At 31.0% G+C, this 60,879-nt stretch overlaps 4 protein-coding genes across 8 annotated transcripts; 2 read left to right on the top strand and 2 right to left on the bottom strand.

The window, feature by feature from the left end:
• Positions 1-5,212: 5,212 nt before the first annotated feature.
• On the bottom strand, positions 5,213-36,083 carry LOC143068517 (post-GPI attachment to proteins factor 6-like). 4 transcript variants are annotated; one of them, XM_076242651.1, is made up of 13 exons: positions 35,990-36,083; positions 34,147-34,315; positions 23,435-23,633; positions 22,812-22,936; positions 21,775-22,040; positions 16,756-17,003; positions 16,002-16,222; positions 14,916-15,067; positions 13,320-13,498; positions 12,553-12,822; positions 11,827-12,037; positions 11,115-11,158; positions 5,213-5,511 (listed from the first exon to the last, which is right to left on the bottom strand). In XM_076242651.1, the coding sequence occupies exons 1-13, from the start codon at positions 36,048-36,050 to the stop codon at positions 5,470-5,472; spliced, it is 2,187 nt and encodes a 728-aa protein (XP_076098766.1). In that variant the 5' UTR covers positions 36,051-36,083; the 3' UTR covers positions 5,213-5,469. The 4 variants fall into 4 exon arrangements, with proteins under 4 accessions (XP_076098766.1, XP_076098758.1, XP_076098781.1 ...); XM_076242666.1 differs by lacking the exon at positions 11,115-11,158 and adding an exon at positions 7,569-7,625 and having other exon boundaries at positions 5,398-5,511; XM_076242659.1 differs by lacking the exon at positions 5,213-5,511 and adding an exon at positions 7,608-7,625.
• On the top strand, positions 24,316-34,076 carry LOC143068540 (VWFA and cache domain-containing protein 1-like). The gene is made up of 2 exons (XM_076242678.1): positions 24,316-24,766; positions 33,831-34,076. The coding sequence occupies exons 1-2, from the start codon at positions 24,597-24,599 to the stop codon at positions 33,943-33,945; spliced, it is 285 nt and encodes a 94-aa protein (XP_076098793.1). The 5' UTR covers positions 24,316-24,596; the 3' UTR covers positions 33,946-34,076.
• A 3,563-nt stretch (positions 36,084-39,646) lies between the features above and the next one.
• On the bottom strand, positions 39,647-51,562 carry LOC143068494 (uncharacterized). 2 transcript variants are annotated; one of them, XM_076242599.1, is made up of 9 exons: positions 51,436-51,562; positions 49,027-49,699; positions 47,760-48,449; positions 46,525-46,649; positions 45,906-46,011; positions 45,168-45,372; positions 44,186-44,366; positions 43,558-43,730; positions 39,647-41,355 (listed from the first exon to the last, which is right to left on the bottom strand). In XM_076242599.1, exons 1-9 carry the CDS (start codon positions 51,465-51,467, stop codon positions 41,069-41,071), a joined length of 2,472 nt encoding a protein of 823 aa, XP_076098714.1. In that variant the 5' UTR covers positions 51,468-51,562; the 3' UTR covers positions 39,647-41,068. The 2 variants fall into 2 exon arrangements, with proteins under 2 accessions (XP_076098714.1, XP_076098723.1); XM_076242608.1 differs by lacking the exon at positions 51,436-51,562 and adding an exon at positions 51,273-51,404.
• LOC143068505 (ATP-dependent Clp protease proteolytic subunit-like) lies at positions 51,491-56,752 on the top strand. The gene is made up of 6 exons (XM_076242619.1): positions 51,491-51,638; positions 53,282-53,452; positions 53,961-54,057; positions 55,339-55,526; positions 55,815-55,920; positions 56,411-56,752. The coding sequence occupies exons 1-6, from the start codon at positions 51,615-51,617 to the stop codon at positions 56,518-56,520; spliced, it is 696 nt and encodes a 231-aa protein (XP_076098734.1). The 5' UTR covers positions 51,491-51,614; the 3' UTR covers positions 56,521-56,752.
• Positions 56,753-60,879: the final 4,127 nt, after the last annotated feature.

The raw sequence follows: 60,879 nt of genomic DNA, 5'->3' as shown, positions 1-60,879 counted from the left end.
AGTGAGATGTTGGAAAAATATGAAAAATGACACCCTCCTTGCATGCACATTAAAAAATACCTTATATCTCTTTTATAAATTAACTAATACAAATGGGAAGACAAAGCAACTAATAACATCAGCATACAAGTTACAACAAACTTCTCATGAATGAGCTAATAGGATGCGCTAAAAAGTATTATTTATTTAGCTTTAATGGGTTTTTTTCTGCTAACACAAATAATTTAGTAGTTCTATCTCATTGCTCTACTATGGCTACAGCCTACATCAATGCCTGGATGCCTTGAATATAAAAAAAGATTGTCAATACATTGTTTGGAACTATCTTAGGATTTACCAATCTCAATTAAATGGAGCTGACTGCTGATTGGTCACCTCTTCCACAGGACACCAATCAAAAGCTAGGATTCGTAAAGAGTTTTAAGTGTGTAAGGATTCAGGTCCTTGCAAGTGGGAGAGATGAATTGTAGTGAAGGACTCAATTGTTTGGGTTAAGCTTTTGCAAAAGTTTTTGAAACTGAAATGGGAAGTGAATACGAAAAGCTGTGGACTAAAAAATCCCACTAAAATAGGGAATAACAAAAAGACATCATAATACTAAACAGATGTGATCACATTAGTTTTTAAGAATTGAGGCATACAAAGTAAACAGTGGAATATGGTCTTGTTAAATGGTTTTTAATTGAATAAGTATGATACTATTGTAATTTTATTTAGTGATGGAAAACCATTCTGCCAAAAAATGAAAAGGACTACTGAGATTTGTTCTATGTTATAATGTCTTTATTCCAAAAAGTGTGATAGTCATGAATATGTAAAAAAATACATTTTAGTAGAATATTGGGATAAAATAACAATTACATATGACTAAACATTCTAATATGGGAGTATTGGGCGTATCAGGACTAATCACAAAGTGTAAGACCAATGCCAACTATTATGATGTCCCAATCAGACGGGGACAGCTATTTCATTACTTTATTTTGAAACTACCTTTTTCCATTAAAAAGCATGTATTTGGATTTGAAATTAACCCATGACCTCATCTCCATTCAGGAAATTTGTCATTTTCCACAAAAATCTAGGCATTTAAACTTAAAATATAAAATACATGATAAAAATTCACAAAAACTAGTGAACTTACTCAAGTTTATGAATTGCATATAATTTGTGTAAAAATTTAAATAACTAATACAAAATGTATATTAAAAGTTGAGTTCAATAAATTAATGCCTCTTGAAATTTTCATGGCCCTGGAAATGTATAATACATGGAATGCAACATTTAACCATATTTGTTTTATTTTATATAATTGATACAATAATTTTTAATAACAATACAATATTTGATGAAGAAATTAGTACAAATTTCATGAAAAAGGCTAAGGATTCTGATAAATTTTATGAAAGAATCTAATCCTTTGAAATTAATGTGTTCTAGGGATTTTTCCCTTCTGACAAGAGAAATGAAAGTGCTAGGCTCGCTACTTCACAAAAAACAATGTACATAAGTGTCTTGTAGAAAATTCATATTCTGGCTTTTGAAATTTCTGCTGTTGATTTGATTTCAGAAATACATGGATGCCGGGTATTTTTCACAATTAACTAGTACAACTTTACTAACTTAAAAAATCTAGAGTGCTTTCTCATAAATCCATAAAAGCTGAAATCACTCCATATACAATAAATATAATTGGATAAACAGGAGATAAAAAATATGTCAATGAGATAGCAACCCAATGACCTAAGATGTGCAGTATTTTTGACATTCAGGTTATGATGAAAAATGCCCCGACAAATATTCACAGACAATACAACACACAAATACATTCATATTACACTATACTGGTCAAACTTGAACTAGAAAGCAAGACTCCAAGTAATGTATTTGTGTAGTAAACATAGAATATAAAATAAAATCTAATCACTTTTTGGTATCTAAAAAAAATAAGTTATAAAACTACAATTGGATTAAGATTCATCATTTCGTCAGATCTAAAATTGCACAATGTATAAACATGAATATTGATGAAAAAACTATAAAAGTTTATCATTTATAAACGTTAAAATTGGTTTATTTATACAATTATTTATACAATTATCTATAAACGACTAAAATATTCAGATCAACTTCATAAAAACAGATCTAGGATATATTTAAACTTGAGAAAGCATTGACCTTGAAGAACGGTTGATTTTATTTCAAAGGAACACCTTTTTATGCCAACAAATCGATGAAATTTCTTTCCCTTCCAGCACTTGTAAGTGATGTGACCACCAAAGATTCCAAATTTTGACAAAATAAAATTATTACTTCTTTAAAAAGTGATTCAAGTTATTAAAATTTGTTTAATTAATACATAATTTAGAATGAAAAAAATAATATCATAAAGAGAATAGTTTTCCTCATTGAAATTTAATTGACCAATACAAAAAAAGAATTAAATAGTTAGGATACAAAAGGATACATATGGATATATCATTTTTAAAAACCAAACCTTATAAAAATGAAAACAACACAATAAAAATTACAGGTGTCTCAAGCGCTATTGTGGCAAGATAGAATGAGCATTTATCTTGATAAGTGTCAACACTTCACACAAAAAGAGAAGTGACTTCCTAATAATTCTGAAGTAGTTTAAACCCTGTGACATATATTGACAATATTCAGACTGTTTGATTTGCTGAATTACAATTTGCTAGACAATCCGTTAAATGGTCTACAGACCATCCTGATTTTAAGTACATATATATACCACTAAGTGCATTATTGTTTTAAAAAGATAAAAGCATCATATAAACCACACAAGTCTTTCTTGTAAAATTTCTGACAAGTCGTAGATGGTATTTTAATTATTTTCATCAAGACCTTTTATTCAAAATATTTTATATTCAGAAATTTGCAATGTTTTTGTCATTACAGAAACAGGGTAGGTTTTGCAATAATATATATATAAAAAAACTCACATTCTAAAATTTAAAGCATTATTTGCATGTAGAATTTCCTAAAATCACAATAATTCATCTGGCATTTTTGTGAATTTTCCAACAAATGTGTTCAAAATACAGTCACCCCCATCACTCACCCAATGTCAAAACCAACCAGGTGCTCCGCAGGGTGCAGCTTTATACGACCGCAGAGGTCGAACCCTGAACAGTTGGGGCAAGTATGGACAAAACATTCAAGCATGATACAGCTCTGAATTTGGATTGTGATCAAATTTTTGACATTACATGGTTTTTTTTTACACAAAACAAATGCCAAGATTTTACAAATCAATTAAAGATTTCTTCTTCAAACTTTTTAAATCTAAAATTAAATAGTTGACACAGCATAGGTTTCTGACACAGAATGAATGTGGTCTAATGAACTTAAAAGGTTTTTTTTGCCTTTGAGCAAATCACTATGCTGTTGAATATTAATCCTCTCAAAAAAAATGTTTGAAGAAATTTTCTTTTTATTTATGAAATCTGAAATGAGAAAAATTTAACCCCCCCCCCTTTTTTTTCACATCCCCGTTTCCCTTTTTCAAAACTGATATCAATTCAAATTTCTAATGGAGTTTGCAACAATAACTACTCATTTAAATACATCATAAAATATTAAGATGTAAAAAAACTGCTTGTTATCACTGAATGGTAAAGATTATTTAAATTTATCAGTTGGTAGTAAAAAGTGTATATACATTGTATATTGTATATAACAAAGATTTAAGTTGATTCTGGACAAAGAAAGATAACTCCAATTAAAAAAAATTCTTGCTATTGCACAAATAGGATATTTCTTGCTTACTATTCTGGACAAAGAAAGATAACTCTAATTAAAAAAAAATTTGCTATTTCACAATATTGTGCAATTAGATATTTCTTGCCATTGCACAATACTGTGCAATTGAAAAGACTTGCTATTGCACAATACTTAATATAATAATTTTAGATCCTGATTTGGACCAACTTGAAAACTGGGCCCATAATCAAAAATCTAAGTACATGTTTAGATTCAGCATATCAAAGAGGCCCAAAAATTCAATTTTTGTTAAAATCAAACTTAGTTTAATTTTGGACCCTTTGGACTTTAATGTAGAATTTGAAATTTGAAAACAGGACCAAAAATGAAGAATCTACATACACAGTTAGATTTGGCATATCAAAGAACCCCAAGGATTCAATTTTTGATGAAATCAAACAAAGTTTAATTTTGGACCCTTTGGACCTTAATGTAGACCAATTTGAAAACTGGACCAAAAAAACTTCAATAATCAAGAATCTAAGTACATTTTTAGATTCAACATATCAAAGAACCCAACCGATTCATTTTTTGTCAAAATCAAACTAAGTTTAATTTTGGACCCTTTGGACCTTAATGTAGACCAATTTGAAAACGGGACCAAAAGTTGAGAATCTACATATACAGTTAGATTCGGCATATCAAAGAACCCCAATTATTCAATTTTGATGAAATCAAACAAAGTTTAATTTTGGACCCTTTGGGCCCCTTTTTCCTAAACTGTTGGGACCAAAACTCCCAAAATCAATACCAACCTTCCTTTTATGGTCATAAGCCTTGTGTTTAAATTTCATAGATTTGTATTTACTTATACTAACATTATAGTGCGAAAACCAAGAAAAATGCTTATTTGGGTCCCTTTTTGGCCCCTAATTCCTAATCTGTTGGGTCCTAAACTCCCAAAATCAATACCAACCTTCCTTTTGTGGTCATAAACATTGTGTTTAAATTTCATAGATTTCCATTTACTTAACCTAAGGTTATTGTGCAAAAACCAAGAAAAATGCTTATTTGGGCCCTTTATTGGCCCCTTATTCCTAAACTATTGAAACCAAAACTCCCAAAATCAATCCCAATCTTTCTTTTGTGGTCATAAACCTTGTGTCAAAATTTCATAGATTTCTATTAACTTAAACTAAAGTTATGGTGCGAAAACCAAGAAAATGCTTATTTGGGCCCTTTCTGGCCCCTTATTCCTAAAATGTTGGGACCAAAACTCCCAAAATCAATACCAACCTTCCTTTTATGGTCATAAACCTTGTGTTAAAATTTCATAGATTTCTATTCACTTTTACTAAAGTTAGAGTGCGAAAACTAAAAGTATTCGGACGCCGGACGACGACGACGACGACGACGCCGACGCCGACGCCAACGTGATAGCAATATACGACGAAAATTTTTTCAAAATTTGCGGTCGTATAAAAATGCTAAGTTTGAAATAAAGTAAATCTAAAATCAGGTCAATTAAAGGTAAACTAATGCAAGATATTTTATCTGAGCAGTTTTGATTTGCAAAAAATATTGCTTAAACAGATCTAATTAAAATTCATCTAAACTGAGATTTGGTTACATATATGATTTTGTTGTAAAAGACAAATAATCATATAATAAGATTTTCTAGGGATTCTGTGTCTCTAAAACTGGTGAGTGGTGTAGAATTAGGATCATCTGCTAAACAGCTGCTCAAACATTGTCTCCCTCCTTCGTTTGATCCAAATAGTGGTTCTAAAAATAAATAAAAATAAAATTATCTCCCTTTAATTATTACTTCTGACGTAAAATTTTATAAGAATGTGTAATGAATATTCAGTATATCTGTGCATTTATTCACATGTCAAATGCAAATTCTATCAGTGGTCCATTTTGAACTTGTGATCACTCTTGTAAGAAGATACAAGAGTTCAATGAGATGACAGTGCGAAGGCTGTATAGCCAGTCAAGGTCGTTAAAAACAAGTTCAAACGGACAACTTCTTCAACAAATAAGCTCAAATGAAAAATATTATAAGGTAATAAAGCATTCCTAAAAGATATAATTAGCACAAAAATCTTCGAAATCATGATGTAACTGAAAGAATTTTTTCAATTTCAAAAACCCAAAATGTCTTAATTATAAATAAAAATTGTTGTGTATCAATATGTAACCAATAAATTATGCATTTTACTTTATATGACTGCAAAAGATTTCCCACACAAATCTATATCATAGTGCCATGGTTCTAAATGAGGAATGAAAAACATGTCCTATTTCTAAATTTTCACCTGCATAAATACATGTATGTTACAATTCAAAGTGGTATTACACCCCAAAACAAACCAAAAAGATATATTTTTAATCCCTTCTCTTTAATATTTTTTCCTCTTTTTAAGTTTTATTCCAACCAAACCAAAGAAATCAAGGCACCATCTGAAAAACTTAAAAAAAACCACCCTATTTTAGTAACAGAAATAAAATTGAGAAAGTAATGGGGAATGTGTCAAAGCGACAACAACCCGACCATACGGCCGACAACAGCCCAAGGCCACCAATGGGTCTTCAATGTAGCGAGAAACTCCCGCACCCGGAGGCTTCCTTCAGCTGGCCCCTTAAAAAATATGTATATTAGTACAGTGATAATGGACGTCATACTATACTCCGAATTATACACAAGAAACTAAAATTAAAAATCATACAAGACTAACAAAGACCAGAGGCTCCTGACTTGGGAGAGGCGCAAAACCTTTTTCTGTGACCTATGGACCCTTAACCATTAGGGTCCTTCCCTCTACCCTATTTATTCCATCTGTAAAAAGTCTCATTCCAATCAAGCAAGAGTTGCTATTATTTTTATCCAAAAACAATTTTTATAAAAAAAATAAAGTCTCATATCAGAAAGTATGCCACATTATTCTCACAGGAATTTTGTATTTTATACAAAATATTTTATTTTCTTTCCCATATGGGTTCTCTAATCCACATCTCAAAAGGAACTAGCATACACACTTTTTTTTTCTCTAATCCACATTTGAAAGGAAACTAGCATAGAAACATCACACAGAAAAAAAATCAAAAATAGTTTATCATCCTTCAGTTAGAGTAATGGTTTACAGTTTCGCTGTTGAAGTAAATCATGCATATAAATCAAGTCTTAGGATATACTGTTTCTACTATGAGCAATGTACTTTTTTATGTATTGCCATAGCCTATTATTTATTCTTTTGCAAATAAAATATTAATTAATTCAATTAATTAATTTAATTAATGTGTGCCCTCTATGGAGTCTGAATACAAGCAATATAGATTTCTATGACAATAAATACAATAAATAGATATTCAAATGTAGTCAAACATAGATATTAAATTGCAGGATAAAACAATATATAAATCATATGGAAAAATACAATATTCATTTGCCAGTCAGGGAAAATTCTTGTACATATGTTTTATTTACTGGTACATTTCAAACTAAGTTTGGAGGAAGCGTTATCTCCCTTAGATATTCAGAATTTTAAAAAAAAACTTTATAAGTAAGAAAGCTTTGTATTCTTCTTGAATTTTCTTTACTATATTGCTTTAATAGTGTTTTATTGTCGGACTATAATATTGGTCTTAAATCTTCATTTTATTTATTAATTTAAAAAAATATTGCCTTCAGAAATCAGAAAAGAATTTGCATTCTTTCTTTAGCTGTAAAGTTCTGTGAAAAGTACTTGGTGAAGCATAAGAGGAGTTGATTTCCACTTTGAAAAGAAAATATAAACATGACAAATTTACTGACACATGTACAAGAAAATATTACTTACTTATTTAAGTATATAAAATTTATGTGTATAAGTTGTATCCCTGACTGTATGTACTCACTATAAAACAGAAGAAAAGAAGAAAAGTTTTGTACCATTAATATATTCTCAAACAAATGATGCATTGAAGCAATATAAGTCATAGGTTGATAGTCATTTGATGGTATCAGGTAAAGGAAATCATCATATCAAGTTTTGCAGAATCTATAAGGTTTCATCGAAAAAATTTGTTCCAAAAAGTCTATTTCAAGTTACTAGCATTGTTTTCAATTTTATATCAATTTGAAAAAGGGAAACAACTCTTTGGAAGGGTAAACTGCTTACCTGTTAATTGAAAACTTCAAAACTAATTGAATTAACTTGTTTTGCTGTTGAAAAATAAAATTTGGTAAGGCCACACCAATTTAATTCCTTGTTCGACGGACCCGCCTGCACCTATTTTTTTCAAAACAGATTTTTAAATTTTTTTTTTATATTCCCGCATCCAGAAATTTAATCATGTCTATTTCCTGCACCGTTTTTTAGAATATTAGAAAAAGATATCAACATTTGTTTTTCAAAATCACAGTCTAACCTGTATATAACGGTTTTAAACCTATAAGCACCCCATCACACTGTGCAAATATCTGTGAGAATATTTGTTTTAGTATGAAAGCAATTTATTCCACGTGGGAGTGCTCTGATATTATAAGTTATCTACATTCATATCCGTAGATATGGATATTTTAACACCCTGAAGTACCCCAGTACACCATGAGGCGTAGCCGAAGGGTGTACAGGGTACTGAAGGGTGTTAAAATATCCATATCTACGGATATGAACGTAGATAACAAATTTATCCCCGGTCTTAGTCCGAATCGGGCGAGTTTTATGAAAATTCGGGTACAAAGTGTAACGTGAAAACAACGTTTTTTTCATTATCTAAAAACGTTTTATTGAAATTTGGAAATTTTACATATTTTTTACTGGGTGTAGGGTACTACCTTTGGTAGAACCCTACAAGTAGTCAAATATAAGACGTTTTTAATACGAAGACAGAGAAACTGGATTGAGTCAAATTTGGCGCTCAATGTTGTGAGAGTTACGCCATAGATGGTGTGACGTCAACGGGGGTCATTTGCATAGCTAGGTCAGTAGTCCCATTCCTTGAAAATGTGGCATTTAAATGATGCATTTAATGGAATGAGTGTAAATGATCGGTATAATAGGACAAAATCGTTAATGAATTAAATATTTAATTACAAACATCATGGATAATCTACAAAATTCAATATTTCACAAGAAGCAATCATGGAACTAAGGAAAACTTGCGTAAAGTTCCCCAGAATAATGGTTAGCAACGTCCGGGGATATGGGTTAGCAACACCCAGGGGCTATGGGTTTTGTAACGACGTGCGTTAACCAATCAAAATCCTAGATATATACTAAGCCGGGGATAAAAATATATAACAGCGGAAATATCTGTACAGAACAAAACATTGGTTTCTTTCCCCTTACTTATATTCCCTATCAAAAAATGTTCGTTGTTAGAATAAAGTACAAAGAACTTCTGAAGGATGTGCCTTTAACTGCAATTATATTGTATGTTGGCGAAACAAAACTATCCATAGCCGCTGCATGTTTATGCACCTGTCCTGATTGATTCAGGGGCCTATCATTCAGCAGTTATCGTTTGTTGATGTGGGTCATTGGTATTCTCCCGTTTGGATATATAAATTAGATAGTTGGTTTTCCTGTTGGAATTGTGAACACTAATTATAGCTTGCTGTTTAGTCTGGATCAAAGTCGCGTGTAAAGGCCCTACTTTCACCTGTCTTTGTTATTATCAGGTTGAGAACAAACTTCCTCAGAAAAGGGGTAATTTTACTGTTGTAGAAAAGGAAATAAAATACCAAGGATTTGTATAGTGCTACTATACAAAAACTTTGAAAACTTTTTTACTCAAAAAGAGGAGAAATACTGTACATCATATTTTAAATAACTTTTCTAAAAGAGGGGTCCACTTATTTTGAATAATATTAAACTGTTGAAGTAAATGTGTTAACATGGTTTAAGTGCAGGAATATTACAAAATTCTTGATCAAGTTTTGACCATTTTTAAAATACAAGATAGATATAGTTCTTTGGGAAAATATGAGCCCTTTTGTACTAAAAGGTGTTTTTTTAGAAAGAAATATATTATAACTTATATTGACCCCTCATAAAAGGGATATTTATAACTTTAAGGGGTTGTTCCCAACCTGAGTATGCCACTTTGATGGAGAATTGTCTCATTGTCAGTCACACATACATAGACCAGATTTAATTATACAATTATTTCTTGGTGAACAGGAATAAAATACTTCATAAATTAAAGAAATGTCAAAGTACAAGTGATAAATCAGTTTTAATATTGTTAAAACCTACTATTTTATGTTTTCAAAAAAAAATTATAATCGCTCGCCTATAAAATTTGCAAATTAAATATTTTTTTATTAAAATTTTCAAATCGCTCGCTTGCCCCAATTTTTGGAGTCCAAAAATCTGTAGAACAAGAAATTAAATTGGTGTGGCCTAACATACTTTGTAAATCTGATTAAAATAGACATCGTCTATCTGTGCTATTGTGGTTTCTGTTCTGGTAACTTTAATATCAGCCAATCAGATTGCTGCCCTCTTTTTTGAAGGTGTTTACCATTACAATAATAAAAAGATATAAATCCCATTTTTATTTCACTGTCCCTACATAACACAATAATGACTGAATAGAAAAGATAAAACATTTTTGTTGTGAAATTTTAAGTATCGTTTGTAGATGAACATTACATTATATGGTAGACATTTTGAAAAGGAAACGATAACAAGCTTATTTGTACACAAGGTACACAAGGTATGCAGGTATAAATATTAACTAAGCTTTCAAATAGCAGAAACACACAGAATTAGAAAAAAGGATGTCTTCATTCACCTTTATTGATACTGTCCATTTAGAAATACAAAAGAAGTTGTATTTATGCATCTTATATGTCATGCAGGCAACAATGAATACAAATAAACTATACTAGCTTACAACAGCTTGGATTCAGGATTTAACTAAAAAGAATCATTGAAAAATCAATTTTTGAACAAGATTACTAAGTAGCACTAATTGAAGAAGCCTGTAGTTTCACTCTTTCTTTATAATGCACTCTGCCCTTTTTGTAACTCATTATGATGCCCTGCTCTTACTTTAAGCTGTGTGCCATTTACTAATTGAAACTGTAAGTGAGTGTAACAATATGCTCAGTTGTTTCAATATAAATGATACATTACTGGGAATATGAAATATGTTCAACATTTGAAGCCATATTTGAGTCACAAACGGCATTTACCATCAGAATTTTTGAAAGAAAGAATTTTACAAAGATTTCAGCAAAAATTATAACTTATTATATCATTAAATAATATATTCAATTAGTTAAAACAAAAAAATAACAAATGCCTTTTGGGCTATGTAATGTAAAAAAAGTAATTTCTGATGTATAATCCTGAATCCAACAAATGTATACAGAAAGAATATAACTGGTATACCATAGATTTGAATGCATTGTTTTCGTCATCGATGTCATATTTTCCTGTAAGCATATTCAAGTTTTACACATTCTCAGTAAAACACCTTGTGTCTCAATTATTTCTATTGCTAATGAGAAGTATAATCTATTATCCAGATTAAATGTGTGAGTGTGTATATGATTTAAAAAAATCCAAAACTATCAAATTTTAAAACAAGAGTGTACACCATTGAAGAAATTTCTTGTCTTCTTTACTTAAATTTATTTTGAAAGTTCTTACTACAGATATAACATTATCAAGGATCCAAGAAGATCAAGTTTAAAAGAACCCTGACAAAAAGACATGTAAATGATAAACAGATTTAATCTAAAATAAATTAATGCTGTCCATGAACCATGATAATGGGGTCAAGGTTAGATAAACCCAACCAGACAGACATGTAAATTTTCTTACAATCATTCTATATACACACTATTGTTATAGTTGTCTTAATATAATAGTATCTTTGATGGGGTCTAATAACAAAAGCTAAAAGTTGACCAAAGAACCATGAAAATGATGTCAGTACTCAGTAGTATGAATTTTGGTGGAATTATTGTAAACATGAGATTGTGATCATGGTATGGCCAACTGAAGATGTATTGCTTTAACAAGAAAATTAATAAGCAAAATAAAACACTGCTTACTGGAAGCCACAGTCACACATGTAATAAAACCTTTTAAATCTTACCTCGTTTCTTGGGTTTAGGCGGTAATAAAAACATGGTGCATGTAGCCATTAACATATGCCATACACTATGTGTGTATTTGTAATTTTGATTGTTCTCTGCAAATGCAAATATACACAGACCACCTCCTGCTATCAGTAATCCTGGTAACAAGCATAATAAATATCGCTTACATGGTGGGTAGCATTTACGCCTTCCATAACATTTTCTGGCCTATAAAAAAACGAAATATCTAAATATAAATGAAATTTTTTCTGATGAAATGTTCATTCAATTGAATTATAAGAATAACAGATTTCTTTTTTGGAACTCAATTCAACATGAAGATCTTAAAGGTATGATGGTTAATATTTTTGTTAAATTTTGTTCAATATGACAATGTTGTATCCTGTATGCATTTTGCCTCATTTCTAATGCATAAATTGAACACAAAATTCAAAGAAACTATTGGATGTTGTTTTAACATTTTCTAATTTGTTAGTTTTTGTATTTCTTGAAATTGATGCTAAAAAATACCACTTTCAACTTTATTTTTATATTAAATTGAAATCGACATGTTTCCACGCCAAACAAATTCCAACAAAAAAGTCTATTTTATGAAATAATGTGTATGAAGAATTTGAAACTTATACACATCTTGCATCCATTAAATGTCTCTTTTTGTGTTTTTTGGTTACTGTTTATGTGACAAAATACAAAATAAACTGCATAATTTTACTAGATCATACCCAAGATATAGCTATAAAAAGAGCTCCTAATGCCCCTGGTACTACAAACATGTACAGACTGGTCCTTTCTAACTCTATACCCATGGCTATAAGTAATGGTCCGGCTGTATATAACACACTCCTAATGGTACGAGGTAATTTTGTCATGGCTATAAGTGTCACCCATATAGATGTCACAGATCCCAGGAAATCACAGAAACTGAGGACGCTAAGATTTATTATACAATATTTGTACTCATCAGATCTACCTCCATCACAGGCATGGTAAAACTAAAATATGTAAAAATATCATCATTTGTCAGGTGTTTGGAAAATTATTAGTACAATGAAGGCCACAATAAGGTATGTTAATTATGTCATATTGGCACAATACTACAGCCTTTAAGTATATAAAAAAGATACATGTAAAGAATACAGGTACTGTTGAACCTTGTTGTGTCGAAAAATAGGATGAGTTAAAGTAATTTCTCGCTCTCCATAAAATTCCACTTCATTCAATACATAATCACTTCAAACTTGATTGATATGATGCTCAGTTAAGTTGAGTTAATTTTATAGTCACATTAATGTTAAACCTTGCAATTTCACAGGCCAGATAGTGGCTCTTATCATCATACCTCATCCAAATTTAAGCACAAATTAAACGACCCAAATAACATACTGAGCAATATATCCTTCTCTGAGTGGTATAAAATATTTCTCCATGGGTATACTTTTCAACTTTTTTATATAGAGGTATTTTTACATGTAATAATTCAGACACTTACTGCAGAAAAAAACATTGTATAAAAGTAGACAAATGCTTCAACATAATGTGTTCTGTAAAGAGCAAGAATAACAGCTGGTATAAACATAACATGGCTGACTGTCAGTAGTATTAACTCTGTAAGCTGTTCATGTCCTGGTATTAGGTCAGATCCATCATTACAAGCATAACCAGACCACCCTGCAATACAAATAACAACCATAACAATTGGATTTTAATGGTTGATTCTTGTCTTGTAAAACATCAAGGGTGTTCAAATACATAACTTTGTATCAAGTAATAATTTAATTTTGGATGTAATGCGTCTTCTGATTGGCTGACGTTGTTTTGTTTATCAGCTCATAGACATAATTTTGTCATGAGACCATGATGTCATCAACGTTTTTTAAATGGTTTACTCCGTTTAAAATGGAAATTAGAATTAAATTATAAAAAAGAATGAAAATTTGTTCTGTCTATTCAAAATAACATAAAAAATGTAGTGAACACTTTAAAATAACCCGCTAGGCAGGTTATTCAGTGTGCACCACATTTTTGATGTTATTTCTTCACAGACAGAAGAAAATATTACAGTCATTCCTTAAATAGAAAGAAAAGGGTCATATCTTCTATCTGTCAACAAACAAAGACTTCTATAGCTTAACACCTATTAACATTTCATGTCTTACAAGATTTTAATCAAAACTGTTTTTCATATTTACTGATTTATAAGACATTAAGCACTTTAAAATTTGGAAAGTATCACAAGTATTTTAAAAGCCTAATCTTTTTACACCAATCATCATTTATGATAATTTATCCTGCAATTGGGTGCCTTACTATACAGATACAGCCCTACAGATATCGCTATGCTTTAAAGCTCCGCCCACTGCCGAACTGAGTATTGTTTGAACCTATGTGACCTCAGAATGTGTATTCCAGTTGCATTCCAATGACGCTGACAATTGTCGATTTCAGAACTTGAATGTGTATGATTGTGTTACAAAATCAACCATGTCAATTTCAGCATACATGTTCAGTGAATGTCAAGTCTGAAGCGTAGGACAACTCGTACACTTCTGTTTCAAATTAAACAATGTTTTGTTATTTGTTTTTACTGTTGAAATTAGTTGTTATGTTAAAACAGATAATTATTCACCTTGAGCGATGTATTATTGTTGACCATTCCAGATTCTTTTTTGCGAACCCGTCTTCAGCGTAATGTGTGATTTTGATATTACTACGGGGGCCTCAAGGCATTACAAATCGCAAATAAATGTTAAATATGTTAGTTTTTGTGTCTTTCAAAACACAAACAATATACAGAATTAATTGCAGGATAAAGACAATAACTGTTTAGTGTCTTTAAATATCAGCTGTATTTGTACTCGGCTCGAAACAGGTGTAGTAGCTCAATAAAAGCTCGCATACACCTTGTTTCCTAGCCTCATACAAATACAGCTGATATTTAAAGACACTAAACAGTTATTGTCTATGTAAATACAAGATGTTGGAATGTATCTTCCCCAAATGTTTTCCTTGTTTATAATGAAAAACTCAACAAAATAATCTAGAAATTATAAGATGACCTTACTAAAAACTCTTCATTTTTACATACCTCCTTGACAAACACATGTTGACACCAGTAGTCTCCCTTGTAAGTAAACAGCACAACTCCCTTTGTCATTACATCTGCCTTCTACACATCTATCAGATTGTATGTCTAATGATACATTCACTGTTCTGTTTCCACATGACACAGCAATTACACTAAACAAGGAAATTTTACAGTTTAAACAACAACTGTCCTGATCAATTTTCTAGCAACAGGTCAATCACATTACCGTTTCATGAAAAGCTTGTTAAAAAAAAGTAAATTGATAAAAAAAAGAAGCTTAAATTAAATATCAAATGTAAAGGGACATAGCTACTATTTCTCACCTGTCCCATTAATTTCTATATCTAGAATTTTTAGATAAACTCTTAATAAAATTTGAACTGAAAGACTTCAGTAACTTACACTAGAAATGTGACGGGTGCCACTAGTTAAGCAGTATTGGCTTACCTATCTGGAGCACATGACATCACCCTAGTTTTTTACTTGAATTTGTGTTGCTGTTTTTAGATCCTATGTAGTGATTTGTGAACTTGTCTGTCTTTTTGTAGTCTTCTGGGTTGTTTTTGTCATGGTATTGTCATTTTATCTTTACTTATGAGTTTGAACAGCCCCTTTGTATCTTCTGCTTGCTTTTTTTATGTTTTGCAAGAGAATTACTTAACCCATGTATGCCTTGGGTGTAATATTAAAAAAGTTCTTAAAATTGACTTTCTTCCATGACTTATAATATTATACCATCCTCTTTTATGCCTCACCTACAACAGTAGAGATGCATTATGTTTTTTTGGTCTGTGGTTCGGTTTGTCTGTCCGTTAGTTTGTGTGTCTATCCAGCTTTACTTGAAACTTAGTACACATGTTCCCTATGATATGATTTTTCTAATTTTAATAGCAAATTAGAAATTTGACCTCATTTTCACGGTCCATTGAATATAGAAAGTGATAGTGCAAGTGTGGCATCTGTGTACAATGGACACATTCTTGTTTATTTCACTACAATAATCTTAATGTGTCTAAGGACTCAAATAAAATAGATACAGCTGAGTGATTTAGGCTCATTTGAGATTCTAGTTAATGTATCACAAACCTTGTATTTGTGTCAGATATAAAACATGACATAGACAGTGTTGTAAACCATGTGCCTGCTTTAGGGTATGGAACAATCACACTATCTTGTAACACAACAGATGTACTAGAGTTGACTGACAGCTGGGCGGCACTAGGTGGACATTCACTGTTCCCTGATCTTTCTGGCATTGTCCTATGAAGACATGCTCTAACCAAGATTTTAACATCTACGTCTTTTACCTATAAATAAAATAAACAAATTTTCAACCAGCTTTACTTTGAGTGTTTGCAGATTTCGGACAATTGAGAAACATTAACTATTTCATTCTCATTTTGTCACAACTAGACCCCACATGATGATAACAGCTAAAACTAGCCCTTATGATGAAGTAAACTAAAAAATCTTATCATGCATAATTATACATAAACCAGTTTGACAAAACTGCATCAGTCTTTTTGTGTTTTAGTACTCCCATCTAGTGCAGGAGGTAGTGACATCAATTTGCAATTCAAACTCTTAATTAAAGGACTATAGGCACTGTTAATTTATATTTCTCACCCTTATACAAAAATATGGTCAAGTAATTGGTTCAATTTACAATTTGTTTTTGTGTATCCTGATGAAAAGACTTTTTTCCACACTATCAAATTGTTAAATGTTAACATGGTTAATACAATTAACATATCTGAAATAAAATATCTCCTGACTTTTTTAGTATGAACATACTAACTTTAACAGACTCTAGTTATCCTGCAATTGTTTGCTAACTAACCTTTGGGTCTGCTAAAACAATGACTTTTAAGACAACAGATCCACCATTATCTATACCACTTTTGATTTCATATGGCACAATTAATGTTGAATTCTCTGACAAAATATAAGGCTTGTCTACTATTGTACCATTTCTTATGTACATGTACTTTGTTTTAAAGACTGTCTGGGACTCTTGTCTATCCATCAGAGGGTACATAATACAGGAATCATTCAACATACTAGAGGTCAGATCTTGAGATTCACACTCTGTAAACAAAAGCAAATACATGTACCATTTGTATTTAAATTGAAGTAAGATTTTAAATATAATTACATTCTGTAATGATCTGTAAATAGAAACACAATTAAAATTTTACAAACTTAAGGACTTAATGAATTACATTCTTAAAGAACAAAAGTTAAAAAAAAATACTGACTTTAATGTGTCCATTTAATATTCATAATTAAATTTATCATATTTCTTCACAAAGGTAGATATATCAAATTTTAACACACAACTAAAAGTAGATATATTAAATTTATATATGTACTAAAGGTTGTATCTATACTTCTGAAGGAAGAGACCAATTTCATTAAGATGCATCTCCTCTGAAACCATACAAAGTCGGAAATATCGATGACATGCAGTATAAATGTAGTGTTTTGTACTTCCTAAATATGCTTTGAAACAATCTTTTTTTTACCACACAAAACGTCAATTTTTAAGAAAATAATCCAATTTGGAGACCGTTATATCGATCCATTTCTCATATGCTTTGGCACATACACAGTCAACATACTGCCTGTGAAATTTTAACACTTGCCGAATTGTACTGCGATTTTGGGGGCATCTTCTAGTTATTTTAATGTTAATAATATATAGAGTGGATATAATATTGCAATAATGCACTAGAGGTTGTTATATGAAGCTAAAGTAATACATTATAATAATATAATTCTAATGCTTTATAAAGATTAAATCTAAATACTTACTTTCGATGAAATTATTAAATGTAAAAAGAGCAGGCATGCTAAAAAATTGAAATATAACAAAATCATGTGATTTTTTCGTAAATACAGTTGATAGGTCTAAGCGAGGTTAAAACTGTGAGTTTTTTCTTGAACATTCATTGCAAGTTTAACTGTAGAAAGCTAGCATCAATTTGGTTTTTCTTTTAAAAAAATGAAGAAGAAAAGCAGGAATTTTGATGTCATAACAGCATTTTTTAGAGCTTATATTATGTTTATAAGCATTGTTTATTCAAGACATATCATACGATGTATGTGTGTAGCACATGATAAGTACTGAAGCATGAGGCATGAGCACTCCTTATTTGATCATGAGGCATGCAGTGATACAGACCCAAATCAGGTTTCCCTAGGATGCTAGGTAGTTTTCTGTTTGAGTTTTTGGTGCTGACAAGGAAAGTCATACGTTATTTTTATGGAAAAAAAGAAACAAATAACTGTTATCAAAGTTAAATATTGACTAAATTGTTTGCTTATTACATTTCATTTAAACTAAAAACGTCTCTGTTTTTGTATATATATGAAAATGACAACTGAAAGAAACTTTGTGTCTTAAACTGTTTATAATTTCCACAGATCAATTAGAGATTGGACATTTACATGTTTCTAGTAATTCATTAGTTACATTTATAAGTAATATTGGAAGGAATAACATCGTCGTCACTTCAAAGGTTTCATCTGCGTTACCGCCCATCTTTCAATAACTCTTTAATTGGTTCAATATCTGGCATGGAAGTTTATTCTCCGCATGTGATCGATCAAATCACTGACACTTATCGGTCATTTTCGTGTTCACGGAGAACTACGAACAGACAAGTTTTTGTCGAATATACATGCGAAGTAACCCGAATAGTCCATTCGTTACATTCCGTTGATGTACGCTGCCGAAAAGAGTCATTCGTTCAATTTTTATTTTAGTCAAATTTTTCCCTATTTTTGGTTAGTTTGAACTTAATAGTTAAAACCGACAGCTATCACATACGAAATTGGAGAACAAAGTTGTGTCATTTCAATTTTAAAATTTACAGACAATTAAAAACCCATTTCCGTATAAAGTTAAGAAGATGACTGTACAAAAAATACGTTTGGACACCCTTTATTAAATACGAAAAATCTAAATCTCTCGTGTATTTATAGTCAATTAAATTATTAACAATTCTAAACGGTTCTATCCTTCAATTTAAGTTCTTGATACATAAACTAATTTGTGTAAAAATGAATTTACCGTAAGACAGATAGATGCAAGCCCATTTCGTCGGTTTGTTATATTTTTTGCTGTATAGCTTATTATATTAATACAAGCATTCCACAATAAACACTTTTTAAATATATATTTACGAAAATATTATCCCCATTTTAGTTGTCCAGTTTCAATAATGCAATCAATGACATTTATGACATATACATAAATTTAGAATACTTGAAAGTAAATATTATTTCATTCAATCTCGATAAACTTTGCACATTGCAACAGTAAAAAAATCTATGCCTACATTTGCCTACATTATTTTGTTAAACATCATGTGAAACCTGATCGATTCATCGGTATTTAACTGTTTAACTTGGGATCCGCTTTTAACCGGAAAATACTTTTAGAACAGTTTAAAACAAACGGTAAAAAGCAAAAATATGCTAAATTAAATACAATTTTCCATGTTAAACTGCTGTAGTTTGAACAATTCTCGTCCGTTTTTCAAGTTTTTTTCACCATTCGATTTCTTTCTAAAGGTAGATATTCTATGTGATACAGCGCTACCTTGTTATTAATAAACTAGGGATTTCCCACAGGTGCGCTATAATTACCGGACTCGATAAAACCACGTGACTGATAAGAAATTCCAGATGCCTTTTACAACCGCGGTAACGCAGATAGTAACCAAAGGCGTCTTACCGCTGAGACTATAATTGGATGAAATCGTATGACTTTAGTACAGAGCTCAGCATGCTATAAATACATGCTAATTAGTCGTTGTTATTCCTTCTAAATATTACTTCCATGGTTATATGGTTTCCAGATGCAAGCCAAAAAAGACATTCATATTCAAATAGTCAATTAGACTTAAATAATCAAAAAAATTGACAATGTTTCATATTCTACTTTTATTTAGAGTAATACATGTATATATATAGTATTTCAGGTTTAAAATATACATGTAAATTTAAACTTTCAGCATTAAAAACCTTTATCACATCTTGTCTTTTGTGATTGATTTGGATATGCATATATTAAAAGCAAATATGTTATGAGGGCGGATAAAGTTAATGTAAATATGTTATGTAGGTGGATATATTAAGTGCAAATATGTTCTGAAGGTTGATATCTGTAGTTGGATATATTAAATGCAAATATGTTCTGTATGTGGATATCTGTAGGCAGATAAATAAAATGTAATATGTTCTGCATGTTGATACATGTAGGGAAATGTATATTAAATGTAAATATGTTCTGTAGAAATATCAAAAGCAATTATTTTCTGTACCGGTAGGTAGATACCTGTAGGTGTATATAGTCAATGTATATATGTTCTGTATGTGGATATCTGTATGTAGATATTTGTATGTGGATATCTGTAGGTGGATATATTTAATGAACATATTTACTGTAGGTGGATATATTTAATATACATATTTACTGTAGGTGGATATAGTAAATATAAAATTTGTTCTGTAGCTTTATTTGTACAATGAGAATAAAATATGATTTGTTGGTTGACATATCAAACCTAAATATATTCTGTAGGTGAATATATACAAAGCAAATATGTTTTGTGGGTGAATATATTTTAGGCAAATATGTTCTGTAGGTGAATATATACAAAGCAAATATGGTTTGTGGGTGAATATATCCAAAGAAAATATGTTTTGTAGGGGGATATATTTTAGGCAAATATGTTCTGTAGGTGAATATATCCAAAGCAAATATGTTTTGTAGGGGGATATATCCAAAGCAAATATGTTTTGTAGGGGGATATATCCAAAGCAAATATGTTTTGTAAGGGGGATATATTTTAGGCAAATATGTTCTGTAGGTGAATATATCCAAAGCAAATATATTTTGTAGGCCTATGTAGGGGGGATATATTTTAGGCAAATATGTTCTGTAGGTGAATATATCCAAAGCAAATATGTTTTGTAGGGGGATATATCCAAAGCAAATATGTTTTGTAGGGGGGATATATTTTAGGCAAATATGTTCTGTAGGTGAATATATCCAAAGCAAATATGTTTTGTAGGGGGATATATCCAAAGCAAATATGTTTTGTAGGGGGGATATATTTTAGGCAAATATGTTCTGTAGGTGAATATATCCAAAGCAAATGTGGATATATTTTAGGCAAATATGTTCTGTAGGTGAATATATCCAAAGCAAATGTGGATATATTTTAGGCAAATATGTTCTGTAGGTGAATATATCCAAAGCAAATATGTTTTGTAGGGGGATATATCCAAAGCAAATATGTTTTGTAGGGGGGATATATTTTAGGCAAATATGTTCTGTAGGTGAATATATCCAAAGCAAATATGTTTTGTAGGGGGATATATCCAAAGCAAATATGTTTTGTAGGGGGGATATATTTTAGGCAAATATGTTCTGTAGGTGAATATATCCAAAGCAAATATATTTTGTAGGGGGGATATATTTTAGGCAAATATGTTCTGTAGGTGAATATATCCAAAGCAAATATGTTTTGTAGCGGGGATATATTTTAGGCAAATATGTTCTGTAGGTGAATATATCCAAAGCAAATATATTTTGTAGGGGGGATATATTTTAGGCAAATATGTTCTGTAGGTGAATATATCCAAAGCAAATATGTTCTGTAAGTGAATATATCCAAAGCAAATATGTTCTGTAGGTGAATATATCCAAAGCAAATATGTTCTGTAAGTGAATATATCCAAAGCAAATATGTTCCGTAGGTGAATATATCCAAAGCAAATATGTTTTTTAATATAATGTGATGAATATGTTATACATAAATATATGTTCTACAAGTGGAATACTTACTTGAGGTTGATATATTAAATGTGAAGGTAATATCATCAGAGGATGTAAACATGACATATTGATGACCATACTGGTATAATACGGGAACAGTGATAATACATTGATCTGTATCATTACAAATAAACTTGTTGTCATAGTGATTTATATCTGGTACCCCTTGACCTCTGGTTATCAGATCAACTAAACAGCTTACTGGAATACCTGTAGCATTGGTACAACCAGAAACAAGAACATGGTAGGCTGAAGTTGTTTCTAAAATGTTAAACCTGAAAAGCAAAAATTCATAATGTGCATCAATTTTATAATTCATTTTCAGCCTAAAAAATGGACTGCAAGAAAATACAGAATACTATTTTTCCATAATTTAACACAGTATTTGACACTTTATGATCTCTTGAAAAACCTTTTAGTACCAGTAAACAATACTGACTCATATATACTAGTCATGTTACTGACATAACTGTGGAAGTAATAATAAACAGATGTGTGTCTGTGATTTTCAAATGATGCCAACTTGCTCTCAAGGGGTAGTTCAAAGAAAAAAAGCAAATACTACAAACTGAATTTAAATCAAAAAGATACAAGTTTATTATGAAATGAAGGCTGACAGGTGCCACATATGGAGTGAGATTTGCTTACCCTTCGGGAGCACCTGAGATCACCCCCAGTTTTTGGTGGGGTTCCAGTTGCTTAGTCTTCAGTTTTTCTATATTGTGTCTTGTGTACTATTATTTGTCTGTTTGTCTTTTCTTTTTTAGCCATGTCGTTGTCAGTTTATTTTTGATCTATGAGTTTGAATGTCCCTCTGGTATCATTCGCCTTCTTTTATCTTGCAGAGCAACTATAGTACCTGTTTGGGTGAATGAACTAGTAATCCATGATCATTTAATGATTTTGTATTATCTTACTTAAATGAACAGCAATAATAATCTATTTGATTAAATATTATAAAAAAAGGTTAACAATTATATTTGTCTATAGAGAAATGGCTTTCACACCACAAGACTTCACATTAAACAAATAGAAGAATCCAATACCTATATATGACTGGTTTAGAGATTCTAACTTGATAGTTATGGTATAAATGAATACTGTCTATGTTGCTCAGGACTGTGGAAGTCAATTCTACATTCAATCTGTAATAACAAGTTGCGAACAAACCCTGAAAAAAGAAGAAATCATTATATCGACATATTTCTTATACCAGTATATATGGTACACACATAAGAAACATTTTTTACTCACCTTCTAATTTGATAAAGCTATGATTCTGTTTAAGATTTATCTTCGTCGAAACTAGTGATAGGACTTGTGCTTTGTTTTGTATTGAAACTTGCGTTTAATAGTAGTGGCAGCTTTGGCAGCTATAAACTACCTTGATTAGCCAGCTAGTTTTCTGAAGAATGCCTGCACCAAGTTACTATTGTTACACACTTTGTCCATTTTTCCAGGAGCTGATATTTAATTGTTTTCCTTTTAGGAACAAGTGATTTATACATTGTACATCGATTTATTCAGTTACCATAAACCTCAATTAATTTGTTATTGCCTATGTGTAAATTAACCTGTTGTGGACTGGCAACCTCTTTGAACATGTAAATTTTTTCTGTTATTAATTTGAATTATGCCTAAAAATTTCAAAACAGTGCTCTACAATTACCTTTGGTCTAAGTTTAGTATCTTTATCAGGGATATAAGCAATAGCAAACCAGTCACCAGGAAGTGGGCGTGTCAGATCTACATGTGTTGTCTTATTATCACTCTGAATATTGACCTCCTGTACATCACCTCTATCAAGGTAATAGTTTACAGGAAATGTTTCATTTTTACCTAATGGAAGACTACCATACTGTAACTGTCTGAAAAAAAAAAAGAATTTATTAAGTAAATGTTAAATACACAAGGCAGTTGCTATTTGTCCGGCTAGCCGGACAAATAGTACCAGTACCAGGACTATTTGTCCGGCCAATACAATGCGTATGTCACTATTTGTGTGTGCGTGTAATATTATCTTCAGCAGCACCAGGGGGTAGCGAATGTTTGTAATCTTTATTGTTAAGGCCCAATCTTGTTATTGGTAATTGAAATTGTTGTTTTCTTTATACTAGTATATAGTCCAATGTGGATAATGAATAATTGAATATATATTCCATTTTAAGAAGAGAGAAGAAATTTTTCTCATTTCAGATTTCAGAAATTAAAAAGAATCTTTCTGCAAACTTTTTTTTTGAGGGGATTAATATTCAACAGCATAGTGTATTGCTCAATAGCAAAAATAAATAATTTTTAAGTTCATTAGACCACATTCATTCTGTGTCAGAAACCTATGATGTGTCAACTACTTAATTACAATTCAAATTCAGAGCTGTCTCAAGCTTGAATGTTGTGTCCATACTGTCCCCAACTGTTCAGGGTTCGACCTCTGCGGTCGTATTAAGATGTGCCCTGCCGAGCATCTGGTTTCAGTTGATATCAAGGTCTTAATTGAGTGCCAGAAAACTTTATATTTACACTAGAGATCCATGTAAAAAGTGATTTTTCTAGTGACTTCAGATCATTCAAGAAGTTTCAGATCAATCAATTTCTTCAGTCATGATAGGAGGAAAATCTGTGGGTCAACCAATCTCAAATATCTGTAATTTATGAATGTCTGAGAATGAACATTAGATATGAATATTCTGGCCTCATTACATTAGGGATATTCCATTCCAAAACATACATGATACCCAGGGAAGGCACTTTGAAAACATAGTCCTGAATAATTTTTAACCTGTTCAACACAATATTTTGCATCCATCCATTGTTGCAAATTCCTGGGTCCCATGTATGTTTTTATGGAACTGCCCTTAGACTTAATTGATATTTTTATTTTTCAGTCTGACAGATTATGTTTGAATTGTAAACAAATGGAACAGACAGTATGTGAGTGTCCTTGTGAATGTCAGTTAGATGTAGATTTCTGTACAGGGGGACTACTGGAGGAAGAAAACTTGTAAGTAGAAAATAAAATGCTATTTTATGATTTTGATGCTGGTTTGCTTCTTCATGTATCAATTTCTTTCATAGTAATGACTTATGGAATTGTATCTTTTTATATTGGTGGAAATAAAATGAAAACTGTGATAGTGTTATAAATATATTTATTTGTAAACAATATTTAGCACTCATGTCAATTTCAAATAAATCATATAAATACAATACAAACATAGCTTAAAGTCAGATATAGCACTTATACAAACTAGTACATGATACATGATAATATGAATTAAAAGTCTATCTATAATAGGATCCAGATGTCAACAGGTGGAAACAATCTTGTTCTGACTCCATGATAAGAGGAAGTCTTCTTGGTATCAAAGCTCTGAGATCTTTAGGCTTGGTTTGTTTCTTCTGGTTCAGATACGTACGGAGATCTTCCCTTTGGACTGAGTTGTGGGAGTCAGTTGATCTCTTCTTGTTGTGCTTTCTACGATTTCTGTTGTTATTTGATGAATATCTGTTGTCATGTTGTTGTTTTTCTCCAAGTCTTGAGTATACACTGGGTTTTGCCAGTTCTGTTTGGGTTGTGCTTGGTTTCTCTGGAGTTGTCTCCCATCTGATGAGTGATGGCTTAACTTTTTCCTGTTTGATGTCTTGTAAGGTTGGTTTTATGTCTTGGTCCATGGGTTCCATCTTGATGGTTGCATTAATAGATGGTTCTTGTTTAAAATTGGTTGCATGCTCCATTGGCTCTTGCTTTACTTGGACTGGGTTACTGTCGACTGGAACTGGATCATTCTTTAAATGCAAGATAAGGAAGTGACCAGTATCTGTTGTCCTGGTATGGTGGGTAAGTTGTAGTCCTTGTGGTATTGAAGACAAGTAACTCTGGACAGAAGACTGAATTGACTGGTAGTGAGACATCTTGATGTACTGGAGGTTACTGTATGAGATTGTTTGATGGCTGGCCTGGTGATCATGGGGTTTTTATCATAAAATGTTGTAAAAACACCTAATCTGATTGGCTAGTGCAATGAAAACAATGTTTAATGGAATTTAACAGCTTGGGATTTTGAAAAATAAGAAATGATTTGATTGGTTGGTATAGCTTGGGATTTGAGAAGGTTACACAAGCTTATTACCATACTTAATTAATAAGTTCTTGATTTGTAATTCAATGAAACTGATACTACAGACATGGAATCCTCTGACTATGAAAAACAAGGCTGGTCCACACAGAGGAAAAGACGAAAAAGAATGGCAAGTACATCTCCCCTAAATGATAATACCCTCCTTAACACACCATCCCCTCTCCCACACACACCCTCAGTAAAAGGTAATGACTATTTACTAGTCCTACAGAGTGTTGATCCCAATACTAAACTTAGCACCCAAAATCAGATAAAAATCCAAAAGATTCTCCTCGAGACTGTTGGTACCCCAAAAAGAATTAAACCACTCAACAGTGGGAAAATACTAGTAGAGTGCATTGACAAATCGCAGTGGAAACAGCTAAAACGCGTCAAACTCATTGGTGAATTACAGATTAGGACAAGTGTGCCCAAATCTGTAACTTCATCAATAGGAGTTATTTATAACGTGCCTCTAGACATTAACGTTGAAGACGAAGATATCGTGTCGGTGCTTAAAGCCCAGAAAGTTAGTAAAATTCAAAGGATGTCCTACTTTGACAAACAAATCGGTGAAAGAAAACCATCTAGATCCATAAAGTTATTCTTTCAGACACCCCAGCTACCAGCAACAATCAATATTGGGTACAAAACATATAATACCAAATTATTTGTACCTAAACCTATTCAATGTTATAAATGTCAGGGGTTTGGGCATATGGCAAACCAATGTAGAAATAAAAAAAGATGTATTAAATGTGGAGAGGAACATGAGAACGAGCAATGTACCTCAACAGATTTAAAATGTGTAAACTGTAAAGGTAAACATATGTCTAATGACAAAGAATGTCCACAAAGGACCCAACAAAAAATGGCCCTTAAGCTGGTGAAATCTAAAAATATTTCACTACAACAAGCAACCAACCAGCTTAAAATCAATGAACATCATAAAGAAAGCTCTAAATCAACTAGCAAAACCCCAAAAGATCAGAGCTCAGTACCACCCAAAAAAGATAAATGTACCATACAAGACTTGGTAACTGTAATTAGTGTTGTCATGCACCAGACTATGAGCCCTTCTACTAAACCCATAGACTTTACTCTAAAGTCAATTATGGGTTTTGTAGGAATAGTTGTAAAACAAATGTTTGGGTCAAATTTTGATCTCTCATTAGGTTTGGAGATGGCTAGTAGAGTTACAACTGAAATGATATAATTTATTTATCGCCCAATATAAAGTATTAACGATATACAATTAAAAATGGCTATCAATTATACTATTTATTTATCATGTTTATTATTATATAACATCATGTTCAGTGTTGTTCATTGGAACTGTCGCGGCATTAACAACAATGCTGCGGAGTATATAGCTATGTCACAAATGAAGCCTGATATTATTTGCTTCCAGGAAACATGGTGTAAAAACGAACAAGATCATCCACATGTAATAGGTTATAAAATAGCTGATTTTTCTGTACGTAATACCAAATCACATGGAGGTACAGCCATATATGTCAGAGAAAATCTTCCATATCTGAAAAAGAATATTAACAGTGATTTAGAAATATCATGTATTGAATTTAGTTTTGATAATAATAATATTACACTGGTCAATCTTTATGACACAGCATCAGATACAAAACTACCCCATTATAACAATATACTTGATCAAATAGAGGGAAAATTTATACTATGTGGAGACTTTAATGCCCACCACACTATGTGGGGCGGTAAAAATATAGATACTAAGGGAAGAGAGCTGTTCTCTTTCCTTGAGTATAAAGATATAGTACTTCTTAATGATGGTACAGGTACAAGATGTAACCCCAGTACATTAGAACTGTCACCTATTGATTTGTCTTTTTGTAATTCTAGTCTAGCTAGTAAATTAATATGGTCAGTTGACCTCACTAGTTCCTATGGCAGTGACCATCATGTTGTAAACATTAGTTTTAGTCATAAACAAATGCAAATTGATGAAACTGAATCTGTATATAATTATAAAAAAGCAGACTGGGAGGCATTCTCCAGCAAGTGTAATGAACATTTGAGTCCTGACATGATTTCTGACAATATAGAAGAAACATGTTCAAGACTAACAAACAAAATACTCAAAATAGCTGGGGAGTGCATCCCAGTCAAATTAAAAAATAATAAACCTAAAAAACCACAGGTACCATGGTGGACACCTGAATGCACTAAATGTGTTAAAGAAAGGAACACCTGTAAAAACCGTGCCCAACATTCAGGTCTTGGTATTGATTTCAATATATATAGAGAAAAAGAAAGAACGTGTAGAAAAACTATCAAAGCTGCACAAGCTATGTATTGGGAGAGCTACTGTAACTCTCTCAATAATGATACTAAATTATCAGATGTATGGAAAAAAGTAAAATCAATGTTGGGTAAAACATTTAAAAAATTAAATTTACCAACCCTGTTATATAATAATACCAAATATGAATGTACTCAAGACAAAGCAGATATACTTGCTACAAATTATGCTCAAGTCAGTAGTGATCATAATTACTCAGAAAAATTTAAAAATCAGAAACAAGATATAGATCAAAAGGAGTACAGTAAATTATTACACTATTATAAGGATAACTCTGATAGTTATAATGAACCATATACTATGCAAGAATTAAAAGATGCTATCAGTGATACATCTGATACCTCCCCTGGAAAAGATAAAATTACGTATTCTATGTTCAAACAATTTACAGACAAATCACTGTCTGTGTTATTACTTTTTATCAATAGAGTTTGGTTTTTACAAAAACTTCCAAGTGAATGGAAACATTCCATTATATCACCAGTACTTAAACCTGGAAAAAACCCCACAGACCCACAGTCATATAGACCAATAGCCCTTACTTCTAATTTTGTAAAAATTATGGAGAAAATGGTTAATAATAGACTACGGTGGTATCTAGAAAAAAATAATTTCTACACACCAAATCAAAGTGGATTTAGGAAAAATAGAAATACCATGGAACAAATAATTAGAATTGATAATGATATTCATAAAGCATTTCTCAAAAAACATTTCACAGTTGGTGTTTTTATAGATTTCCAAAAGGCATTTGATATGCTATGGAAAAATGGGTTATTAATAAAAATGGCTTCAATAGGTATAAGGGGTAATATGTTGGGATGGGTAAAGGATTTTCTTAGTGACAGAACTATACAAGTTAAAGTTAATAATACTTACTCTGAAATATTTATAATTCAGAATGGTACACCACAGGGTAGTTGTATAAGTCCTACACTATTTAACATCATGGTGAATGATATATCCAATAATTTAAAGTACTGTGCTATGTCACAATTTGCTGATGACAGTGCCATATGGTTATCTGGAAAAAGTTCTAAATATCTACAAAAAAGAATACAAGAGGATATAGACACAATTAATACTTGGTGTGATAAATGGGGTTTCCTAATATCACAAACAAAAACGGTAGCTATGATATTTAGTAAGAGTAGTTCTCCTTGTATTAAACTTAAACTTGGTGAAACAATATTGTCATTTGTTAAAGAAGTCAAGTTTCTAGGTATGATTTTCGATTCAAAACTAACATGGTTAAAACATGTACAATATATAGAAAGTAGATGTTCAAGGGTGTTGAACTGCATGAAATTATTAACTGGTACTAAATGGGGTGCAAATTGTTCTACCCTGAGAACAATATATATATCAATGATAAGGTCAAAGATAGATTATGGCTGTGAGGTTTATAACTCAGCCTCCTACTCTGTCAAGAAAAAACTAGATAGTATTCAAGCCCAAGCATTAAGGATATGTGCAGGTGCTCATAAAACTGCCAGTATAAGTGGATTACAGACTGAAATTGGTGACCCCCCATATGAGTTGAGAAGAAAAAGTCTTATTACTAAGTCTTTTTTGAATATATTTAGTCTAAATGACACAAACCCAACTATAAAAAGTTTACAAGAAAATGCTATATATGAATTTAATAAGGAAAAAATTAAGGAAAATCAAAAACCATATTGTGTTACTGCACACGATACTATGAATAAATATAATGTAGATATTAATACTGTATACAAATGTAAAGAGTTCCCTACCCCACCATGGCATGTTCTAAAACCACAGGTCAGAACGGAACTTACAAATATTATTACTAAAAAGGATAGTCCTCACCTAATTAAAAGTGAAGGAAATATCCTCATTGATAACAAGTATAGTAATTTTTTAAAAATATATACAGATGGATCTAAGAATCCAGAAAACAACACAAATGCATGTGCTTTTGTCGTTCCAGAACTTAAAGTAAAAAAAGGTTTTAAATTACAAAATCATGTTTCAATATTTATGTGTGAATTGACAGCCATACTTTTATCTTTATATTGGTTAGAAGAATTTCAACCAGAAAATACTGTAATATTTGTAGATTCACTGTCAGCACTAAAAGCTATTACAGGAAGTATATTTAAAGTTAAAACACAAATAATTTATGACATCCAATATATATACAGTAAACTGTCCAAATTAGGTTTGAATATAATTTTAGAATGGATACCCAGTCATGTGGGTTTAAGTGGAAATGAAATGGCAGACACAACAGCTAAAAAGGCTCTATCAATAGAGACATGTATAACTAGTATACCACTTTACAAAGAAGATATCAAATGTTTATGTAAAAATTTATTAAAAAAAATGTGGCAACAATACTGGGAAAACAACACTAAAAGTAAACAACTACACGCTATTCAAAAAGATGTTAACTTTTGTATTACCATACCAAAGAGTACAAGAGAAAGAGAAAGAACTCTATTTAAACTTAGATCAAGTTATATATTCACTAATATATTCAAATACACAATGGGTAAATGTAATAGTGAACTGTGTGACACATGTTTAGTAGTGGACGACATGCAACACTACCTGTTTAACTGTAATAAGTACATACCACAAAGACATAAAATGATGGAAAAGTTTGAATCAACAGGTGTAAAAGATCTCTCGTATAAAAATTTATTTTCAGGATATTCTCAGACCCTTATCCCAATATGGGATTATTTAATAAACACGGGTATGCGATAAAAGTAAAATTAATCAGAAAATACTAAAAACCTCGCTATATATTTCTAGTTTCTAGTGTAAATTTTGTAAAAACATGCTTATAATTATTTTAATAAGATATTTTTGGTCTGGGTTAGAAAACCTACAGATATTATTAGTATAGGAAAAGAAAAATGACAAAAACTATAGGCCTAGTAAAATTACTTATAAATAAAACATTGAAATATTAGTCACTGGACAACAATCCATGGACTTTAACAAGTATGACAAGGCATCTCAAATATTCAAAATACTAATTACATTTGTAACAACTGATTAAGTTAACTCTTGATAAGAGAAAATCTAAGTTAGAAAGTGAAAATAAATTAGATTAAAATAATTAGCATTAAGTTGATTTTTAATATTATAAATCTCATCTTGCTGATAAATACATGAGATCATATGTAAAATATCAAGCCACAGGAGTCTGACATATCTCCCAGAAATCATCAATCACAAGCACTCTCTCGTCGGTCCATCCCAAATCAAATTGGGGACACAAACCTCACAACAAGAATTAACTGCATGTACATTGTATATATAAGTACCTAACTAACACTATGAGGAATGTGATTCAGCTGCTGTCAATGGATAACTATTGACACCGCAGCTAAAATATTGATAGGGTTACACATGGGGTCGACGGACGAGATGAGTTATCTTATTGTGGGATATTTTTCTTTAAGGGCACTGGCTTGCCAGAACCCAGGTCCTTGTGATATGATGATTTTAGAACCAACCAGCACATTTTACAACGACCAAAAACAATGCACCGTGTAAATACTAACCTTGTATTGGTATTATTGTCTATCATTTTTAGTCACGGCTGCTAATTCATCCGTTTGGACTGGAAATTGTTTGTTTACAGCCCTCTCGACCTGTCTGCCTGTAGCACATGGTTACCACGTGGTAGCTTAACGGCTGCAGGTATTTACAATTTATTTCTTTACAGTGCAAGGGAAACAACTCCAGTCTAAACGGGTGACACCAAAAACAAATAATTTGGTAGATATATATTATTTACCTTTTCTTTTTAGTTTTTTCATTTCTAAATATTGGCCTTTTTAAAAGTTGTAACAGAGCTGGAGGGTATCATTTATCAGTTTATGATTTCTAAATAAAAGAAACATAACCCCGTTGAATTTGACAATATACACTAAAACTTTTACGAAAGTTTTTATTTTTAAAGTAGTACACTAAATCAGGTACTACCAAGATAGCACTCTCTTGTATCTATACTGAACATAACTGCAAAATATCAACACTTGCAATTTATTACACACAAATATGTTACAACAATACATTACAGATTCTAATTATACATACACAGTAATATATATTATATATTTTTTTATTCTACAACGTAAGTTCAAGAATCTTTTATAAGTGAGGGTGCTATCTTTAGTCAAATTCAGTATACAGAGAATCACAGTTTACCAAGGACGTACGAGCCGCGGTACAATTGTATTAATGCATATAACATGTACGGGAATATGTCGGACCCCTTCTAGGATTTGCATATTTGTAAAAGTCAGATATGTCTATCAAAGAGTATAAGATACTTACATTTTTCATGTATAAACAACAAAGACATCTATTTACCAATTCATTTAATATTCATAAACAAAGAAAGCTAAGTTACAAATGATGGAATAATAAGTTCACATATATTTCTTTTTCGTACTTTAAATTAACCAAAAGATAATCAAGATAATTAAAATAAACACTATAGTTCAGATTTAAATAAGATTAAATTTAAGGGAAAAAAAAAAAACTCACAAATTTCTATAATATGAATATATAATATAGGCTTATACCTAAATAATGATAATTCTAAAACATTTACTTGAAATGTTTTTATATAAGGTAATCTGGCGCAATACCCGCAAGGGTAGTCGCCATTAAACTCTATTTAGTAGTAGTAGTGTAATTAAAGGTTTTAATTATGATTTATCTTTTTAATTAGTTATATATTACTTATGAACAATAAATGAAACACTGATAAGTGTTCATTGTTTATGTTTTTTCCAAAAAAAATTTTTTAAATAGTTAAGAAAAAAATCGGAATAAAGCAAAATATTTGAATTAACGGAATATCTTAATCATTTAATATTCAAAAATACTTTTTTTTCATACTGAAATATTTTTATGTTGAAGAAAACTATTTTAAAACAGATTTATTTTGATTAAATTCAATCTGGCTAAGATAAAACATTAGTTCAGAAAAAAGTACCATTATGTCCAATTTCTGTCTTGTTATGTGAGAAACTGATACAACCTTGATAGTTAGCAGTAAAACAGTGAAATAAGCACCATTGGATTTAAAGTAAAATCTTACAGTAAAATATTTGTAAATTCTCAAAAAATAGCCATTGCCATTAGGTACAAAATGTATACATTATAATGATGACAAGTCTTCAGTTTTACCTTGTAGTCTGTTGTATTCTCTTTACTTTGGTTACTGCAACATGTACAAATTTCTCTGCTGCTTTATCGGTAAAAAACAAAGGATATGGGGTATCCTTCCATGATACAAAATCAGTAAATGCACAATAAAAAGCACACAAATAGCAAAGGAATAACATTTTTATTGATGCTCTTCATCTCAAAGTCACAGTAAGGCATTCAACATGTGGGCAAAACCGATCTCACCTCACTGCAAGTTTAAGTTGACCCTTGCATCAACTTGAATGGAATACTTTGCTAAAACAAGTAGGATACAAATACAGTAGAATACTAAATTTGAACATTTCAGGAACTATTTTAAGACTTCTAGTAATATAAGCATTGCAGTAAATATGAATATCATAATCCTGGTTTTACATAGAATGAAAATAATTATTTTACTATTTCAGTAATCCAAGTTGTGAAAGGATACCAGAGAAGGAATCAATACTGAGACTGGATCCCAAACTAACAGAAGATAAAACTCCATGTGGAAAACAGCCCAGGCTCTATTCGTCCGGCTAGCAAATAGCCACTCCGAATACACAATCTGGCATCCGTAGGCACCTTTAAGCTTAGAAACAACTGTTCCTTTACAAAAGATTTCAGTACATTACATTTCAGTCACAATGAATATTTAATTGTATGTAATGCTCACATGTAAGTTTTTAAACATATATTTTATTTAAAGATATTTGAGTATTAGTTAATACATTTTATACTTACATTTGTACTTTCCTTGTATCACAACTATCTGGAACATGACTTGAACGGAATGTTATTCTAGCATTCTTGGCATCTTGAGGCATGGAGTACATGTATGGCAAGACATTTCTAAACGACGAGTATTCTTGTAAATATCCAGTTTCATACAAGATTGATGATACAGAAAAACCTTAAATTAAAAGTAAAAAAAAAATTATAATGTGATATAGCAATTTTGGATACATATTATAATGTTAACAGTTTCAAGGTTCCCTAATATAGCCACAAAATCTAACTACATCATCATTGAAGTGGTTACTTTAATTTGCATTCACTATGATTCTGCACCATAGATTTCTTCTACAGAGCCAATCTGTAAAACTCAAAAGCACCTTTTAAATGTGCCCTAATTTCAATTTGCCTTGTAAGCCATTTAAATTCAACTGTATATACGTAACTTTTATAACTTATAATACTGAAAATAATAAATCCAGTGATTCCCTATATAGTAAGGGCTAGTGATACGCATAACAGGACAAAATCTTCAGTGGATTATCGTGTAGTCATCTGTTCTCGATAGTAATTAGTTCTAGATAGCAATGCGTGTGGTAAGAATAAAAGTAGTTCGTGAAATGACACATGTTTTATATTTGTCAGTATTTCCAAGACAGATTAAAAAGTAGCTTCAAGCATGCATTAATTTCAACACTTCAAGTTTTCAGACATTTTACAACAGTAAAAATAATATTTTCCGATTTTAACATACTTTTCATTATTCCCAAAACAACCCCAACTTCATCCCCTTGGTTCATAAATAATATGTTTTCAAATGTAAACAAAACTTACAAGAAGGTCAAGTCAACATACGTAATACACAATTGTAAGATGTGGTGTGACGTCATTATGGAAAAAAATCTATGGAATGCAGTTTGGGCCATATCTTATGAACTTTAAAATTTAATTCAATTCAATTATCAGAAAAGTAATGCCCTTTAATATTATTACTGTGACAGTAACATATTAATAACAGCTGTGACAACATCTTATAACATAAGAATTGGTTTAATAATTTAAAATCATCTAAAATATATTAAAGATTAATATTGAATGCAAATTTTTGTCCTTGACTGACTTGAGTGATAATTCCTAGGATATCTGTTAAAGATGATTTAATTGATCGATAAGGCTAAAATTCATAAAAAAATATGTTTCTTGAGACAAATGATAGTTAATTGATACTTTTCTTCAATTTGCATAATTTTAAATCTTCTATTAATATCAAACATGCTTACCATACTAAACTTTTCACAACTATCGAGAACTGATGACGTATTGCACACAATGTCAAAATTGAGCACAACAACAGATGTTTTGATTTTTCTTGATTTACGCAAGAGAAAATTGTGAGGATAATAGATTAGGAAATGAATAAAAGTATCTACTTTTAAATTAACACAATAAGCATTGACTACATTTGTTTGAAGAACTGGGCATACAGAGCAAAAGTTTGTTACAATATCGAGAACTGATAACACTAGGATACATTTATTTAATTAAAATTACTGACATATCCTGGAACACGCCCATGAACTTCCCCAGAGTTTAAGAGCGCATCAATCAGGGCTATGGGTTTTTTGGTAATATGACATTAGCCAATGGACATCCGAGAAGTAAACTCAGCCATAGATAATAAATAATATCATCTGTTTTTTTAAATTGAAGAATGTCAACAATGCAAAATTAATTTATTATTTTACTATTTTCTCTCATAAAATTCAACATTTCAATAGAGGGTCGTAAGTGCGAATTAGCTAATAATGAAATAGATTTTTTTAATTGTTTATCTTCTATACAATCTGCTTACACAACGGGAAGCTGTACAGTAATAAACATATTGTTATCAGTGTTTTTCGTAGCAACATCATTAGCAATCATTTGGGTTAGGGGAAATCAACGAGTATTTTGTATCGAGATCGGAAGTAACTAAATACCACTCGGTAAGCAAATATTTCATATTACGCAACGTACAACTTAAATGAATTGCATACTTTTTTTGTACAATTAAGAACTTTTTTTTAATTCAACTCGAATTTTCAACTTGATTCCATTAAAAAAAATTATTATTGATACACTATGCTTTAAGATACTTACTTGTGTATCATGTATATGTTTGCATTTTTGTTTATGCTTTTCTATATTGAGGGCCTCAGGGAAGATTAGTTATTTAGCTAACTGTGTAACCCTTTTAAAATAAAGTATTGTTGTTGTTGTTGTTTACTATAAACCAAGTGATATCTTGGACTATAACATTGATGACTTTACTTTTATCAGGTGAAAAAAAAACAAAAAAAATCGAATCTGAATTGGTCCCATTAAGAAGCAGAATTCCATTGTTTGGAGAAGAGTCCAACCAGTTTTATAGCGAAGACAACATTTTTAACTGAGAAGGAAACTAGATTTGGATAGGATTCTTAGATAATAAGTAACAAAGACGCATAGTTGTCTCATTGCAATCATACCACATATACTTATTTTATATGACCAATTTGTTGTCATGCATTATATTAAAGTATTTGAATTAAGATTTATGTAAATCGCACAAGAATTTAATTAATTTAAGACACAGAATCAGATAAGGATTGGACAATGGAGGTGGAAATGCATAAGTGATACTTTATAGACTATTTTACATGTCCTGTTTAGTTAAAATGTTAAAATCATGGTATTATTTTTAAAAACAATATACGGTAAAGTATTTGGAGTGTCAGTGGGCGAAAAAAATCACAAAATAATACAATTTAGCTTAAGTTCCAATGTTATCTGAGAGTACTTTTGAAAATTTTATCATAACAAAAATGAGAGAAAATTAAGATGGGAAATTCTGCATCCATATAAATCTAGGTATTGAAAATTAAAAAAAAAAAATCATTAAAGAAAAGGAAGAAAAGAATTTATTAGTATAAAAAATAGCAAAGTAAATCTCTGTTCTTTGTAAGAAATGTTTAAAAAAAAACAAATTTGACTAAATCATCAACATTGATATCTCTGGAGTGTGTAATCATGCAATACATTTTTTTTTATACTGGAAATATAAGAGTTGTGACCAGGAGCTATGACCATATATGTTGGAAAAGGGACTTTAATAAAAAAGGCTAGAGGAACAGTTGCAATGATGACTCACATACAGCTTATGTCCAACAGACCTCACGATAGAAGTGCACCCATGGATATTAATGAGGAGGTAATTAAATATACTAAAAACAACAGGAAGTCAAAATATTTCTAAATGACAAGTTTATATATAATTAACTTATCATGGATATAACTTTGCAAACACCTTTCAACTATTTTGACTTTTGACATTAGCGCATATATATACTTATTTTAAATTATCATTGATTATAGCATGTTAGATTAAAAACATATATGACATATTTGAAAAATTGACAAGAACTTGAACCTCTGTTGTATTTATTAATTTTCACATATGGAGTGATATTTGAATAAAAATAAATTAGGGAGACTTGGTCAAAGCACCTGAAATCACCCCAGTTTTTGGTGGGGTTTGTGTTGCTCAGTTTTTAGTTTCAATGTTGTGTTTTGATTCCTGATGTTTGACTTATGGTCTTTTTCTCTTTTGTCATTTTAATGTCCTTTTGGTATCGTTGGCCTCTCTTATGAATAACCAGTAACAATTTTATGTTTCGTGGTACATATGTAGTAATTTGTACCCATGATTCAATATTTGTAATATGTAATAGCTGTAATATAATAATATACTGATAACAGCATATCCTTGGAAAATACCCAACTTATATAAATAATATTATACAGCTTGAATACATCATCTGGTAATGGACTTCTGGTTGTAGGGATAAGCCACGGGACGAGGGAACTTTCTCATGCTTTTGTGATATATCATATTTATAGAACCTTTTATAGCTGACAATATGTATGCAGTAAGGGGTTTGCTCATTGTTTAATGATTTAAGGTAACCAATAGTTGTTAAAACCAAGGTCATTTAGACTAAGGTGGATAGTTGTGGCATTGCATGGCAATCATACCACATCTCCTTATTTCTATATGTAAGGTTGAAAAATTAACATGATACTTCAGATACATTTGTACATTGGAGTTGAACTATAAATTTGCCTGGATTACTAAAAGTTTGTATATACACACACTTTGATTTTTATTGTGCTCTGTAGATGTGAATAGCACAGACTTCACACATTTTTTTAACTTTGACTAAGTTACCTGCTATTGCTTATATCTAAATACTACCCATTACATACTTTTTAAAATGCACCTTTGCACAGGTTTATAGACAATAATCTTTCTTATAGGTTCAAATATGTATATTTGGATATAAAACTAAGCCATGTTCAATCAGCATTAAAACAAGGTCCTTGTGATCTAAGTTTGTCCTTATGATTACCTGCTGTCCATGATATATTATTTTTTTCTATACATATCAAGTGTTTTTGAAAAGTTGACAAAATCCAGTATTTTTTGTATGAAGTGGTAAGCATATTAAATGTAACATCATTACTATATGTCAAGTTATGGGATGATTAATTAGAAGCTAACAACACATTATATATTAGGAATGAATCATCAGTTATGATTTTGAACATTTTTAGAAAGCTACATTAGCTATCTAATGACAGTCACATGCAATTATTATAGATGGTCTGTATCTTTTAAATTGTTAATAAAGACATACTTGTATTGTGTATACGTTTACCATCAAATCTCATAAAAAATGTCTTTGAGAGCGTCCTTTTGGTATGTTATTATCATTTGACAATGCATATAGTGATCTGTCCCTACTAGCTATATGGTCATGTTTTTTGTTCATTCATTGGACCATAGCTTATTGGCATTGTAACAGGAAAATTTCATATTTGGATTCAAAGTGGAGAGTAAAATGTACCACGGTAATGTTTGTCAAGTATGAATTAATGATACCTATTTTACTACACCTGATGTGCATTTCAAAAATGTCTCTACAGTGTTGTGTGGGAGGCCAAAATGACAGAAAAACCAAGACTTATACAAATGTTAAAGAGTTGATCAACCAAAAAAGACCTAGAATTATATAATTAAATCCAGATAAAGGAATGAAGAGTTTTGCAGGAGGGAGATATATTTCTAAATTTTCAATGATTTCCGTGAATTAAAATTATTGCACTGGAGAAAATTAACAGTAATTGGAATCCTTATCCTTATCCTAAGTTAACTGTAATAATTAAAGTATAATGTATCAGATTATTCCTTTTGATGACCCTATAACCATTTGACCTTGTCACAAGGTGTAAGCTCTTGTGGTTTATTTTTGAGGACCATTAAGTCCATGTGAAGATGGAGAACATCATGAAAAGAAGTATTCCTTTGGCTTATATTAGCTATTATACTATTCGTTCATCGTATGAGATTTATACTGCACTTCCAACCAATATCTCATTTAATTCTTTAAAAATTATTTTCATTCCATTAACTAAATCAAAAAGCATCAAATCAATGTATTTCTTTACCTTTATTTTAGTAAATTAAAAGAAACACAGTTACATTTTCAATGAAAGTGTGTTTAAAGTAATACAATTTTTGCTGAATGTAGGTACATTTGTACAAGAATATTCCACTGTGCATGCTTTTCCAATTTACCTATACTTTTACTGTTAAAAACCAACATAACTTGAAAGGTTGTTTTCCCTTAACACGATCACTGGTACAGGGAAAGCATTCATTATAAGTCCTGAATGTGAAATTAACAAAATACATTTAAAGTACATATATATTTCATATGTGCAAAAATATAATACAGTGATGCTAAATCTGACCTTTATATTGATACCCTTAATATTTGGCAGTATAAAGCTTTTCACAGTGAAAGTCCATTTTTGACCAACCTATTACTGGTATTATAAAACTTAATCAATTATAACAATACCAATGTGAAGACAAATTTGAACAATGTAACTGGTTATTATCAATACTGTGGATCAATATATAAACAGTAATCAAATCATATTTACAACTTTACTGAAAATCAAAATATCAGTAAGTAAAAATAAAACAAAAACCTTAACAATACCAACAAACTGACAATGATTCTTTATAAATATCATAGAATAAAAATAAATATGGATTATATATGATCATATATGTATATCACAGAATGCTTTCCACTAATACTACTTAAAGTCAGTACTGGCATCTTATACCAATAGAATATCTACAAAATATTTCAGTCATCTATGTTTGTTAAATTTTATAATGACCAAGAAATGGAAATGAAGTAATAAAGAAAAAAAAAACCTAAAAAAAACATGACTTTATCAATTTCAGAGACTACACTCCCAGTATAAATCATGCTCATAGTATTTTTAAATTATGGTGAATTAATTTTTTTTTAATCATGTTTGTAATTCAAATAAACTTTGTAGAAAAAAAAATCGATTTTTCCCCCATAGTTTTCACATATATATTGTATCATCATCTCATACTAAAGTTACCTCGATAGATGGAACTATAATTTGAGTGAAAAAGAAAATTATCAATGATAAAGTCTTGTAAAATTGCATGCATATAAAAAAAATAATGAATTAAAAATATTATGCTAATTTTTCTTATAGAAATATCAGTAGAAATTATGATTGTTTAAAATTTGCTTATAGATAGAAAACATTAATGTTCAATTCAGAATAATTTGGTTCACAATCAATTTAAATTATAGTACAAATATTTTTGTTATTATAAATACATATAGTATCATACAAATATAAACCAAAAATATCATATTTTCAAGAAGTTTGACACAAATGATGGACAGGATGTCAAAATATACAATAAAATATCATTTTCACAGATCATCACATAGAGGAACACAGAAGTTATACACAGTCAACATAACCATTAAGGCTGAAAATACAAATCAAACTATGACTTGTCTTCTCCAACTGCCACCACTCTCTTAGCAAAGTCCAAAACTTTTTTGGTACGTTTTTCCCAAACATTGAAGTTATCTAAGAATTTTGAGAAAGGTTCTGGTTTGGAGGTCAGATCTTCCATTGTGATCTGTTTGTCATAAACAGGATTGTCTCGTAGCCATTGTGACAGCTGAATCTGGAACTCATCAGCCTCTTTGTTCTGATTCAGGGACTGTAGTGTGTTGATCAGGTGATCATAACAAACATGGACCCACTTCAGGTATACACCAGATGAATCTAAAATGGCAAAGTATCATTCATTAATTTATGCATCAGTAAATAGAACTATCTTTATTGTTTGGCCTAATCACAATGAATATAATAAAATTGAGAATGGAAATGGGGAATGTGTCAAAGAGACAACAACCCGACCAAATAAAAAACAACAACAGCAGAGGGTCACCAACAGGTCTTCAATGTAGCGAGAAATTCCCGCACCCGGAGGCGTCCTTCAGCTGGCCCCTAAACAAATATATACTAGTCCAGTGATAATGAACGCCATACTAATTTCCAAATTGTACACAAGAAACTAAAATTAAAATAATACAAGACTAACAAAGGCCAGAGGCTCCTGACTTGGGACAGGCGCAAAAATGCGGCGGGGTTAAACATGTTTGTGAGATCTCAACCCTCCCCCTATACCTCTAACCAATGTAGTAAAGTAAACGCATAACAATACGCACATTAAAATTCAGTTCAAGAGAAATCCGAGTCTGATGTCAGAAGATGTAACCAAAGAAAATAAACAAAATGACAATAATACATAAATAACAACAGACTACTAGCAGTTAACTGACATGCCAGCTCCAGACTTCAATTAAACTGACTGAAAGATTATGATTTCATCATATGAACATCAGGCACAATCCTTCCCGTTAGGGGTTTAGTATCATACCATCATAACATATATGAGAAGAACATAACCCGTGTCATGCCAACAACTGTATTTTAGAATAAATGTGTTTAGTTCCGATGCAAAGACCTTATCAGTGACTCAATATTAACGCCAAAATATGCAATCTTTAATGACTTGACAACAGTATCGTAATTATATCCCTTCTTAATAAGTCTATTCAAAGGTTTTGTAAGTTTCTGAGGTGAATACTGACACCTTTGTGCTTTATAAAGAATATTACCATAAAAAATTGGATGTGAAATACCTGAACGTATTAGAAGTTTGCATGTTGAGCTATATTTACGAATGATGTCTTTATACCGATGATAAAATTTAGTAAATGTTTTGACTAGTTTGTGATATCGAAAACCCTGGTGTAATAATTTTTCAGTAATACATAAATTTCTCTCATTAAAATCGAAAACATTGTTACATACACGAGCGAATCGTACAAGTTGAGATATATAAACACCGTAAGATGGTGACAAGGGAACGTCACCATCTAAAAACGGATAATTAACGATAGGAAATGAAAAATCATCCCTTTTATCATAAATTTTAGTATTCAGCTTTCCATTAGTGATATAGATATCAAGATCAAGAAAAGGGCAGTGGTCATTGTTAGTATTAGCTTTATTTAAAGTAAGTTCAACAGGATAAATTTCATTAATATACATACTGAAGTCGTCATTATTGAGAGCCAAAATATCATCCAAATATCTAAAAGTATTATTAAATTTGTTTATCAGATGTTGTTTCGATGGGTCTTTGCTTATTTTTGTCATAAATTGTAACTCATAACAATACAAAAACAGGTCCGCAATAAGTGGTGCACAGTTAGTCCCCATTGGAATTCCGATAATCTGACGATATACGGAAAACCTTTATTAATAGAAAACTCTGAAAATTCTTACATTAAAATTTCACAGGTTAAGAGGTAACATGAAAGAGACCTACAAGGAAACAACAGAAGTATAATACCAAACTGTAAGATTAGCAGAAAATTTATTTATGCGTCACACAAAGATCCCAACAATAGGAAACTCAATGAAATTGGTAAAAAATTAAACCAGACTTGATATTAAAAAAAATTACTTCACAAACTGAGTGGCAGAAGTTTGGAATAGACTACTAGATAGAGTTGTGACAGTAAAGAAAGTGAATACTTTTGAACATAGTCCAGACAAACTCTTAACAAAAACACCCAGTGCTATGAACTTAAGTTACCACTGACTACACAAGATAAGCACAAGTGTAATTAGTGAAGATGAAATTGAAACAAATATTGAGGAGCAAAATGAACTCCTGCATTTGGAAAAGTTATTGTTCTGTGTATATTTTGTTTTATAATCACTTTATATGTGAAAAGATTATTCATTGTATCTAGTACACTTAAACTCCAAATTTGGTCTCACATTATTTTTTTTTTTTAAAAGTAATTGAGTATTTCAAACTATATGTTTGATAAACCTCAACTAAATCTAGACTTTTACATAAAAACAAACTAACAGGGATGCATGTTATATGCTGGGTACATTACTTACCAACATGTGTAACAACATGACTGAATAAATTAACAGCTTCCTTTGGTTTATTGAAGATTTTGTGTAATGTTGCTAGTGTAGCCATTGCCAAGAGGAGATAATTGCTGTTCTCTGGTTGACAAAGCTTCATGTAGATGATAGCTCTATGTAATAGTTCATCAGCCTCTTCTACCCTGTTGGTAAAAAAAAGACATTTAGTTTTATTGGTGTTTCTTATATGTCTTATATCTATTGTATCAAAATTATCTCATAGAATACAAATATTCCCAATTATAAAGAAAAATAGGGGAGACTATTTGCACTTTTGAACATGAAATGGATTATAAACTTTATAGAAAGAAATATTAATTATAACAAAGTTTAAGCATAAATCTCTTCATGATAAATATGTAAACTTGATTAGATTGGACTGTTTCTTTAAAAATTCCACTATTTTCATCTTTTGGCAAAATATACAATAGTTTTATAAGAGGATATGCCTTTAACAATATTGATTGGCCAAAAGTCTTTTACAAGTAGCAATTTTATTCAAGTTGATATTTAATTGAAACAAAATCAATCTCATGGTGCATGTCATTTACAAAACGTGTGTTAATTTAAATTTAAGGAAAGATAAAAATGTACATACATGTCCATTTTTGATTTAATTTGACCCAGTAGCACACACATTCTAGCTGTACATAAACTTATTTCTGAGTAATGGATAGCCACAATTTCTAAAGCATCAATGGCCTGTGTTTCTGCTAGTCGTAATGTTGAATTCTGTAGGTCTTTAGACGAATGAAGAGCTTTCCATTGTAATGCTGAAGCTATAAATATAATACAATTATGTTTTAAACTCTTTTGAAACAACATATATCATAATATAAATTTATAAGATGTGGTATAAGTGCCAATGAGATAACTCTCCATCCAAGTCGCAATTTGTAAAATTAAACCATCATGGATCAAAGTACGGTCTTCAACACAGAGCCTATGCTCACACAGACCAGCAAGATATCAAGGGCCCCAAAATGACTAGTATAAAACCATTCACAAGGTCCTATTTCCAGAAGCATCTTGAAAACATCTTTTCATTAACAAGTAGTACTTTGATTGATTATTTTCAGCTTAACCCCCAGATCCATTGGCAAATATTTCATGCATATTCAGGACGACAGAAGCAGTAGATCTTTTTTAGTAAGTACATTGCATGATGACATTTCTAGTCTTTCTTCTACCATTTTCTACAAATTTCACCATGCTGACCTATTTATGTGATGAAACAATCACTATAAACTGTACTACAACCAATTTTTTTTTTACAACAGAGAACTGATATTTCATGTTATACTGGAACTGTGATATCAGCACAATCAAATTGAAATGACAGTATATTGATTTGAATAAACAGTCACTGCCCAATTAATTTGTTTGTTAGTTTGATAATGTGTTTTGGTAGAGTTTTATTTATTTCTATGTCATCTTTAATTCCATTTTAATAACAATTTATGTTGGGTTATTCTATATATTAAGTTTTGGCGAAACACCAGACATAGTCATATACCAGTAGAATTCACTCAGAGATTCACATAGCTAAATCTTTTACATTAATAATTTGCATTATTTACCTGATGTGTGTAAAAAGAGGTGTAACATTGGATGTTTGTCTGGCAGTAGACCTCTCGCCATCCTCAGAGCTTCTGTAGCATGGTAATGGTAATCCATGTTGTCAAACTTCTGTACTACAAGTAATGCTTTAGCTAGTGATCTGTGGGCTAGAGCAAGCTGGATTGTCTCACAACCATAGACTATCTTTGCTGTGTCCAATGTATGCTACAAAACAAATAAATTTGAATCATTTTACAATCTGCTTTCTCTCAGACTTATATACATAAAATTGAGAATGGAAATGGGGAATGTGTCAAAGAGACAACAACCCGACCAAATAAAAAACAACAGCAGAGGGTCACCAACAGGTCTTCAATGTAGCGAGAAATTCCCGCACCCGGAGGCGTCCTCCAGCTGGCCCCTAAACAAATATATACTAGTCCAGTGATAATGAACGTAATAATACTTGTCTGTAATAATGGTAAGGAACACATTTAGTACATGCACAGTCTTACAGATACATTTCTATGTTCAATATTTTCTTTGTTATACTTTATTTGTTTGAAATTTTTCCAAAGTAATGTAAAATATATTCAAAAGGCCTCTTCATAACTAATATTTTAATTATTGACAACAAATGTTTGTTTATGTAAAAATGTAAGGATTTTCATTTAAAGAACTATTGCCATTACAACATTTTTGCCATAGTGCAAGTTTTAGGGTATTAATATTTCTGCAATTAACATTATTTCACTTACCTTAGCCACATCTACACCTGGTTGGTCTTGTTTAAATTCACTTGAGAAATGACAAAAGTGAAGTAAGGCTTTGATGTACAGTGGATGTCTACAGCCAAAGTGTTCCCTGTAACGATATACTAGAAATTAAAAATCAAATAAACAAATTTTAAGATATGATAGACGTGTCATTAATATATAATTCAAAAACTATAATTTTAATAATGATGTTTTGATTTTACTTCAGGGTAAGTTCATAATATATAAAATTAGACAAACAAGAAATTTTACACCACAAAACATTTTCTGCCAAATTTTTGTTGATCTTTGTTGGTTATACATTTTGTACCATATGTTACATAATTTTTTAACAGTTTCTCTAAAATTAAGTGTGCTACCAATGTAAAATGTCCACTAAATCATGGACTGCCATAAATACATTTTTTTTTAGATCTATATAAAGTACTTAACATATTTCAACAGTTTAAAATATTTCCATTAAAGTGTAATATACCTCTTTAGCATTTAAACTTTAATTTCACTTGAAACTATAATTCAAGTGACTTAAATTATTTCTTAAACAGAAAGTTTACACAGTAATTTACTTAAATATTTCAGCAAAATTTAGATATTGACTTACTTTGCCTGTTGCACTGCTTCCACAGCCAGAGTTTCTGCACGTTTAATGCTCCATTTGGCAGAGTAAACCATAACAGCTTGACACAATGCATGGACAATGTTGGCTGGATCCTCAGTTTTCACTTCCTAAATAATGAATATAATAGAATCTTATTGTTAAATATACTTTTTTTTGTTAGTCTATATTCAAATATATTAAATGTGAGGCACAAAATGTATTTCTTTCACTTTTGGATTACAGCTTTTGTGAATGGAATCTACTTGTACAATGTAAATAAAAGCACAATAGAATATGAGCACCCATATTGAACATTTTTCAAATTTTCAATTTTCTTATTTAATCAAATTATCCAATGTAAAGTTCTGTTTCTTCTATTCAGTATCATGCGAAAATACATGGAGCCATTGATGACGTTTTTTGTATATTTTTGTCTAACGTATTGATTATGCATCTGGTCAAATAGTCTAACAGAATCTAGTGCTTAGGTTTTTATATTAAGTGATGTTCCTTCAATGCAGGAACAATCATGCACAGATATATATACATGTATTATTAAAGAAAATGGGACAAAAATATATGTATTGCATACATATATCATCTATTATAGATATTATATACCTCTTATATGTATAAATATACTTAATACACCTGGTCAAATGGGAGTTGGTGTCTAAACTAGCACATGCAATGCAATAAGGATACATTATTTGAATACAATGTAAACTCAAAGAAAAGCAGGTAAAAATTGGACCAAAAAAATCAATATGGCAATTAACAAGTTATAAAATGTGCCAACTTTTTAACTTAAAATAATTATTTTTGAAATCATATATGTATTGTGTTTTTTTTAATTTAAATGTGTTGTATCCAAAACAAAAGTTGTAGGCAGAACCATATTCAACTATATATAATATCATGCAAAAGTAAAAATAAAAATAACAAAACTGCTGGATATCCATCTATGTTACCTCTTCACTGAATTCCTAAGTGATTATAAAATAAAACAGAAGTGAAAGTGAACTATTTTATAGAATGATTCCCAAGAAATTTTCTGATTTCTATCACAGTAATTATTTGAGTTATCTCCCCTTTCCTGTTTTAAAAAAATATCTTTTTTACAGTAACATTTTCTATCTTTACACAAACTTGATAAGATTTTAACCTATGAGATAAACTGTCATTATACTATTTCCTTACTTTGTAAAATATTTTCTTACATATTAAATTATATATACCTTCATTGCCTTTTGTATGTAACCAAATGAAGCGTTTGCTGAGCCATATTCCAACATTAAAGTGCTCAACTCAATAAAGTATTCTCCTTTATCAACTAGATCCTGACCAAATGACATCATATCAATTTTCCACATTAATTCATTGGATAAATTGTAGGCCATCTGAACTCCCTGAAAATCATAGTTCATATTGCGGAAATGCATCAGTTTAACTAAACCTTTATATTTTGCCATCCATGTGTCCATGTTTTGTGATTTGTTAAGAACCATCAACAGTACTGTCATAATGACCTCAGCCTGAGTAAAATAACCATACTCAGCTACAAAATCTATCAGATTAAATCCTAACTTCACAGCTTGTTCCATGTTTACTCCTCCCTTGGTTGGCTCCATGTTATTCATAATAGAAGCAAAGGAACTAACAACATCTACCATTAAATTCACATCAGAAAGTTCTAAATTTTTTAAATATTTAAAGTAATAATGGTAATTGTCCTTATCAAAGAGAACTTCATGAACAACATCACACATACACAGTTCAAAACCTTCAGGAAGAAGTTTTCTCCTAGCCATTACTGTAACAAGTTCTAATTTTCTCATTTTTTCTAAGGTTTTGGTTTCTGCAGCAAGCTGTTCTTTATCTTCTAAAGCAGATGACTCCTGCAGCCTTTTGAAATGATCTTCTGGTACCTGTAAAATATTTATTATTTTGTTACTTGTATACATGTACATAGCTATTGCTAAAGATATGTTTAAATCCGCTGCATTTTTTTGCACCTGTCCTAAGTCAGGAACCTTATGTTTAATAGTTGTTGTTTTGATGCGGTTTTTAAAAGTGTTCCTCGTTTCTCGCTTTTTATATAGATTATACCTTTTGTTTTCCTGTTCATTTTTTGGGCCTTTAATAGCTTGCTGTTCAGTGAGAGTCAAAGCTCTGTGTTGAAGACTGTACTTTGACCTTTAATGTTTTTTTTTGCAAAGTGTGACTTGGATGGAGACTTTTCTCATTGGCACTAATACCACATCTTCATATATCTACAAAAATGTATGTACAAAGATTTCCGATATATTTATGGTCAATGAAAGACCTTTCTGTATCTCTATCAAAATTAAGATTTTTTATTTCAAATTGTAATTCATCAAAGCTGGATAAGAATTAACTATCACCTTAATTACTGCCTTTCAAGAAAGGGGAAACACAATCTTAGTTTTAATTGCAATGTATTATGCATGTAACTGTACTGTTACAAATGCAATAACATCTTACCTGTATTAATGATCTAAAGTTATCTGGTGTGGTGACCCATTGTTGAAAGAATCCTTTCACTAGAGTCATGGAGTCCATCTGATCACTACTCCATGGAATCATTTTATCCTCTCTCTCTGGTACTACATCTCGTACTCCTTTCTCTGCTGTATAGTCTTCTTTGGCAGCCATGACAGTCCCTTTGTGTCTCTCACTTTCTAAATTCAAGACATTTTGTGGAATGCTCTTTCTTGGTTCCTTGTCATGAATCATTGGTAATGGTTCGTAATGTGGTAATTTCATAGAAGAGGCGTCCGATCCACTGAAACGTGAGTTCTGGGATGTTGGTCTATGTATGACTGTGTTATCAAGGAATTCAACCATAGCTTTACATCTTTTCTTTACCTCTGGACCCCCTTCAGGGTTCAGTAATGCTTCTCTGAAGCTCTGATACCAATCTTGAATGTGAGTTTTTGATGGAAGTAAATCAACTAGTCTTCGAGCTTTATCTGAGGGTGTTGTGCCCATGTCAATTTTTCTTTGGTCATCTTCATTAATGACACCACAATCTTTGAGGTAGTTAAGAATGTACTCAACCCTCAGCTCCTGGACTATGGCGATCCTGTTGATCCTAAGCCTCATAATGTTCTGCCTATCTTTTCCTGACATGACTACTGGTTCCTCTACTTTAGGCCTAAAATATAATGAATTGTATAATTTATTCAGCAAAATTGGAAACAAATTATTTCTGGAGGCAAGTATAATAATTTACTGAAACAATGCTGTTCATAACAACCATTTTCCACATTTTCAAAGTGACCTTATTTTTATATTTTTGTCATAATGTGCATATAAAGAAACCATTTAGTAACAATATTTCAAGTAGTTTTAAATATCCCATTTTCACAGATGTTTTTTTCTGTTCAATGTTACGTCACATTTGTATTATTTTCAAGGAAGTAATTATATTGCAATATTGCCTTAATATGTAATATCAAAGTGTTATTTGTATTCACAAAAAATTATGTATTCATATTATATGAAAATGTGACTGTCTTACTTTCAAATATGCCATTCCTATATATATATATATATACATACTGTATGTATATTTATGAGAAAAAAGTTGAAAAAAAAATCCACAAAAATTATAAAAAGGATATCTTATCAGGTGTTAATATGGTTTCACTTTTCTTTGGTCTAAAAGTTAGAAACACAATGTATGTGTACAATAAAAGTAATTAAACTGAAGCTACAATTAAATTCAGTGCAAACTTGGACCATGTGTGCATTTTAAAATATATGCTTACATCACCATTAGTGAGAAATCAGTGGCACATATCTTTGCAAGCCAAAGTTAATTGATCAGTTTGAATTTAGGAAGGAACCATATTATATTCACTTCCAAACAAAAGAATTTATCTGACAATGTTAAGTCTGACAGGAGACATTTCTGACAATAAAGCCAACTTTATTCAGCATTAATATTTTGATTGGTCATAACAAGCTTGTTACAACTCCTATACATTTTTTATGTTTTCTATTTGTTTTTTTATGATTTGCATATCTTCAAATACAATATATAAATTCAAAGTGTAGTAAAAATCAGAAGAACCTTGCAATGATTCTGAATTTTAACTTTTATTAGTAAGTCAACCTTTTATCAAAGTTACTGTAAAACTTGACCAATTGACAAAGTAAAGTAATTGAATTTAAACCCTTAAAATTATGGAAAGCCAACGGGGTCAAAATTCTTAATTCGTAACTTGTCAATTCATAACTTGTAACTGTGTAATTTCTAAATTGTTAATTCGTAAATTGTTAATTTGTAACTTGCTACTGTGAAATTCATAATGCTTAATTCGTAAATTGTCAATTTGTAACTTGCACCTTTGTAGTTTCAACATTCTTAATCGGTAAATTGTCAGTTTGTTACTTGTAACTGTGCAATTTCATAATGCTTCATTCGTAAATTGTCGATTTGTAACTTGTATCTTTGTATCAAAATTCAACATTCTTCATTTGTTAATTGTCAATTTGTAAATTGTAGATTTCAAAATTCTTTATTGGTAAATTCGCATTCAAAAAAAATAAAAAATGAAAATATCAGTATAAAAACGTTAAAAATTGAATAAGAATGCGAAGTCATATGTTATAGGACTAAGTACGTACCATGGAGTAGGTCTCCTTTCCTTTCTTAACAAATATCAAACTACTGGTCTGTAATTAATTTAGAAGACTTAAATGAGGAATTGAAATAACCCTACCTTGCACGAATTAACAGACAAGTTTATTATTAGCTTTATTAAGCTTTTTTGCAATCCATGTTCAAAAATGCTTCCCTAGCAACGTGCATCTGACGATCTTGTTTACCCTCCATCGATTGATTTTTACCGTTTACATATTTAATGACATTGTTCAATTACTTACTGTTCTAAAATAAATGTGTTTCTTCTGATCATGTTGTCATTTTATAGTAAATTTCATGTAGTATTGACGAAATGAGGAAAGTTGCAGGTGTTTGTGTCTTACTCGCCTTGCGCAAGAAGTAGAATTACAAGCGAGCATTTCCGGTTGAAGAACGTAGTTGTGCAACGGCAACGCTGAAAATGATGCTCTTACGACACTGCGAGGTTTAATTACTTTTTTTTAGGTCAAAGGGTGGAGGGATTATTGTTCAATTATTTGCAAATGTCTTTATGGCAGATGAAATTGACTTAAGACTTCCAATCTTAGTCTGATCTTACTTACAACCTGAATAATTTATAGTGGATATACATGTATCAGCTGTGTCCTCTTTTATAGAACATTTCCCCCTTACCAAAATTATCTCAGAGACTGCAACTTACTGGGTAACAATATTGACTCTGTTATGACAGCATCTCTCCTATACCAATTTATCTTTCCTTTGTCACGAGTGACTATTAAAGAACTAAAATTACAGAACACCAAGGGTAAACTGGGGTGTAGAAATCTGGTAACCTTGGTCTTCCTCGGATCTGTTCTGGAAATCTCTGAATTCAGTAACGTTAACAAATCAGCAACAGTTACCCAATTCATTAACTGAACCATTAACGAATTCAGTAACTTCAGAATTTTTTAGGTTTTGGCATTTCTTTATAAATAAATAAGAAAATGATAAGGATTTTGGAATATTTGACATTGGTTTTCATCAACCTGTCATATTTGTATATAGATTTTAATTTTACTAGACAGAATTCTAGAAATTTGTCTATAGCTCTGTCTGAAGTTGTTACCAGCATGCCAATTTTTATTTATAAAATAAATGCTAAAAACCAAATAAAAACTGAAGTTACCGAATTTGTTAACGTTACCAAATTCAGAGATTTCAACTATTGCGATAACACCCTTGCCAATGTGGGATGCATGCATTTGTAGTCCTGTTCTATCAGACTTGAGACGTTAAAGGTAAATCCTCAGGCCAAATAAAAAAGTATGTGTGGTTCCAGTTACATCTGAAAAAAAGTTAGGGTAGGTAGGTAGGGATTTTTATTTTTTATTTTATGGTTTTTTTTTACATTGAGTCTATGGGAGCAACATTCTGACTTTAACAGTGCTTAATGAAAAAAGACAATAAAATCTTTAGGGTAGGCTATTTTTGAGGCGAAAAAGTAGGGAAGGTAGGGTTACTGGAACCACACATATATTTTTATTTGGCCTCATGTAAAGAGATCAAGTGTAAAGCTCTCTTCACTTTAAAGTATCCTAATGCAACAATTCTTTCAGGGGTTCATACAATGTAGATGCCTTAATGCTGTATGGCGAATATACATGTATCTCCAATGATATCCAACAAGTCTTTTGTTTCATTGGTAGTTCAAATTTCCCATCTTTCATCACAGGCATCCAAACATTATACTACACCCACTTTTTGTTATAATCTTGAATAGTTTCTCATCTTGATTATGCATGAAATAATTGCCACTGGACATCAAGCAAGCAACTATAAATTGGTCTGTACCCTAGTGTGATGAAGCTTAGCTTAAGGCATTAAGTAATTGTGCATGATGAGATTGAATCCAAATGTTTTCATGGTTAGATAGATACATGTACATGTAAATGTAAACATGTTTTCTTTAAATATTATGCATAGTGTGATACATTTTCTTTAATATTTGTTACAGAGATAAAAAAAAAAGTATTTGTGTCTCTTGTTTATGCAAAGCAACCCCATTGATATACAGAATTATCTGAGAAATTGTGTAACATTGTTTAATTTATGTTAAATATTTCAATTTGTTCATTTTTTTTTCAGAGATTGTTCAAGCATGGGTACTGCATCAAAAGGCTGCTACATAAATCACCAAGTCGCCCATATACAATAGTGGTACCTTCAGTGATAGGGGGGAAATCAACTGATAGAGAAAGAGTCATGGATATATTTTCACGTTTACTGTTAGAGAGAATCATATGTATAAATGGACAGGTACGTATACTCTATGTTATATATGATATTAGAATTTTTCATCATCAGGGAAATTACATTTCTTTAGTTCCCCTTTAATTCTACTCTAGGACATTTATTTAATTATATTAGCTTTTACATGATATATAAAAACTTTAAATATTTGCTAAAATTAATCACAGAAAAGAAACTAACATTCTTTTTAAGATATTTTAATTTCTGTTGTAATAAAACTTAAAAAAAAAACAACCATAGAACAGTTGAAATAAGATATTTATTTTACCTTTTTTTGTGCACTTATGTGTGTATGTTGGGTTGGGGGTCAGCTTTTGAATGAGTCTATATTACTATAATAAAGACAGTAAATTGTACCACCTATTTTTGCTAAGAATAAGATGTATTTTTTTTATAAAGTTTCAAATACTTAAGTATTTTTAACACTAAACACAAACCATTTAGCTATGAAAATGCTTCATTAATAATATTTATATTGTAACATATACATATGATATATATTTATTTTTTACAGATTGATGATCAGATGTCCAGTATTGTTATAGCTCAGTTGCTTTATCTTCAGTCAGAAAGCTGGCGAGATCCTATAAATCTGTATATAAATAGTCCAGGTTAGTTTCACTTGCTTGAATTTTGACATTAATGTAATTTGTAATCTTTTCATCAATATGGGAATTCAAGAAATAAATGTATTAAGCATTTTATTTAGCTTATTTGGCCATGTGGGTCATGTGAGTTAATTTATTGCCAGTTAGGTCCAGTTGCAAAGTAATTAAAACAATCCTCTCCTGAAACCAGTGATCTAAAGGGTATTTAATATAAAGGTTGTGCTTTTCCCACACTAATCAGACATGAACACCACTTCTACAAATAGAACATTAGACTAAATAGCTAATACCTTGAAAATCATGATAGGTAGAAACAAGTGAAACTGCAAGCTTCTGCTCACTGATGATACGTAATACCCCGCAGCCAGTGGATAATTTTAATAGTGTAAAAATATGCAAGTGTTCGGTAAACAGGAAGTTGTTGAGTGTTTAATCTGAAATCGCATCACACAGTATAGCTGACTTGTATAAATCCTGAAACCAAATTTCAGAAATCCTTGTATTGTAGTTCCTGAGAAAAATGTGACCAAAATTTTCAACTTGGTTATCATTTATAAAATAATACAAGTGTCTGGTAAACAGGAAGTTGTCGAGTGATGAATCTGAAAACACATCAAACCCTATAGCAGACTTATATAAACCCTGAAACCAAATTTCAGAAATCCTTATGTTGTAGTTTCTGAGAAAAATATTCAAATTTAACAAGTGAAACTGCAAGCTTCTGATCACTGATGATACCCCCGCCGCAAGTGGGTAATTTTAATAGTGTAAAAATATGCAAGTGTTGGGAAAATCATTTTTTTATACCCCCGCTTTGAAAAAAGGGGGGTATACTGTTTTACCTCTGTCCGTCAGTCTGTCCGTCCCATGAATATTTTTCGTCGCATTTTGCTCAGGAACTACAAAAAAAAAAAATTGATTATAGAAGAGGTTAAAATAAATATCAAAATGCTAGAAAACAATTCAAGAATCAAGATGGTCAATCCATGCTCCTAAGCCTCTTGATTTTAGGAAATTAGAACAATGATTTGTCTTGCATATAACTTAAATCCTTACATCACATCTTAGGTATAACATGTTATGTATGTATAATCTTATGTCTATTTTTCTCTATACTGTATTGTAAACTAATGTTGCTTGTGTGTTTGCTCCTACCATGAGACTAATTTGAATAATTTTGGTATCATATTAAATAGTAATATTTCAAGGGTTGCCTGTTGTATTGTGCCTTTGAAAAATATTTGTACAACACTGTTTTATAATATACTGTAAATATGTCCCTAGGTGGTGTGGTGACAGCAGGATTGGCTATATACGACACAATGCAATACATTGATACCCCTATTTCAACATGGTGCATAGGACAGGCCTGTAGTGCAGCATCATTATTACTGACAGCTGGTACTGAGGGAATGAGACGTGCATTACCTAACTCTAGAATTATGATCCATCAGCCTAGCGGATCTGCAGGGGTAGGTCTTATAATGCAACAGTAATTAATAAGTGTATAAGGTCACATTGAAATCAGGTCCTTATGAAATAAATCCCACATATTTACTATTTAAACATTATCATAAACAGTGGTAATTGACTTAGGGGAATTATTTTGAATAAAAGAAATATATAGCAAAAAATCAAGGAGTCAGCAACCTGGTGTCAATAATGTATAGAAGAATTATTAATTTGAAAAGATGTTGGCAGCTCTAGCAATTGTCTAAGCGATTGATGTTTCATATTATGATATTTTATTGTTTTTTCAGGGTTCAGTAACTGATATTCAGATTAAAGCAGAAGAGATGCTGAAAATGAAGAGACAAGTTAATGACCTGTATGTAAGACATACCAAGAGGCCACTCTGTGAAATAGGTACGAATTGTTATCTATGTATAGACACGGGTAGCAAAACCCATGGTTTTTCATGTGACTACTTGATTTATCATACTTTAACCCTCATTTCTCAATAATTGATATCACGATATTTTATTACTGTGACTTGATTGTTAGTGTTCCTCTCCAATATTTGCAGCTCTTTCAAAATCTGCCCCAATTGCAACTTTTATCAAAACAAACTGTTCACTGGAAAAAAATAATTACCAAGCAGTTGTATATTCTTGGAACTGCATTATGAAAATTAAAGCATAAACATACGCATTGTTTTAAAAAAAAAAATGCAAGCAGGGCTCTTGGTGACATTCTCTCTATTATCTGTGCATGTGTATAACAAGTCAATGGAGTCAATTAAATATATATCAAGCCAATCAATACATTATTATCAAACTATGGACATTACTGTATTGACTAGTAAATGGTGTTGCATTATTTGTGTGTAATTGTTTTGTGTATTTTTGCTTTGCAGAAAATTTATTAGAAAGAGACAAGTATATGAGCCCAATAGAAGCTAAAGAATTTGGATTAATAGATGAAGTCATAGAAAAGCCTCCAGCAGAAAAATCATCAAATTCATGACATTACTTACAATATATAAAATGTAGAAACGCATAAAGAAAGTCATCTATTGTGATGTATATGCAATATACAAATAGTAATTTTTAAAATGTTTGCTGTGCAAAAAATGAACCCATTTCACAGGAAACTAAAAAAAAATGCATTTAAAAGTTGAACTATATATTTATTTTGAATTTATTGTTGATAAAAGTTGTTAAAATATCTTAAATTAAATTTTTTATTTCAAGCATTATTTATTTTGTTTTTTTGATTTGTCATTAGATACCTTATTGTTTTGTGGACCAGCTGCAAAGGGTATGTCCTTTTTATTCTGAGAAACTTGCATCATTCAGTATCTACATTTCAATGTGTTGGTAAACTCTGATTAAAACCATATCTTCATTTATTCTTGTATACTAATGTCATTTGAAGACGATAATTATATAGTTAAATTGTTTTGACCACAGTAGTTATCTTTTTGCCCCTGCAGTGGTGGAGACAATTTTAAGTTTAACTCTTGTGCTTCTGTCTGTCTGTACATACCACCAAACACAAATTAAGGTTGAATTTGTACTCTTGAGTTATGTCCCTTTATAAATGGAAAAATTGGCAAATTTAGAAAGTTTCCATATTCTAACTTTATTTTGCCTCCACTAAATGTTATGAATCTAAACCCAATATTCTTACCACTAAACTTAGATGAAGGAGGAATTTGGTTTTACATCACTTTCACTGTTCCCAAATTATGTCCCTTTATTAATTTGAATAATAACTAATTTGCTGTTCCTGCTTTTTTGCCTCAACCAAATGTTATGAAACTTACATACACAATACTCAAAACCACCAAACACATATCAACTGCTAATTTGTGTTCAGTTGTAAAGACCTGTCCCTTTGTAAATTGTAAAATATGGCCCAGGGAAACATTCATTATTTTAAAAATTGATCCAATAGAAAAATTAAACAGGTAGATTCTTACAAGAATCTTTACTCTTTTTTTTTTGGAAGCATCTGCAATCACCTGTATAATGAATTTTATTTATAAGTGAATGTTTTATTAAAGACCACAGATTTCTGGAGTCTTGCCATTAAATTCTTAATTTGGCATCTCTAACAATGGAAACTTCATACTAAAAATAACAACACAAGTCATTTTCCTTTTTTAGAGAATTATTTTTCTTTGGCTCCTTCTTTAATACATGAAGTTTTACCATATGTCCGTATGTACATGTATGTCACTACGTCCCAAAATTGGTTTCCGTTCTCTAAACTTTAGTTTGCCTCGACCAAATGTTATGAAACTTATATACAATGCTCATTATCACAAATCACAGATGGTTTGAATTTTGGTGGCATCATATTTACTGTTCTAGGTTATGCCTCTTTACAAATGTCGGTTACTTAATTTTGCTTCAACTTAATGTTATGAAATGTATACACAATGCTCATTACCACAAAAGTCAGATCAAGTCCAAATTTAGGAAGTGTTACTTTTACAGTTCTCGAGTTATGTTGCTTTATAACATTATGCTAGCAGGGCATCATCTGTGTCCCATGGACACATTCCCGATTTATTATTAACTCTTGCAGTAATTTTAAAGTTATTTTAGTGTGCTATTTTGGTGTCTTTTTTGTTTTATATATTGTGTAAGGGATTTTTTACAGATCTCGAGTTGAATCCTTTTCAATTTATTTACTGTTTGGTCTAATGTTGTCCCCGGTTGAGTGCTCACAAACATGTTTATCCCTTCCATTCTGTATGTGTCCATCCCAGCCCAGAATCTGTTATTGGGTTCTGTTCAGTGTTTCTGTTTTGAATGTTTGTTTCTTGGTATAAAAGAATATTAAAGCTGACCACAGTAAGTCTTTTGCTCAGCATTGAAGACTTTACATTGATGTGTAAGTTTTTACTACAGTTTTAAAAAACAACAAAAACGAACTTATGGCAATAGCTGACTATGACCATTGAACAAGATAAGCAGAAAAGATTAAGAATATGTAATTTCATACCTTAACAAGAGTGTACAAACTAAATTGTCTAAAATAAAGGCTTAATTACAGGTATCACAATAAATTAACATTATTGATGATCGATGAAAATAAGGTAAGGGTCAGGTGAAGCATGCAAGATGATCATGTGAACCTTGTAATCATTCTGTACACCAACTGTGCTTGACCTTTGGCTTAAAGTATCTGAAAACAGACCTAACCACAAAACCTCACATTGACCAATTAAAGAATCTTGGTAAACACGCTCATACCCGCCGTTCCCACATAGTCATTGGAGAAATGAAATAAGTGTAAGAAAAAAAAATTGTATAAGAAAAAAAAATTGAATCATAATTTCCTGTCAATATGCACATCTACATGGTATTCTGTTGTGTGGTTTCAGAGGAGTTGCTATGACAAACTGTTGCAGAAGTACATTGAAGCAAATAAGTTCAAAGGAGCGTAACTCCTAGAAAAAAATTTGAATCGTAATTTCCTGTTGATATCCACATCTACGTAGTATGTCCTTATTATCTACAAAGTTTCATGAAATTCTGTTGTATGGTTTCAGAGAAGTTGAGATGATGAACTGTTGCAGTTGTACATTAAAGCAACTAAGTTCAAAGGGGTGCAAATCCTAGAAAAAAAATTGAATCGTAATTTCCTGTCAATATGCACATCTACATATTATGTCCTTATTATTTAAAAGGTTTCGTGAAATTCTGTAGTGTGGTTTCAGAGGAGTTACCATGACAACTGTTGCAGTTGTACATTAAAGCAAATAAGTTCAAAGGGGCGTAACTCCTCAAGAAATTTGAATCGTTATTTCCTGTCGATATGCACATCTACATAGTAATGTCCTTATTATCTACAAAGTTTCATGAAATTCTGTTGTGTGGTTTCAGAGGAGTTGCGATGACAAACTGTTGCAGTTATACATTAAAGCAAATAAGTTCAAAGGGGCGCAAATCCTAGGAAAAAAAATGAATCGTTATTACCTGTTGATATGCACATCTACATATTATGTCCTTATTATCTAAAAAGGTTTCCTGGAATTCTGTTGTGTGGTTCCAGAGGAGTTGCGATGTCAAATTGTTTCAGTTGTACATTAAAGCAAATAAGTTCAAAGGGGCGTAACTCCTAGAAAAAAAATTGAATCGTAATTTCCTGACGATATGCACATCTACATAGTATGTCCTTATTATCTACAAAGTTTCATGAAATTCTGTTGTGTGGTTTCAGAGGAGTTGCGATGACAAACTGTTGCAGTTATACATTAAAGCAAATAAGTTCAAAAGGGCGCAAATCCTAGAAAAAAAAATGAATCATTATTACCTGTTGATATGCACATCTACATATTATGTCCTTATTATTTAAAAAGGTTTTCTGAAATTCTGTTGTGTGGTTCCAGAGGAGTTGCGATGACAAACTGTTTCAGTTGTATATTAAAGCAAATAAGTTCAAAGGGGCGTAACTCCTAGAAAAAAAAATTGAATCGTAATTTCCTGACGATATGCACTTCTTCATATTATGTCCTTATTTTCTAAAAATGTTTCGTGAAATTCTGTTGTGTGGTTCTAGAGGAGTTGCGATGACAAACTGTTTCAGTTGTATATTAAAGCAAATAAGTTCAAAGGGGCGTAACTCCTAGAAAAAAAATTGAATCGTAATTTTCTGACGATATGCACATCTACATATTATGTCCTTATTATCTAAAAATGATTCGTGAAATTCTGTTGTGTGGTTTGAGTAGAGATGCGATGACAAGAAACAGGACTGACAGACAGACAGGTAAAAAACATTTAATAAACCATGAAATTGAAGTTCAGGTCAGACTAACCATAAGATGGGTATGTACACCTTCAAAAATCATTTTGTTCATCAAAAATTTGATCTATTGCTTGGGTGAAAAAAATCTTCTGGTAAAAAATACAGCTTTTTTCACTGAATCATGTAAACGAATCTAAGGACAATGGAACATAATACCAAACAAAAACTTCAGAAAATAAAGCATCAAGGTCTTCTGATGAAAAAAGTTAAAATAGATAGTATGTGAAAAAAATTTCCACTATGTACAATCATTGTATAAAACAAGAGTGCACACGCTGAAATGTCTCGCCTTCTATACTAATCATTGATATTATGTTGATAGTCTTAAGTATAAATCTAAGCTTTATTACAACTGTCACATAAACTTTACATTAACCAAGATAACTAAACAAAGACCAATGAACCTTGAAAAAGAGGTCCAGGTCAGATGAACCATGCCAGGCAGACAGGTACAGCTAACAATGCTTCTATACAACATATATAGTTGACACATTACTTATAGTTTAAGAAAAATAGACCAAAACACAAAAACTTAACACTGTGCAATGAACCGTGAAAATG

Source organism: Mytilus galloprovincialis, chromosome 1 (genome assembly GCF_965363235.1).
Source record: "Mytilus galloprovincialis chromosome 1, xbMytGall1.hap1.1, whole genome shotgun sequence".
In the NCBI taxonomy this organism is placed as follows: Eukaryota; Metazoa; Mollusca; class Bivalvia; order Mytilida; family Mytilidae; genus Mytilus; species Mytilus galloprovincialis.
Note: the sequence above shows the minus strand (reverse complement) of the source record. Positions and strands in the feature narration are given on the sequence as shown.

Bases quoted from the DNA above. Each gene is read 5' to 3' on its own strand.
- LOC143068494 (XM_076242599.1), bottom strand. From the start codon at position 51,467: ATGATCAGAAGAAACACATTTATTTTAGAACA. The intron at 44,367-45,167 runs GTAAATAATGCA...TTATATTTATAG, and splicing joins CCTCTTTTTACACACATCAG to CTTCAGCATTACAATGGAAA. The intron at 43,731-44,185 runs GTATGTACATTT...TTTTACCAACAG, and splicing joins ATTAAATCAAAAATGGACAT to GGTAGAAGAGGCTGATGAAC.
- LOC143068517 (XM_076242643.1), bottom strand. From the start codon at position 36,050: ATGATGTTGCTACGAAAAACACTGATAACAATATGTTTATTACTGTAC. The intron at 34,316-35,989 runs GTAAGCAGATTG...TTTTAATTTAAG, and splicing joins ACTGTACAGCTTCCCGTTGT to GTTTTTCTGTATCATCAATC. The intron at 23,634-34,146 runs GTAAGTATAAAA...TTTTTTTTTCAG, and splicing joins GATACAAGGAAAGTACAAAT to ACAGTTACAGTATGGTAGTC.
- LOC143068505 (XM_076242619.1), top strand. From the start codon at position 51,615: ATGATGCTCTTACGACACTGCGAG. The intron at 51,639-53,281 runs GTTTAATTACTT...TTTTTTTTTCAG, and splicing joins TGCTCTTACGACACTGCGAG to AGATTGTTCAAGCATGGGTA. The intron at 54,058-55,338 runs GTTAGTTTCACT...ATATGTCCCTAG, and splicing joins TCTGTATATAAATAGTCCAG to GTGGTGTGGTGACAGCAGGA.
- LOC143068540 (XM_076242678.1), top strand. From the start codon at position 24,597: ATGTATGTTTTTATGGAACTGCCCTTAGACTTAATTGATATTTTTATT. The intron at 24,767-33,830 runs GTAAGTAGAAAA...TTACTATTTCAG, and splicing joins CTACTGGAGGAAGAAAACTT to TAATCCAAGTTGTGAAAGGA.